The following is a 72,089-nucleotide window of genomic DNA, read 5'->3' as shown; positions in this document are numbered from 1 at the left end:
ATCAAATGTTTCCTCCAAAGTAAGATTTACCCTCCCGGGGCATCTTTGAAAGATAAGAAGACTTTGAGAAGATTAACCGGTAATTTCTACTTGAATGGGGATATACTGTACAAGAGAAACTTCGACATGGTTTTGCTCAGATGCGTGGATAGACACGAAGCAGACTTGTTGATGACCGAAGTGCATGAATGTTCCTTTAGTACTCATTCCAATGTACATGCAATGGCGAAGAAGATGTTGCGAGCAGGTTACTATTGGCTGACAATGGAATCTGACTGTTGCAAATTTATGAAGAAGTGTCACAAGTGTCAAATTTATGATGATAAGATTCATGTTCCTCCGACACTTTTGAATGTTATCTCTTCCCCATGGCCCTTCTCCATGTGGGGAATTGATATGATTGGGATGATTGAGCCCAAAGCTTCGAACGGATATCGTTTCATTTTGGTAGCTATTGACTACTTCACAAAATATGTTGAAGTGACATCGTATGTGAATGTAACCAAGCAAGTTGTTGTGAGGTTTATCAAGAGTCAGATTATATGCCGTTATGGTATGCCAAGTAAGATCATTACTGATAATGGATCGAACTTAAACAACAATATGGTGGAAGCTCTTTGCAAAGACTTCAAGATTACACGCCATAACTCTTCTCCCTACAGACCCAAGATGGATGAGGTTGTTGAAGCTGCGAATAAGAACATTAAGAAGATTATTCAGAAGATGGTTGTCACATACAAGGATTGGCATGAGATGCTCCCATTTGCTTTGCACGGGTATCGAACATCCATCCGCACTTCAACAGGGGTAACCCATTTTTCTCTTGTATATGGTATGGAAGTTGTGCTCCCCGTAGAGGTTGATATCCCATCATTGTGTGTGCTCATGAAAGCCAAGTTGACTGAGGATGAGTGGTGTCAAACCAGGTTTGACCAGTTGAATTTGATTGAAGAGAAGAGATTGACTTCCATGTGTCGTGGTCAGTTATATCAGTAGAGAATGAAGAAAGCTTTTGACAAGAAGGTCAAACCTCGTGTGTTCAGAGAAGGTGACCTTGTGCTCAAGAAGATCTTGTCGTCAAACCAGATTCTAGGGGAAATGGACTCCTAATTATGAAGGCCCATATGTTGTTAAGAGAGCCTCTTCCAGCGGCGCTTTGATTCTTACAACTATGGATGGTGAAGAGTTCACTCGTCCTGTGAACGCAGATGCAGTCAAGAAATACTTCACATAAAAAAGAAAAGAACAACTTGCTAAGTTGAAAACTCGAAAGGGCAGCTTAGGAAAAAAGAGCGTCTCGGTGGATTGAAAACCCGAAAGGGCGATCCAGGCAAAAATTAGAGACATAAAAACAAAAAGAATTTCCCGATAAGTTGAGCACCCCACCTTGGGGAAACTTATGCAAAAATTAGGGATTATGGCAAGTAACTGAAGTCTACTGATCGTCCAGCTTTGGAGAGAATTTAATGAGCACAAGGGTTGACGTCGTTTCATCATCCTGACAGCGGTCAAGAGCACAGTGGATATCAAGAGTTGGTAGAAGGATTAAGGATCATTTTTATTCAATGTAATCCTTTTCCATGTAAATTACCATTTTCAACTTTGTAAAAATCTATGGAGTCTTGTCATTTACAGACTACCATCCCATTAAATAAAGTCGAGCTTTTGTCCAATTATTTCTACTCTTATTTACTTCAGCCAATAATTTAAATTTTATTATGATCATTTTGGAAATTTAAAACTTTTAATCAAAATCTCTTTTTCTTAAAACATATAAAAACAAGAATTTTTTCAAAGCAATTAAAAGGAAGTATCAACAACACTTTAAAGAGTAGCAAGTCCTTAAGTGCGAAACATCAGAGGTTCCCCAAGCAGTTAACCTTTTGGTTGTTCCTAGTTGATTGTGTTGATCCGGTCCCCCTGCGGAGTGTTTGTTCCCTAGCAGAGTTCCGATTCTTTTCCCCATCTAAGTTGGTTGATTCAGTACCTTGCGGCGTGTTATATTCCTCGGTAGTGTTTCTGTATTCCCCAACGGAGTTCAAGTTCCCCCAACAGGGTTGATCTTCAGCAGAGTAAGATGTTTTCCCCAGTAGATCGCATTGGTTTCCCCACCAGTCGCCATCTGACTCGCTCCCAATCAGAGTTTCCTCCTGGTTTTTGAGTAGCCGTTTTGTGTTTATCTTCTGTATGGTTGTCTCCCATTTGATATAGAGTTGACCTAAAATTCCCTGCAGACTCGATAACTTCGCCTCTCCTCAGCAGATCTCCTCCCTCGGCTAGGTTCAACCCTTTAGTTTGTGATTTCTCTGTCCTTCAGCAGTTGTCTCCCTCTTTTTTGTGGATTGACCGAGGATTGTACCGATGATTCAATTTCTTTGCGACACCTTTGTATCCTTTGTGATCGTTTTGTCAAGCATAATCATCATATATATATACATATACATATACATTCATATAATTTCATAATTGCATATTTGCATCATCATGTCCGATTAACTTGTTGATTTGAGATTTTCATTCTCTGTTATGGCGGTACTTTATCCCCATACAAATTTCAGTGTATGTCCTCCCTCAATTGTAGAGCGTCAGCCCCTTAGGCAGAAAGACTTTAACCTTTCTCCTCTTCCCCACTGGGTTGTTCCTCGTGGATGATTATTACTTCAGTTTCCTTTCCATTTGTTTATCTGGATGAAATTAATCCCCTTGAGTTATATCCTCATTAGGTTGAGTCTTAATTGTCTATTTCTATCTAGATTTTACCTAGATAGATGCTTTGAGTCTCCTAAGAGTTTATTGCCCAGTAATTAGTAATATTCTTCTTAGTTTGCAATTTGTTACTTCTTGCCCAATACCCGGCAAAAGTACCCCCGTTTTTCTCCTCAATAGAGTCCCCGGTGGATCTATTCCCCAGAAAGTATATTCTTGATATGTTCACCCTAACCGGTGACGGATATCTTTCTCTCCCCTGTCTGAGTTTATCCTTGATATGTTCATCCTAACCGATGACGGATACTCTCACCTTTGGTATTCTACCCAGTAAAAAGGTAGTTGTAATCCCTATTCTTGTTCCCCGGAGAGTTAATCCTTGATATGTTCACCCTAACCGATGATTGGTTTCCTTCTCTTTGCGGTTTTTTACCCAGTAACCGGTAATTATAAATCATTCTTTTGTCCCATTCGCAGAGATTATCCTTGATATGTTCATCTTAACCAGTGACAAATTTTCTCTTTGATGGTATTCTATCCAGTAACTGATAGATGTAATTCATATTTTCTTCCCTCTCAGAGTCTATCCTTGATATGTTCATCTTAACCGGTGATTGATTTTATCTTTGATGGTCTTCTATCCAGCATTCAATAGATGTAATTCCTATTTGTTTTTCAGTTGTATATCCTTGATATGTTCATCTTAACCGATGACGGGTATCCTCCTTGACAATCCCAGGCAAGACTATCCTTGATATGTTCATCTTAACCGATGACAAATTTTCCTCCCTATTGAGTTTATCCTTGATATGTTCATCCTAACCGATGACGGATACTCTCATCCTTTGGTCTTCTACCTAGTAACCGGTAGTTGTAAATCCTATTTTCTGCAGCTTTCCCCATCAAGGTTTTTCTTACCCAGTAACCGGTAATGAATACTCTCTTCTGTTGGTGCCCAGCGAGTCATCCTTGATATGTTCATCCTAATCGATGATGGATGTTCTCTCTGTCAGATCTTTATTATCTCCTTACCCAGTAACAGGTAGTAGATAATAGATTTCTGCTCCTCCTGTGTGGAAGTTTATTTCTTCCCCAGTTGAGTCGAGTGCGCATTTCCTTAGTGAAATCGCTTTTCCTGCATGATTCAAGTACTTCAGTTTTATCCTGACTTACTCGTATCCCCTGCAGATGTTGTTGTTCCCCGACTGAGTCTTTTCCATTTTTGTATGGAATTCCTCGAGTCCCCCAGCAGTTTTAAGTCGTAGCTTGGCCTACGCATAACTCCTTTATCCCCTAGAGTCTCTGTCCCCCCAATGAGTTTTCCTTACGGAATACATTATACTCCTGCGGACTTTTGGTCTCTCTGATTTCTTTTCCTTTGTGGCAATATTTCCCCACAGGGCATTAACTTTTTCATTCATATCATTTGCATCATGAGGTCTCTTAGGGACCAAAATTTGTTTCTACGTTGTTATTTAACCCCATTCTACTGAGTCGACATGAAGATTTTAACCTTCGCCTCCTCAGTTAGAATATCCTTAAATAGGGGCACCTGTAAGACCCTAATTTTGACCCTAAGATCCCATGCAATTTCATCATAAGCATTAGCATTGGGATCATACCTTGGCATCCTCCTTACCCCTCTTTTATTGGGATTGTTTTGGGAGAGATCACCAAGCACCATGTGATTGTATCATACTTTTATATTATCATTTTACTAACCAAAATACCAAAAATATGTCTTTGCATTTGCCTAACTCTTTTGTAGGTAGGGCATGATCTCCATTGATATACACAGTTCATATCTAGGGTTTGAGACCCTCATGACAAAGAGCACAACCATGAATTGATCCAAGAATGGTTATGAGCATCATATATGAGTTCCATTGATTCCTTCATGTTATATTGATCAAGTTTTCTTCAAGAGTTTGAGGGTGATTTGCCTTGGAAACCCTAGTTTGACTGGGTATCTTGAGTAACTTCTCCAATAAGCTATTTCACAAATTGATCAAATTTATCAAGGTACACTTAAAAATTCATCATATTATGCATATATGATCTTCCATGAGCCAAGAAAGTCCAAATAATTGAAGGTTAGCAAGTTGGTTGATGGTGGTTGGCCAGATGAATTCATCTGATCAAAACTGGGTCTCCCTAGACCCTATCTCCTACACTTTTCACCATATGAAAATGATTCCAAGAGAAACGTTACTCTAAATGATGTTCCAAACAACTTTCATGTTGATACCTAGAGCTAGTTTTGCTTGGAAAATCATTTTCTATGTTGAAACATTTTAGGTCATTTTGTTTAAACCCTAATTTGAAAGACAACTTCCCAAGGCCATAACTTGCTCATTTTTTATGAGGTGAAATATTTCCAAGTTGAACAATCAAATTCAAGATGTCTACTTCAACTTTGATGTTTTGAGTGAGAGCAAATTAAACTTTTATGAGCATGTGATATGAGGTTACATTATAGGTCATTTTTGACCTATACCATTGACCAAATGACTTTTCCAAACTTCAAAAATGCATAACTCTATCATTCCAAATCTAAATGACATGAAATTGGTGACCATTTTTAAGGTCTTTTAAATAGATACAACTTTGATGAAGACACTTTTCTCATTAGAAGCTCACATAAAAAGTTAAGCAAGGTGGAATATTGAGATATATGGCTTGACACTTAGAAAAAATTTCAACATGTTTAAATTTCCAAACTTCCACCTCAAAATTCTCCATGTTCGAAGCTCCAAATGAAAAAGTGTTGAATACCAAACTTGTTCCCCTTGATTTAACCTTTACAAGGAGTCAAATTTAATCCATTTTGGACAAGATTTGAGTGGGCTACACATGGCTTGAACATTGCATCATCATTTGGCAAAAATCAAACTTCAAGCTTCCATGTACATTTGCCTAGCACTCCAATTTGATTTCAGACTTGTTCACACTCAATTATGGATCAAATGGAATGATCTCATGGGCCTGTACACACCCATACACACATGCATCACTCATTGCCAATTTTGGAAACTCAATTGTAAGGTGCAAATATCATGTGATTCAGCTATAAATAGAGCACCATATGCTCAGAATTGAGGACTCCTTCGCGCCAACTTTGATCCCAGACACCAAACCCTTCCATTTAAGAGGATAATCCTGAGAATTTCCTTTTGAAATTGAGTTTGAATCTCACTGTTTTATGATTCAAAACTCTAGGGATCCAAGACCTTTTGTGCATTCTAATATACTTCTGCAAGCATCCTGAGCAAGATCAAGCACGAGCCAAAGCAAGAACAAGTGAATCCAGACCTGCATTGAAGGTATTTTCCTGAAAATTTCATCTCTTTGATTCTCTCTCAATTCCACTCAATTCTCTTGGATCTTTGGTTGTCTGAAGTCCTACCAATGTAGGCAAGAAGATTGAGTTGCTTAGAGGTCAAATCGAAGCAACTCAGTTGACACAACTCAAAGTTCAACTCCTCATATCTTTCTATATGTGTGGAGTTAGTTGAAATTGAGGTCAGATTCGTGCTCTATTTTTTCTTTCAGATCATGTCCTCCTTTTTCATTTTCTTAATGGTGATGAGTGAACCAGTCCGACCAGGGTCACCAGAGAAGATGATCGGCCTTTGGACTCCGGCAATGCGCTGGAAGTGTTCAGAGCCATTGATCTGTTTTAAATTATTTTAATATCACGCGTTGGTTCTGATTACCATCCCTGTGACGCATTGACTTAAGTTCACGGTGGAAAGAGCGCTGAGGACCACTTGATCTGCCACCTCAATTAATGAGGGAGATCAAGTGGTCCACGTTTTTTTGTTCTTTTCTGATTTTCTTTTATTCCTTTTATTTTCATTAATTCATATTAATTTCAATATTGATCCAAAAAATATGAGAGTTTCACCAAAAAAATTCAAATAATTTCCTCTTTCATATTCTGAATTAAAATTATTTTTTGGATCATTATTAATATTTTTCATGATTTAATTAATTTTGTGTTTATTTTTAATTATTTAAAAATAATTTTAAGTCTTTAAAAATTCTGAATTTTTTTCTCTAAGGTCCTTTGACCTTGTTTGACCTATGATAAATCTCATGACCATTTATTTGGTGTTTTGATGAGGTTTTAGGAATTTGACAAACCATATTTAATTTAAATGCGTTATTTTAGTATTTTTAATTTGAATAAATGCCAAATAATTTTGTTGACCAATTGTGATGACTTGTTTGAGTTTGACTCTTGTTGTTGGGTCTTGGTCAAGGTTGATTTGCCTTTGTCAAGTTAATATCATTGGATTTAGGGGATTGATGGAATGTACATTCCATCTCCCAAAATGAATGGATGATATTAATTTGGTAAAAGTCCTCCTTTGACCAATTTGAGTTTTGATCAATTCCCCTCTCTCTTCATCTCATTCCCCCTTCTTTATGCATCCATCTCATTTGGTCTATGATATCTCAAAATCTTAAAGCTAGTTGATTGAAAAATTAACATGAGTATGGATGAGATTAGACCACCTCTTTTGCATATCTCTTTTTGTGTGTGGTATGTTTCATGAGCATAGTCCATTATACTATGTCTCAAACATGCATTAACACAAAAATTCTATTGCCCGACCTCAAATAATTGTGACTTCTACATAAGTCCAATTACGATTGCTTAACATAACGCTAAATTTGTGACACAAAAGGCATAACATTCTAGTTAGTGAGATTGTAAGTCTCCCCTCTTTCATGGTATTGTGTGGAAACTTGGCCTTTTTCCTTCCTTTGGAAGATGTATTTGCTCAAGGATCCATGCTTGTGATAAGTGGGTTGAGTGTTCTCCAAAGAATGTCTTAAAATAAAAAGCAAAAGCAAAACAATACTAACTTCTAACTCATTAACAACTAACTTTTAATTTCAAGCCATTTACTTTGATGTCATAATTCTAACCTTTAATCATTTGACATTGTTCGTATCATTCTAATTGTTTATGTTAGTGTAATTTTCACTTTGTCCACTTGGACCATATTGTGTGATATATCTTGTTTGTGTATACTTTGCTTGTTTGTGCGGTCTTTGACCATTAATGTACATAATAACAACAAAAACCCTAAAAAACTTTTGTGTGGACTGTTGGCTCGATCTTGGACAAATGGACTTAGAACTTAGGCAACATTCCTGTGCTAAAGGACTTGGCCAATGTCAACTTATTAAGAAACCAAGTGCTTGCAATTTGAAACTTCATCTGATACATCATTCAAGATCCCTCTGAGTTCATCTGCAACATGTTCATTATGAAGCTGTTATTTTGAACCTATGACTTATGGAATTCATCTGTTACATGGGCTAATTTTGAAGAAGATCTTGGAATGGATAAAGCTTGGATGTGACTATCTTTATTTGATGCCTTTGCTCTTCAAGATAATATAGTTGTGCATTTGTGTGTTGCTTGATTCTAAAAGTCCAAGGGAATTTTGGGTTTCTATTGACATTCTTGTCTATTGGATTGCTATCCATTGGTCAGATCTTTTCAACTCTTAACTTTTAATTTTGTGCATATGATTAGTCTCTTCATCTTCTCCCAATTTCTTTAATTTCAAAATCTCTCCCTCCCTTTTCAAAATCTTCTTTGATTGAACTTATTTTGTTCTAAACTTTGACCATTTTGCAAAAAGATAGAAACTTTGGCCTTATGCCATTGCATTTTCAAACTTCTTTTCTTAAATCAAATTTGTAAATAAACTTAATTATACTTGACTTAAACTTTCAAAAATCCAAAAAGAACTAACTCATTCAAACCATTTTTAGGCCTTTGTGCCTTTCAAACTTAATTTTTGTTAAAAGCAATGCATCCACTTTGAAATTTGTATCACAAACTACGAGGTTTTGATCCCTCGTTTTTATGTTGGTACGTAGGCACAAGTCCGAAGGTTTTGTCAAACACAAAAATATAATTAATGAATTCTTTTCTCATCCCCCCATTCTATTTGTTTGTAAACATCATTTTTGTACCAAATACATATGCACACAAAAAGGGCTCCCTATGAGTACCTAAGTCACTTTGGGTGCTAACACCTTCCCTCTGTGTAACCAACCCCTTACTTGTAATCTCTGACATTTTATTAGTTTTGATTTGAAAACTTTTTACTTTTGGGTTTTGTTCGTACTTTTTCCTTTTTCCCTTGGAAACAATAAAAGCGCGATGGTGACTCTTGTTATTTGATCTCTAGCTTATCCATAACTTGATGATCACGAATTTACCACTACACCCAAGAGAAAACCTTTGTGCGCGCAAGTGTACTAACCACAAGATAAAGCAAGTATATGACATTGGTCAAAACAAGTATTATTTCCCTTTGGATTGAGCCATAATATAAAAACACATAAGTAGATGAATATCAAAATATCCAGATGAACATCAAAGCCATAGAACCACAAAGCCATGGAGCCACAAAGAAACATCAAAGTCTTGAATTGGAGATTAAAAGGTTCAGAGGGATCACAAGGTCTCAGTTGAGTCACAAAGTATCAGATACTCCAAGTAAGGGGAAAACACTAAGTCCTAAAGTCCAAAGTCCAAAAACACTCCTCAAGCAAGGGATAGTAGCACAAAGTCCATAAGATTAGATTAAATCTTTTTAGGGGTTCAATCATTTTTATCATATTTTTGTTCTTTTAAAATAAGAAAGCAAAATAAGCCAAAAGTAAAAGGCAAGAACGTAAATGACATGGATGCAAAGTCCATAAAGTAATTTCACAAAGTAAATGTTAGTGGGTTAGTGTCACAAGTTAGTGATCATGAGGCAGGTAATGCATGTAGCAATCATGTTAGAGTGTTGATACAACATCAAACTCTCAAGGAAGGAAGTACAACTGTTCAAAACTCAAAGAATATAGAATAGAACAAAAGGCAAAACGAAAACAAGCTCAAGTGTTTGACTTAGGATCCACTATCAAGCAAATCAAGGAACCCAAACATATGACACAACTTAAGGATCATCTATCACTAACTCAAAGTGTCAAAAATATGATAAGATGATCATCTATCAACATATTGAATTAAAGAATATTAAATCAACCTAAGAGACCATTTATAGATGACTTGAAATGTAGAAGCATTGATCAACCAAGTCAACAACTCAAGTCAAACAACAAGTTGCAAAAAAATGAATAAAAAAATAATTTAAAATTGATTAAAAAGGGAAATTAAAGAGAAAATTCAAATCAGGCACCAAAACATAAAAGAAATGGTTGAAACAAATTATGAGAAGTCAGAAATATTACAAATAAAAGGACCTCAGAAGTTGGATACAAAAATATTTGAAAATGATCAAAAAATAAATTGAAAATGAAAATAAAAATAAAAATAAAGGAAAATATCAATTAAATGCAAAAATGATATTAAAAATTATGCAAAAAATATATGTGATGCAAAATATTTTTAGAGATTTTATGAAAAAAATGGAGTAAAAAAGGTCAAAGGAGATATTTAAAATTAATTTGGAAAGTTAATGAAAAAAGAAAACAAAATAATAAAACAAATAAAAGAAAAAACGCGCGGCAAAACAAATAAAACAATGTCCATACATTGCAGCAAGTGAAAACTTGGCTAGGGAAATGCGTTTCTATGAAGGACATGGGTGAATCAGCCTATATATCAGGAATTTAAATCTATATAGATAGATCACAAAGACTGCTTGGCCTAAGTCAGAGTACAAACATTGACAAAGTGCCGACACACTTTAATATGCATGATTCCAAGAAGGAATCCATACTTATGCAACATGGCTTGTGTTTATAAAAAACACAATATTTTCCATCTAAGGAAGAAATGGATCACATGAATAAGATTCCATATACATATGCAATAGGATCTATCATGTATGCCATGTTATATACTCAATCAGATGTCTCATGTTCTTTAAATGCGATGAGTAGGTACCAATCTAACCCCGATGATGCTTATTGGGTTGTTGTGAAGAATATTCTTAAGTACTTGAGAATGACTAAAGAATCATTCTTGGTATATGGAGGTTAGGAAGAACTCGTTGTAACTGGATACACTAATGTTAGCTTCCATACAAATAAGGATGACTTTAGATCGTAATCTGATTATGTGTTCTGCTTAAATAGTGGCACTGTAAGCTGGAAAAGTTCAAAGCAAGATACAATTGTTAATTTTTCAACCGAGGCTGAGTACATCGCTGTCTCAAATGCAATAAATGAAGTTGTTTATATCAAGAAGTTCATTAGTGAACTTGACATAATCCCTAGCATTGTGGATCCCATTGATCTTTATTGTGATAACAATGATGCTATCACACAAGTTAAGAAGTCTAGATCTCACCAATGATTCAAACACATACTTAGGAGGTATCACATCATTTGATAGGTAATAGATATATGAGATGTGAAGATATTTAGAGTACCAACATTGGATAATTTTGCGGATCCACTAACAAAGCCTCATGCGCAGTAGAAGCATGATGACTATATATATATATATATATATATATATATATATATATATATATATATATATATATATATATATATATATATATATATGGATATTAGGTGTATGCCTGATTGGCTCTGATTGACTCTAGTGTTAGTAGGAGATTCTTGGTGTAAGCCCTATAGCCCAATAATATTGTTAGAACTTAGGTACTTGTATCAATATTTATTAATAATTAAAAGACATTTATTTATTATGTTTTAAAAATAATAATAATAAAGTCCTTGTAATAGCTAATTTGTTTAATAAAACGTTAAGTGTGACTTAATCATAAGATCCCATTAAACATAAGGACATTACTCTTTAAGTATCAATAGTCGACCTTTATTGTGAAGTGAGATAACATTAAAGCAATGAGACTATTATGTGAATAGACTAATGATCACATCTCATGGATCATGGATAAAGAGTTATCAAGTCTTCTCATATGTATGAATATTAGGAGTAATATTTATACCAGATTGACCCGCTATGAGAATACTACATAGAATGTTATAAAAATGTCATAAGTTATTTTCATAGTGATAGTGGTGTATATCACCCTTTGACCTGAAACCACTATGGACCCTAGATATGGAGTTAAGCCCTTGATTATTGATCAAATGTTGTTCGTAACTTGATAACCATAAAAATAATTGATGAGTACTCGACAAAGCATGCTAAGGGACATGAGTGACATGGATGAAATTTGTCCATCTTTCGTAACAAGATAAATGTCTAAGGGTCCAATATTAAACTGGACAAGGGTGACACGATCTATGCCTTTTATTCAATATAGATATAAGGGCAAAATGGTAATTGCATATAATGATATTATCACAAAAATGTTTTTTCAGATCTCATAACATTTTCTTGATCTGGGTAACAATGATGTGTTGCTAGATACCGCTCACTGTTTATTATATTAAATGTGTGATTTAGAATAATTGTCAACATCATGATAACCTATAAGGTCACACACAAGGACAACTGATGAAAGATACAATGAATAAGTGAAATATGATACACTGTAAGGTATAGTGTACTTGAGAGAGTTATGAAACATTGTAAGGTACGATGTACTTAAGTGAAATATGAAATACCGCACAATATAATAATAATAGTAATTATTCTTATTATTCTTATTATTATAGTTATGAAATATAACAATAATAAAATTGTGTTTATTATAATAAGATAATAATATTATTATACATATGGTGTACTTAAGTTGGATTTTTCAGCTTATTGTCCACACAAGTGGTTCTATAAATAGAACCCTTGCATATAAGCTTTTACACTTGACGAAATTAAGTTTGTGAAAGAAATGAACAAACGATGAACAATGAACCCTTTTGGTTGTTCAACATACAATTCCTTATTTAAGTATCCATTCAGTAAGGAACTTTTCGCATTTATTTGGTAGAATTTGAATTTCATAAGGCATGAAAATCCCAACAACAATCTTATAGCTTCTAGACGAGCAATTAGAGCAAAATTTTCATCAAAATCTACTCCCTTTATTTGAGTATAGCCTTGAGCCACTAGAAGAACCTTATTTATTATAACATTCTCATTTTCATCATATTTGTTCTTATAGATTCAATTAGTGCTAATCATGTTGGCAGAGTTAGGTCTAGGAACTAAATCCTTTACTTTAGTCCTTTCGAATTGAACAAATTCTTCATGGATAACATTGATCATGTATTCATCCTTGAGAGATTCCTTAACATTTTTAGACGCACTCTTAGATATAAAGCACATATAGGCTATCAGTTCTCTATAAATGATAGGCTCTTTTTGTCTGAATTGTAACTTCTTCATTTAGAACCCCGATTATGTTTTCATCGGGATGACTTTTTTGTACCCTTGTGGATGGTCCTCTATTTTATGGAGCACTACCTTCATTAATTTATGTGTTATCATCTACAGTTGACATAATTATGTTAGTATTCTTGTTTAGAACATTATGTATGCCATGTTGCTCTAGAATAACATAATCCTCCTCTTCTTGACTGACAACTTTGGGTTGGATGTCATCAACAATGACATTTATGGATTCCATCATAAATTCCATTTGATTATTGAACACATAATATACCTAACTATTTATGTAAGCTTTCTTCGATTCGAGTTAATCTCTCAACAAAGGCTTGAGAATTTTGTTGTTGGACCATATGGTACATGTTATTCAATAATCCTTGAGCTCCTTGTGGGCCAAGATTAGTCTACAATAGCTGAAAATTGGGGAGTGCTGCGCCTCCGGTTATAGTAAGTGGTAATGTAGGTCTGGACGAGGGTTCACCTAGGTGGAACTGTGGAATGCTTATGATGAATGTAGGAACTTAAGAGTTTCGTATTCCTGCTTCTTACTGGACAAAGTTCGAATGTGAGAGAACAAAAGGAATAGTCATGACAACTTGGTCGCCAGTCTTTTAAAGAGGAGAAAAAAGATTATTAGTCGCTTCGACGACTGTAGTTGCTTGTCGTTGAGCGGAGGAACGAGTTGCTTTCGATGGTGCCATCATCTTAAGAATTCGGTGAGAGGAATTCAACTATGAACTTTGATGAAATTAACTTGGAGATGGAAATATGTGCTTTAGTTGAAAAAGATTTGGATTTAATTCAATTGACTTGAGAGTCGATGAATCGTGGAAATCATATAAATCAAATGTCAATTCCAACAATAAGTGCAAATGTTCTGCTTTGGAACTAAATGATGATCAAAGAGGTTGAACTAGTGTGATGCTACAATGTTCAAGGCTCCGATGCAGTGGATATATGGGTTGATCTGCAAAGTTAACACTTCAACGCTAAGTCAGTAAGAAAGTTAAAATATAGTTTGAATGAGGAAGAGATTCAATATTTGAGAAATGACATGATCATTCTTTAAATAGAATAGTTAATTAGCAACTGAATGTGCGCAACGTGAAATACTATCGACCGTCAAATGGATCTAGATAGTGAAAATATATTTCACAACTACGTTCACTTGAATGGTCTAGAAAATGACATTCACCTCTCTATTTCCTTGTCATTTTTTGTTTGACTCGTATTTGACCTCCATCCTTTTTTTTAGTCTTATGGACGAGCCATATATTCAACTAGGTGAAATCATGTCAAGTGAAATAGATGATCAAAACTACTTATGGTGTCATTAATTTTTTTTAGTTAATGTAGTTGAAAGAAGAAACGTTTTGTCAACTCATATTTATGACTCTTATAAAGTAACTTTTGTCCCTTAAGTATACACTCAAGATGAAAATTCGTTGCGGCTATTAGAGAATGAGTCTACATTTTTCCATACAATCAGTTTACCATGTTTCAAGTTTAATTCATTGCAATCTACCTATATTTCTAAGTGTTAGTAAATGAACTTACATTTTTCCATGCAATCAGTTTACCATGTTTCAATTTTAATTATCATTTCAATCTTCTTCCAACCGTTTTTTCAATCTAATTAACAAAATCCAAAGAAAATTTAAAGAAAAATAATATTTTTACATAAACCGAAAGAATAAATAAATAAATAACATTTTAGTGATAATTTTTTTATTATTAAATCTATCATTTAATATTACACATCATTTACCACATCAATAAAAATTGAGATTAATTCCTATACACTGTAAATATAATTTTTTTTTTTATATCTGTATTTATTTTTCTATAAGTTTTTATTTATTGCTGGTTTGGTGGTGGGATATTGAATTCGAACACCTTTCCGATATCTGTATTTATTTTTCTATAAGTTTCAACGCACGTTGATACTGCCACTTTCTCCACCACAGAGAAAAATAGAATACCAAAAGAAAAAAAAAACCAAATCCCTGTCATAATCATAATCGCATTCACCCAACTTCAATTATTTTCGTCTCGATCTGGATCTCCCTCCGTCACACCAAACCGCACTTTCTCGAATATTCACTCAACCTCTTTCTCTGCTTCAATTACTCCGTCATGAGTTCCGGTGACCTCCTCAGCGTCGAACCTCTCGAACTCAAGTTCCCATGTCAGTTTCTCTCTCCTTCGATCTCTCTCTATTTCTCTCTCTAGGGTTTTAAATTTGAACCGCTCATTTTGATTTTGATTTTCTCTTGCAGTTGAGCTCAAGAAGCAGATCTCGTGTTCTCTTCAATTGTCTAATAAGACTGATAGCTATGTAGCTTTCAAGGTAACAGCAGTTTCGCTTCTGCTTTTTTCAGTTACTTTTGAGAACGGTTTGGTGGTAGGTTTTACTTTTAGTTCTTTTTGTAAGATCTGTTGATTTCATTGTAGAAATAAGTGTTGCTTAGTTAAAGTGATTTCAACTTAAGATTTTTTTTGGCGATGAAAATTTAAAATTTGGTGTTTATTTTTTGTGTTTTGATTTTGTTTTTAGGTGAAAACGACGAATCCGAAGAAGTATTGTGTTCGTCCGAACACTGGAATTGTCTTGCCGAGATCTACCTGCGATGTTATGGGTACTGATATGATTATTCAGGTTGTTTTCGCTTATGTTTTATTCTCAATCAATATATAGGTGATGTTTTTTTCTTTGTTTTTGTGTAGTTACCATGCAAGCGCAAAAAGAAGCTCCAGCTGATATGCAATGCAAGGATAAGTTTCTTCTTCAGAGTGTAAAAACCAACGATGGTGTTAGTGCGAAAGATATCTCTGCAGAAATGGTATGATTAACATGTTAGTTGCTGTTGCATTTTCGTTTAATTTCTGTTTACAATTACGATGTGTGAAGTTACAAGATTTGTGCCATCGGGATTGCTTAGTTCAACAAGGAGGCAGGGCATGTGGTTGATGAGAGCAAATTGAGAGTGGTGTATGTGTCTCCGCCTCAACCACCATCTCCAGTCCCAGAAGGTTCCGAGGAAGGGTCCTCACCTAGAGGTTCTGTTTCAGAAAATGGAAATGGCAATGGTCCTGACTTCGCTCAAGTGAGTTCTTAACTTATCTTGTTTTAAATGAACCTACATTTTGCATCCAAGGATATCAATTGAGATGCCTTTTCTTTTTGGGATATTTCAGGTAACACGGGGATTTGCTGAACGACCTGAGGCTCAAGACAAATCTGCAGAGGTATAGTAAAACAACATCTGTATGTATATTTGTTGTTTGTTATAATGCATGTTGATTTGTGGTTACGAGCTGTACTAATCGACTTCCGTATAATGCTACCATTGAATATACACATGAATTTTGTAGGAATGAATATAATTGAACTTACTTTCTTGTTCAATATTTTACATGATTGAGTTGTATTAAGTAAGTACTTCTGTAAAATACAATGTTGGTCATAATTGTATGACAATTCTAAGAAATATTCATTTGTCTTATTCTGGAGTTTCATAATCAGTAAGCCTAATGTAAGCATCTGCAATGCTATATATTACAGTTTCAAAATTTCAAAACATATATGCAAGCATGTTTAAGACACATGAAAGACCCTTAAACAAGGCAAGTTTGTAGTAATCGACATAGGTTGGAATTGGATCACATCTAAAAGGACCCTATCACATCCATACATCATCTCTATGTTACAAATCCACACCAAAACCGTACTGTCATACTCTTTATTTTTTTAAAATCTTTTTGGAGTTTCTTGGTCCTTATTTCACAAACTATCATTCAAACCCCATTTTTCCCTCGGATATATGGCAATATGTACAGCAGCCTAAGCTATCAGGTTGATAAGAGCTGGATAGAAAAAAAGGTAATAAAATTGATATTTCATTGAAGAACTGTAATAATAGGTACCTTGTATGTACCTGTAGGCCCAATTTGTCCGAGGCCCCCTTAGAGTCACCCAAAGAGGGAAATTAGAGAAGGGGGGAAAGTTTGTTATGGGGAGAGAAAAAAAGTTGCGATTGTTATATAGAGTGGAGGATGGAGTCGTGTGGTATCTTGGAGAATCAATAACACGGTTATGGGCAGGGATCATTTTGTTCTCTTAAAAGAGCTTAGCTCTAAGCAGTAGCAACACTCATTCCTCTGAAATTTCTTCAATTATCTAATATTACACACTTCTTGTTTATTATTGAGTTTTCTTTCTTCCATTTATGTGTACTGTTATTTCTGGTTTCATATTATGCAAGATCCGATTCCAGTATCAGTGGGTGTTACTGAACTAGGCTAGGATAGAAGTTACAACGAACAGTACAACACTTCGCATTCAAGAGATTGCAACTCTTCCATAATAATGATCATACTCAATGTCTTCTCTCTCCCCTGTCATCTTCTTTTAATTCTCCCCCCTACTATATCACAGCTAACTATAAACAGTACAACCCTTAGTATTTCCTTAGTATTTGAGAAACAAGTACTCCTTTTAATTCTCGTTCCCTCCAATTACCATAGCTAACTGTGTGAACGGTACAACCTGTAGTATTCCAGAAACCAGTACTCTCTCACAACAACGATTACACTGAATGCCTTCCCAACTCTCTTTCATGTCATTTAATTCTCTTCCCTGCTAACTATCACAACTAACTGTTGATTAGTTGTTCTGGTAATCTTTGTAACTATCTAACTTTTAACTTACTGAAAGGCGTGGGATCCTTTGCTTTCCTTCTATTTCTCCTACATATGCCTTATGATATGTTTGGTTCAAACAAGGGGAGATGAAGGACTCAATGACATACCCTTGTAACATTTTGCAATATTTAATGTACGGATCTTTTAGCCAATGACTCTGGGATTTTATAAAAACATTCTCTCTATTCAGATGATAGTAGTAAATAGTTTATTGAGATTTCTTGCTCTGTCAAAAACGCATTGTTATTAACTCAGTAAATTGTTTAAAGTTTTCGAATTGTCCCTTTTCTTTCCCCCATTGGAATCTATTCAGAATTTTTTTTCTTTTTGAACTCCAAGCAAATCTTAGTATCTGAAGGAATATAGATGATACTCTTGTGAACTTAGATTACTTGTGCAAAGAGTCGGCTTTAAGAAAAAAGAAATTTGTTGGGCTTAAAGTGCTATAGTGGATATATAGTAACCCAATTCATATAGCTTTAGAATGTATACAGGTTTCTTGTGCTTACAGTTGCTGCCTGCCTTTATTCTAGTTGTGTATGATTGTATGTACCCATAGCATGAGAAAAAGCATAGTTGTCCAACTTTCAAATATGAATTTTATAATTTTATTTTCAATCTACAAAAGGTTTGTGAAACAACCTCTAGATGCTTTGATATCTTTTTGCTCCCAACTCTGAATGGTGCTTTCTCCAAGTTGTTATAATTTTTTTCCATACTTGTGTCTAGTGATTTTCCTTATCATGGTGTTAGTTCCTATAAAGGTGCTTTTTGAAATTATTCTTTATTTGGACTTTATCCCTTTGTAATCTTTACATTCTATTAAAATAGGGTCCATACTTGTGTCTAGTGATTTTCCTAATCATGGTTTTAGTTCCAATAAAGATGCTTTTTGAAATTATTCTTTATTTGGACTTTATCTCTTTGTAATCTTTACATTCTATTAAAATAGGGTGGCCTCAATGACTAATTCAATTCGGGGACTAATTTGAAAAAAACTTACATTTTTAAATGGCCCAATACATATCGAAGCATTTTATGTTTTCCTTTGAGATAAAAGCTGATGGATAGTTTCATGGTTTAAATATCCACAAGGGTTGTTTACTTGATTTATGATTTTTATTGACAGTGGATTAGCAGGAAAAAAGAAATGGAAATCAAAAAGAAAATAATTGTAGTTATTTGTGTTCTTTTTGTTCACATGCTGTAATTTTTACTGTGCCTATAATTTAGAGTTAGTAGAGTATGTCAACTGTGTTCTGATAACATTTTCTTTCTTGCAGGCAAGAGCTCTTATCTCAAGGCTGACTGAAGAAAAGAATAATGCAATTCAACAAATTAGCAAGCTTCGCCAGGAACTGGTGAGGATTCACCATTTAATCATTCTATATATACTTTTGTTGTTTCATCACTTTATGTTGAGACTAATTCTGCTACTGCCATCAACCCGTTCTTTCAATATTAGTTATGGACGTGAAACACTTATTGAACGAATAAGTTTATTACTTGTAGGAGCTGCTGAAACGTGAAGGCAACAAAAATCGTGGTGGAGTGTCATTTATCTTTGTCATATTAATTGGCTTACTTGGCATAATCATGGGGTATCTCATGAAGAAGACCTAAGGATTTGGTCGATTTGGTTTCACCATAGATTTTTACTTTATTCCTGACTATTCAAGCAATTGTGATGAAAGTTAAAGTAGATCAATTAATCAGGTGTTGGTTTTTCTTTTGTATTATTCCTTGTATTTTTGGGTGGATAACAATTGAAAGTAGAAAACTTTAGGGGAAGTTGTGGGTCCTTTTGTTACTCTTAATGTGACATGCATTCTTTTTTTGTAACTTAAGAGGAAAAGTTTATCGTTTCTTTTGTGGTTCATCTAGCTATCTGGTAATATCAAGTTGTCAACACAACCACAAATAACACAAATCTTCAGGGCTCTCTCTCTGGCCGTTTCTTTCTGTAACTTTTGTCTTTGATTGTGGCTAGTAGTATTGCTTCCTTTCATCTTTATGTCTGTAGCTCCTCTTTTGATTCAATGCAGTTAGTTTAGTCTTTGCATTGCAATATGCTATTAAGAAAGAATAAATTGAACCTTACAATTTGAATCCTGTAGCTGCTAGTATCTACTTTCTGTTACATTTATGTTTGTCAAATTGAGTTAAACAGGCAAACAAGGACTTGGGTTGATAGGTAGCACTCTTCATGGTGCTGTTTCTAAAGGGTTTATTCTGGAAGTCACAACTTACAATGAAATCGCCCTTAACAGTTACTTCATTCTTGCGCACATCTATTGTGTACTCTGTCAACCCTGCATTTTTAATTGCGACATGAAGACGTTAGTTTACCAAAAATTAAACTGGCTTAGTAGGAGTGGTTTAATTATAATAGAAAAAACAGGATTAATAGGAGTTTTGATCCCTTCATATCAGAGATACAGAAATGTACGTACTAATTTATTCAATCAAACAGGCTTTAAATTTTTTTTTAATGTTTTCGTAGCTTTAATACTAATGTTTGTACTGTTGATAATCCTTGGGCAAATACCCCGAGGATATGGAGTATCAATTAAGGGACAGCTTCTCTCCCAACAGATTCTGTGACTTTCAAGTGATTTTTGATGACTTTATACATTTTTTTATGAGAAAATGTGAGGAATAGAGAAATAAGATTAGAGGGAGATAGATATATACTGTTGTAGGAGAGAGATGTATTCACTCCGATCACACCTTGTTGATTCAAAAAACAAACTTTACATTTTTTAAAATTAACGAAATCTTATGCTACACCTCAAATTAACTAGGCCATAATGGATTTTGTAATGGTTATATAATTGATTTTGTAATCTTATGCTACACAACAAAATCCATTACGAAATCTTATGAAACAATTATTGTGATACCGATTGGCGGAATGGATATAAGCTTATATTATCTATCTATTATACATAAAGAGAAAATAAACTAGGCCATGATCTAACCTATATCAAATTTTGGTTATTTAAACAAACAAGGTCGCAACTCTTAACTATTTAAAAGATAAAAACTAAAGCAAAGTTCGGAAGCTCACCAGAAATTTTTGATATAACTCTGGAAACTCTTTCTTGACAACCATTACACCCCATGTTTGCTGCTATCACCACAACTTGAAACTGCTTACAAAACATCACAAAATAATTAAAGCAATGAACTTAACTCAACAGAGAAAAAAGGGGAGAAGAAAACAGGAAAATAATTGTTTCATAATGGATTTTGTATTAACAGATTATTCAGAACAGCAAATGATAAAAGAATCAAATGATAAGATATTGAATTGAAGACAAAATATAGTATTAATAAACTTACCGTGGGGAGTGTCAAGTTCTCCAAGTATAAAAGAGATTTTTTATCATTTTCAATTCTAGAGGCCATAACACATATGGTTGTTATCTCCAAGTTCTGTTTCTCTCATCTCGTTTTTAAACTTGATGTATTAGGAGTTGGTCTAGTTTGATTAAGTCAATTGTGGATAATTTTTTCCTCAAATTGATATTGTTTGAATTATTCATCTAGCTTGCTATGTAAAGGTTGTTGGCATTACAGACACATTTCCTCTCAAAATAAAATAACAATAACAATACATATATGCCACGGATCTAAATAAATAAATAAAAGAGACTGGCCTCCCTACAGGTTTAGCACGTTTCGGCAATTACTAAATTCAACTAGCAGACTTTTAGGTTTGTTTTTACTTGGTCTCCTAAAGAAATAAAATGCTTTTTATTATTTGAAGTTATAGAGACCGTTAATGGAAGTCTTAAAATATAAGTTATATGTGAGATACCATACATATGGTATTAGTTAGTCTTATACCAATTATGCATTATCTAAATATTAAATAAGTGACGTCCCCTGTACTCATATAGTATTTATTGATCTGCTTCTGAAGTTTCCTAAATTTCTTCCATAAATAATATTAAAGTTATCGTTCAGCTTTATGGAGGAGCCAAAGTGACGCAAAAGAGAGATATTATTGTGTTTAAGTGTGAGTGATAAATATCATATCAACTATGAATGAATTTTTGTATTAATTATAATGAGTTGATTGTTGGATATACAAAAGAAAGAACTCATATATGTAACGTATTAAGGTTTTAGATAGAGTTGTTGTGTCTCTACCATGTAGTCCTAGAACATTGACTCATTGTTTCTTATGATGCTATCTAATAAATGGTAGATTTAAATGCATTTTTCTCTCGTTAGTTTAAGTGTTTTAAATAATTGATCATATTACAAAACTATTTATTCTGATCCCTTAATTTTAAAGGTCTTTAGATTTTTATGATCCCCTATCCAATTTTAACCGCCTTTGAATTTTTGTGATCCTCTGTTCAATTTTATTTATGTGTTATCTTCATTAATGACGTGACAACCTGCCTTTGGATCCATGACATAAATTCGTACTATTTTAAAAAACAATTTAATATTGACAAAATATTCAAAATATTTTTTAATTGTTATAAAAAACTAAAAAAGAAACAAAAGGTCAAAAAGGGGGAGAGAGAGAGAGAGAGAGAGAGAGAGAGAGAGAGAGAGAGAGAGAGAGAGAGAGAGAGAGAGAGAGAGAGAGAGAGAGAGAGAGAGAGAGAGAGAGAGAGAGAGAAGAGAGAGAGAGAGGAGAGAGAGAGAGAGAGAGAGAGAGAGAGAGAGAGAGAGAGAGAAGAGAGAGAGAGAGAGAGAGAGAAGAGAGAGAGAGAGAGAGAGAGAGAGAGAGAGAGAGAGAGGAGAGAGAGAGAGAGAGAGAGAAGAGAGAGAGGAGAGAGAGAGAGAAGAGAGAGAGAGAGAGAGAGAGGAGAGAGAGGAGAGAAGAGGAGAGAGTAGAGAAGAGAGAGAAGAGAGAGAGAGAAGAAAGAGATAGAGAGAGAGAGAGGAGAGAGAGAGAGAGAGAGAGCGAGGAGGAGAGAGAGAGAGAGAGAGAGAGAGGAATTTAAAGGATATACATGACCATTACTATAATCAAATGTGCTAGGATTAAATAAAAACACATATAATCCAATCTCGAAAATTTCAAATACGCAAAGTGAAAGACGACATATCAAGAGCAATTTAGCAATTCAATAAAATGATTTTTTTCTTCAATAGAACCAATCATCAAATTCATAATAAACACATTTTTAAACTTTTGAAAATATGATAGCGGAATCGACAAGTAGTTTAAGGTGGATAAAAACAACATACATATACCGTATTAATAATAAAGCTAAGAAATTGTAAAAGAAGAAATAAACTAAAGTTTAAATAATCTGAATAACATAACTTATAAAATTAAGGATTACAACGAGAATATATAATAAAATATAAATAAACTAAAATATCATTAACCTAATTATAACAAAAAGAATAGTTACATATAATCTAACATGCTAATCTTCAACACGAGGTGTTGAATATTTCATATGGCGAAGTGGTTATAGTTAAAGAGTTTAAAATATGTGGCTTATATATTTTAGAAGGTTCTAATATTGTTGTTTAATCATCATCAACTAGTGAAGGTTTGTATGAAAAGAACAAGCTACAAAATTTGAGGTTAATGCATGGTGGATGCCTGAAGGTTTTTCAAGAGAACTTTAATGAGTTTTGCTAAAGACAAGAGATAAAAATGCATTTAACCTCTGAGTTGTCATGGAGTTTCTGGGGCAAGGCTGACGCCAAAACCGCTTACTTGATCGGAAAATACTCATTTATATGAATAAACTTCTAAACTATTATGGAGGTTTGTAGTAGGAAGACTGTAACCTACTATATTTTGAAGGTCGTTTAAACTTTTCTTATTGATCAAATCAAGTCAATTCAGCTTGATGGAAAAATTATGGAATTTGTCTTCAATGGTTATCCAAGAGGTAAGAAGAGTTATGAGCTTTTGGAAATGGAACCTAGAGGACAGAAGTTAATAAATCACATATGTATTAATTTTAGTGAGTCCTATCAAGGGAAGAAGAGTAAAGACTCGGGGATGAAGCTTTTAGAAACTATAGAAGAGAAGACTCATTTTAAGGTGCAAGTTACTACTATGGATACTAGTAGTAGAAAGAGAATGATTATAGATGCATATACTTATCATTTGACTCGTGATAAGGTAAGGAGGAAGATTGTACCATCTCAAATGGACGATTATACAAACCTTAAATGTTATGCTTTGAATATGGATGGATGGTTACAAAACTAAGAAGCAGGGGCGTTCAGTGAGGCATTCAAAAATTGCTGAAGTCAAATATTGTTGAAGAACCATACTTGTAGGCTTGTTAGACTAATGAAGCAGAAAAAGATGGTTGGAAGAAAATGGATGCAAGTGACCAGATCAAGGTTCAAGCGAGAGTTGAACTTGGTAAAAATTGTCTAATACATGTTAAATTAGAAAATAACAACAAGGTGGTTGATGGGTAAATTGATATCACCACGATTTAAATCAATGTGGATATTGTTGAAGTATGACTTAAAACCTTAAGGGATGAAGAGAAAGGAAACATATTTTGAGATTGCAGAAATGAGAAATCAACCTAGTAGTTGACAGATCCGACTCAGTCAAGCAACAATTTGGGTCAGTCTTCGACAATTAAGGGTTATCCTTTCTGGTTTTCCCGATTCATGTGTATTGGTATTCATTGTTTTGGTTCATGATCTGTTCGTTAATGGTTATGTTTTGGGCTTGTTATGGATATATTGGATTCAAACAGTTATAAATGTGTATCTCTATCATTCTTGTCTTCAAAATCTTCATAACTTTAGAGTTGAAGACAAAGATAAGGGTTTGGGAATACTAGTGGTAATATTAGAGAGGTAAGAGCACTACTACGGAAAACATGTATCACAATAGTTGGAAAAGGGATACCATAATGCCTGACCAACTGTTGTGAGGTAAGGTGTAATTGTAGGTATGCTGCTTTCCATCATGCTCGTGCGACCGTGATTATAAGCTATGTAGCACGCCACCTACCAGAACAGTTACTTTAAACAACTGTTGTAATATTCTTTAATGCATAACATTTAAAACGGATGGTATAAACAACTGTTGTGATATATACATCGAGTTTATTATAAATTATGTGGAATGGTTATTTCACCAATGCTCATTAAATATATAACCTTTCAATCTGATCTAAAATATTATAATATGACAAATTAAGTTATAGTAAAAGAACAAGTTCACGGTCAATGCTAGACAAAAGTTCTTCAACTCCTTATACGTATTTTGCTCTTTAACAATTAGAACTTTGTTTAATGATTCTAGTTCTTCAACCGCCCATTCCTTCACCTCTAGCTCATTTTGCAAAATATTATTTAATTTGCAAACAAAATTAGAGGTGGAGAAAGGGGAAGTTGAAGAACTACAATCATTAAATAAAGTTCTAACGGTTTAAGAACAATACGCAGATAACAGGCTGAAGAATTCTTGTTAGAATTGAACGCGTACTTGTTTTCTAATATAATTTTATCTATCATATTATAATTTTCTAATGCAATCTGAAAAGTTACATATTCGGTAAGGGATTGAAAAAATACTCAAACCATATAAGATGTAATAAACTCATATTTTAAACAAACATTAACAATAATATTCATCAACAACAAACCATAAACAACATACACGATACAACAAACATATCCACTCATAGAACATTTTAGAAACGTACATGTCCCATAAAGGTATCCACAATGAAAGTCCTATAATTTCAATGCTCACTATAGCTTATTCCTCGTTATTGAAACATGCATCCCTACCTAAAAGTCAAAACAAGCAGAAAGTTGAAACATTATGGAACGTGCTATTGAAACATAAACAATAATACAAAAAAAAATTTGAAACATAAACTATAGTGAAGATGAACCTGTAAAGTATCCATTTGCTAAGATTTGATGCAACAAAGGTATCCTTCGAAGAAGACGAGTTGGCTGGAAAAGTTTGGGGTTTCCATATGAGAGAGACGAGTGACAAAGATGTAAGGATTTTGTTTTGAAAGAGATAAGTGAAAGAGATGTTAGGTTTTTGTTTTGAGAGAGACGACTGTAATGTACTGAAGCGAGAGATAATTTTTCTTATATATAAATAAGTAATACCTTTCACCATGGTTGACAATACGAACCATGATGAAATGTTAAGGTCAAGCCCATTATGTCACAATAAATGAAAAATTGTTGGTACTAGGATTCAGACCCTTTCACTCCAGATACATTTCACTAAAGTTGATACCTATGACTGTTGTGAAATGTCCTTTAGTAAATAGGAAGAAAAAGCGCCCAAAAAAAACTATTACTCTGGTTAATAGGAAGACCATTTGTAAAATGGGTGTTACGAAAGGTCTATTTTATAGTAGTGGAGAATATTTCTAAGAGTGTATTTTTGGAATTTTGGAAACCCTTGGAAATATCTAAGGGGATTGGGAAACACTTATGAACACTCTGGGTTTGTGTGATTCATATATAGAGAGTTTGAGGGATTGAGAAATATAGAGAAAATATGGTTTGTTCTTGGGAATTTGGGTGATTATTTTCTTTTAACTTATTTATAATCTTTTGTAACAACTCTTAAAAGTATAATGAATCGAGAGAGCTGCTAACTCCCCATATTAGATCATTTGATCAAATTGAGTAAACAATTTATAGTGTTTCTTGTATTTTATCATCTTCTGCCAAGATATGTAGTTGTCTTATCATAAAAAGAGTTATTTATTCTAAAGGTCAATTATTTTGGATGTTGTTGTTCTTTGTTCCCATAAATGAGATTGAACCTTTCAATTACAAAACAATAACCTTTCTCAATATATAGACTTTGCCCTCTTGGACTTTAATTTCACATGGTATTGGTTTCTTTATATATATACATCTTCCTCCAATAGGTCTTTGAGGAATGGTGATTTCACACCTTGTTGGTACATTGGCGATTCTTTACGAAAAACCTTGGCTACTATAAAAGTTTATGTCTCAATTCTTGCAACAGGAAAAAGTAGTTCACCAAAGTCTAGACCAAGTCTTTGTAAGATGTATTTTGCAACAAACCTTCTTTTACTGACATGTTTATTAACCTTCTTGTTGGACTCTTATTTAAGGTACCTATTGTGTCGGTACCTTATACCATGTTCAAAATAGTTTTGTTTCTTATAACAATAGTACCACCGTGTTAAGGTGTATAATATGTAGAAAGCTCAGGTATAATTATTTCTTCTTCACAAAACTCATGGATTCATGTAACTTATACTCATCTCTAAATGTGACTTATACTCATTTTCGCTTCAAGACTTCCGGAACAACGTTTTTGTCATTGTAAATTGGAACTCATAAAGCAAGTCTTATGGTTTACAAATAACATACTGAAACTATTTGTACAAGACTTCCGGTTCGCTCTAGAATTGAGACGTTGAACCGAAACTCTTTCAAAAAGACTTCCGTTTTTCAGGTTGTTTACCGTAAGTCTTCTTAAAAGACTTCCAGTTTTGAAGACTGTTTACCGGAACTCTTCGTAAAATACTTCTGGTTTCCATTCAATTAATCGGAAGTCTTATGGAAAGTGTCCCGGAAGTCAAACTCAATTTTCATCACACTGGAACTCTTTTTAGAAGTGCTTCAGTGCGTTTTTTTAAATTAATAATTTTTTAAAATAATTTTTTTTATAGTGGTTCGAAGACGAGGTGCCGGCGGTAGGATTCCAGACTGTAGTTTAGGACGGGGCGCATCTACATCTGCAGCAAAGTCGTCTGGCTATCCAGGAGGACCGTACGATACGTCTCTTTTGGTAAAGTACGAGCATCATATTGCTCGACATTTATGGTTTGGTGAGGTAAATAAACTATGTATATTTGAAATTGAATAATATTTGAATATTTTATATTGTGTTTTATAATATGTGTTTTAATTGTTTTCAGGAGAGAGGTCCGAAGAAAGAGTTGAATGTTGCTGGACACGGACTTAAGTTGACATCGAGGGTTCCACTAGCTCTTCCACAACAGATGGAAAGTATGGTTTCTAGGTCTGGGTTATCTTCACTTCAGAGAACTAGGTTGAACAAGATAGACATAAACCCGATATCTGCATTTGTGGAGAGATGGCATCTAGAGACATCTTCATTTCACATGTCGTTTGGTGAGATGAACATTACTTTGGATGACGTCTCTTGTCTGCTTCACTTGCCCATCAGGGGTGTGTTATGGAGTCCTCAAGATGTCACTGAAGAGGTTGATGTTGACTACTTAGAAGTGTCACATAGTGAGGTACAAACACATGTTCGTAGCTGCAGGGGTTCTTATTATAATTTGGAATGGTTATATGATTTATCCGTACATCATAGAGTTGCTTCTAGCTTATTTGTTGATGTTGGTGGATTCCATATTTTTTGGCGACAAAAGACCTTTATGCTTGTTGAGGCATGATATCTCATACTGTCTATGGACTTAGATAGATGTTCGGGATACAGTTGGGGAGCAACTTGTAGCGGTAAATTCATGACCATCAAGCTATGGATAAACTTGACGTCAATAAAACCAGAGTCGCCACCGTGCTTTTATTGTTTCCAAAGGAAAAGGGTAAAAGTACGAACAAAACCCAAAGATAAGAAGTTTTCAAATCAAAACTAATAAAATGTCAGAGATTACATGTAAGGGGGTTGGTTACACAGAGGGAAGATGTTAGCACCCAAAGTGTCCTAGGTACTCCTAGGGAGCCCTTTTTGTGTGTAAGTGATTTGGTCAAGATGATATTTGATAAAACATAGAGTGAGGGGATGAGAAAAGAATTCATTTATTATATTTTTGTGTTTGACAAGACTTTCGGTCTTGTGCCTAAGTACCAATATAAAAATGAGGGATCAAAATCTCGTAGTTTGTGGTAAAAATTTCAAAGCAGTTGGTGAATTGATTTTAACAAAAATTTAATAAGAAGACACAAAATGGCCAAAACTTTGAATGGGGTTGTTAGTTCTTTTTGTATTTTTTGAAATTAAAGTCAATATGGTTAAGTTCATTTTCAAATATGATTAAGAAAAGATTTTAAAATTCATTGGCATAAGGTCAAAGTTTCTAATTATTAAAACATGTCTAAGTTTGAAATCACAAGCAAAGAAAGTTTTTGAAAAGAGGGAGAGATTTTGAAATTTAAGAATTGGGAGGAGATGAAGGGACTATCCTAGACAAAAATTAAAAGTTAAGGGTTGAAAAGATCTTACCAATGAGATGCAATCCAACAGACAAGAATGTCATATAGAAACCCATTTTCCCTTTGTACTTTAGCAAGCAACAAGCATAAGCAATATCCAAGCAAACTATATGAAGACCATGGCATCAAATAAAGATAGCAAGAATATCCAAGCAAGCAATCCAATAGCTAGCGGTCTTCAATTTCTTTCAATGCATCAGATGACAATATATCCCTTGGTCAACTTAGAACAAACATCATACATCAACAATAATAACAGTATAACAAGTAAGCACAAAGTCAAAGTGACAGATGAGTTAAAGTCCATTAGGGCTCTTGTATCAGATGAAAGGTACAAGCAAGGATAGCTCAGTCTCAGATAGTGGCATTGGCCCAGTCCTTAAAGTATAGGGAAATTGCCTATCCTAAGTCCAAAAGTTCAGACCAAGTCCAACAGTCCACCAAGATATTTTTTAGGGTTTTTGTTGTTATTATGTATTTTAAGGTCCTAAGACCACAAACAAAATAAAAACAAACAAACAATATATACAACCACAAGGTATGGCTCAAGTGAGCAAAGTGAAAAGAACTGAAGCATAAACAAGTTGCATGAAATGTAATTGGCAGATGAATGATAAATGTACTAAAATTTAAATTGCATAAAGTAAATGACTTGAAAAATCAGCAATATGAATAAAATTTAATCAAGTGTTAGTTAAATGTTAGTGATGAGTTTTAATTGGTTAAGTCATTCTTTGGAGCACACTCAATCATTTATTCACAAGTATGAATCCTTGAACCAAGACATCATCCATGAGAAGGGCTCCAACTTGGATAATTCAATAAGTGTGCCACTAGCTCTCATGAAAGGAAAAAAGGTCAAGTCTTCACACAATGCCATGAAGAATGGGAGACTTACAATCTCACTTACTAGAATGTTATGCCCTCTTAATCAAATTTAGCTCTATGTTAAGCAATCATAATTGGACTTATATAGAAGTCACAACTATCCGAGGCCGGGCAATAAAAATATAGGTATTAATGCATGTTAGAGATTTGGTACAAAGAACCAAACTCCTAAAACATACCACACACTAAAAGAAATGGGGGAAGGACCTATCTCAGCTTGACTCATATTGATTCATCTGACACAAGGTCATTGATGAATCAACTAGCATTAGACATGAAGAGCTTTCATTGGTCAATGATGGATCGGGGAAGAATAGGGATGAAGATGAAGAGGGAATGGGAAATAGAAAGCCAAATTGATCATGGGAGGAATTTCATCTGATAAATACTATCCATTCATTTTGGGAGATGAAATGTACATTTCATCAATTCCCTAAATCCAATAGTATTGGTCAAACAAAAGTCAAATCAACCATGATCAAGGCCAAACAGAAAGTCAAACATCACAAGGTCATAAAAAATGGCTCAACATAATTTTCAAGCAATTATTCAATTAAAAATCAAATTAGAAATGAATTAAAATGCATTTTAAAATGGAAAAAACCTCAAATTCCTTCAAAACACCAAATAAATGGCCAAGGGATTTATCCTAGGTCAAACAAGGTCAAAAGACCTTAGACAAAAAATTTCACAATTTTCAGAAAGTCAGAAGCATTTTAAAACAATTAAAAATAAACCAAAAAACATTTAATTCATGAAAAATATCAAAATCAATCCAAAAAATAATTTTAATTCACAATATGAAAGAGGAAGACTTTTTTTTTGGTGAAAGTCCCATATTTTTTTGGATTAAAAATGAAATTTATATGAATTAAATAAAATAAAGGAATTAAATGGAAAATCAGAAATAAAATAGAAATTAGGAAAAAACGAGGCCCATCAGATCTCCCTCATTAATTGAGGTGGCAGATCTGATGGCCAAGCGTGTATCATCCACTATAGTCCACAGTCAACGCACATGTACAAGTGGTAATCATAAGGGAGGATTGAGATTAAAACGTGGACTCATGATCAGATGGTCTGAGCAATGCCAACACACCACCGGAGCCCTAGCTCCGGTCATCTTCTCTGGTGGACCTCACCGGGCTGGTCCACCCTCAACCAATCAGAAAATGAAAAGTAAGAACACTATTTTAAAGAGAAAAAACTCAGGAGCTCGAATCTGGCCTCAATTTTGTCCAATTCTAAATATATTGAGAGATATGAGGAATTGAATTTTGAGGTACATGATCTGAGTTGCTTCGATTTGGCCTCAAAGCAACTCAATCTTGTTGCCTACATTGGTAGGACTTCAGACCACCAATAATCAAAGAGAATGGAAGAGAATTAAGTGAGAACCGAAGGTTTGAAGTTTGGAAAAATCACCTTTAGGTAGCAGTGATTTGACTTGATCTCAATGTGAATCCCCTTGATTCTTCCTCCTCTTGCTTGTTGTGACCAATTGAGATGAAAATGGCAATGAATCCTTGGAGTTTGAATCTCAAAACAGAAAGAGAAATTCAAACTCGATTTCAAAGAAATCTTCAAGGAATTCTATGGAGTAGGGTTCTGAGATAGCTTGGTAAGGCTTGAGCAGGGTGTGTGTGTTGTTCTTAAGGAAACACAGTTATATTTATAGGCTCTGGAATTCAGTTTTGCACAATTTCAATTTTGGCCAAAAATAGCAACATTGGTGCATGGATGCATGAGCATTGAATTATTCCCAACCAATGATGCAATCCAAATCTAATTCGTGCATAATGGATACTGTAGTCATCACATGGAAGCATGCAAAAGTAAATAGTCATTTGAGTTCAAATGTTGCCAAAACAAGCCCACCAAAGGAACCATGTGCAAGTCCCTCAATTCTAGTCCAAATGAAGTGATCCTGGATGTTTTGGAAATGTGACCTCAAGGGGAACAACTTTTATGTTGAACACTTTTCCATTTGGAGCTTGGATCATGATGAAGTTTGAGGTGGAAGTTTAAGAAATCAAACATGATTGAAAATTTTCTAAGTCCCAAGTCAAATGACAAATTCTTCCACCTTGAATAACTTTTGCTATGAGCTTCAAATGGAAATGGTTTCTTCACCAAAGTTGTATATATTTCATTCCTATTAAATATGGTAACAAATTAGACACCATTTTGATTTGACATGAGGGAGTTATGGATTTTAGAAGTTGAAGAAAAATGCTTGTTCAATGGTAATGGCCCAAAGTGACCTATAATGTTTCCTCTTGGCACATGCCCTTGCACGTAGATTTTTCCATTTCTCAAAGAATAAAAGTTGGATAATATATATTGAAACTGATCATGAGACTTGGATGGACTTTATATCATGAAAATTGATCAAGTTATGGTCCTTGGGAGTTGACCTCCTAACTAGGGCGCAAACAAAATGACCTATAATTTTTCACCATAAAAAATGACTTTCCAAGCAAAATTAGCTCTTGATGCCAACATGAAATTTGTTTATAATGTCATAAGGAGTAACTTTTCTATTGGAATAATTTTGATATGATAAAAGTTGTAGCAGATAGGGTCTAAGGAACCCTAGTTTTGTCCAGTTGACGTTCTCTGGTCAACTTCTTTGAACCAACTTGCAAACTTGAAAGTATCTTGATCTTTGGGACTCATGGAGGATCATATATGCATAATATGATGTTAAATGAAGTATCCCTTGATATCTTTGACCAATTGTTGAAGAAACTTGTTGAGGAAGTCACACAAGATACCCAGATGAATTAGGGCTTCCAAGGCAAACAAGCTACAAAATATTGATGAATTCTTGATCAAATTGACAAATGAAGAACACGGGGATCCATATATGATGTTTAGAACCAAATTGTATCATTGTTGGATTGATCTCTTTGCTTTGAGGGTCTCAAACCCTAGTTGTGAGCTTGATGAGGCACATGTGGATGTATATACTACCTACAAAAGGAACAAAGACACATAGAGACATATTTTTGGTATTTTGGTTAGTAAACAAAAGAAAATAAAGTATGATACAATCAAAAGTGTTTGGTGATCTCTCCCAATGCAAACCAAGTGAATGAGGGGTAAGAAGGATGCCAATGTGTGATCCCAAAGCCAATGCAAATAATGAGATAACATGAGGGATCTTAGGGTCAAAATTGGGGTCTTACACAGCTGCATTGGTTACCCTATACAAATATCTTGGAGATGCGTCCATGTTCAGTTGCAAGCAGCTCGATGGATATCCTACTCTCCTACAGGTATTTAATTTAATTTTGTTTATTATGTGTTAATTAATGTTATAAAGTATGTTAATTTAATTTATTTTGTTTATTATGTTTTTATATTGTAACAGTGTTGGATTTACGAGTACCTTCCTATTGTTGAAAAAAGAGGAGAGAATTGGAAACTAGCTGATAATTTTGGTCTTCCTCGAGCGAGGAGATGGTCCTATAAGCAAGGAGTCCTGAAGGTGGATGACTTATGACCTATTTTGGATGAGCTAACACCTACCGACATCATATGGCGTCCATTTGAGGATCATAGAGGATGTCGTCAGTTTGATGAGTTATGTCTGTACATGGGGTGTTTGAAGTGGGGTGACACAGTTGTTCCATACTTGTTTGACAAATGTATACATCAGTTCGGGTACATGCAGTATGTTCCATCCCCACCTCCTGATTGTATGATGGATAATGATATTGATGCTGATTGGATTGGTTACCATCAGAGAATTGTTGATGCGATCCGTCCAACAACATTGGCCACCACTCCATCTGATATAGATGATGGATACCTGGAGTGGTATTATTGTGTTTTGCATCCTCGTTTGGTCCCGCCCCATCATGATGAACCAAGAGAGGTTCCAGTTCATGTTTACGAAGCAGGACCATCTGATCCTAATTGGGCTCATGTTCCTATTGTGTCATACAAACTTGATCTTTTATTGTCTATTATTTCCAACTCCAAGTCTCGATGAACCGATGACTAACCATCCTTACCATATCCATGCAATGATGTAATGGCTTTAAATCCACAATTACCACCTGATACAACATTAACTATATCTTCAATATATGGCCTAATATGATTAGGAAATTGAAGAGTGAAACATTTCTTTGATTGTGGTTGCTTCTTTGATGATTTCAACTTCTTCGAAGTCTGTGATGGTTGGGATTGTCTCTGTGAAGATTTAGATGTCTTATCAACATACTCATGATACGAAGGGTCCCTATAAACATCATATCCTACTGGTTTTTTTCCTTTCTTCTTCACTCCTCCTTTGGTTTTTAATTTCTCAGGTGGTGGACACAATGAAGTAATTGGGGGTATGCAAGTTCACAAACCCTATTGTTTAATGCCCTTTTCCCAACAACATCTAATGACCTAAACCATTTCCACAATTCATCTATTGCACAAGTCATATCCACCTCTGATCCATCATCTGCACCTACTTCTAACTCAACTTCCATAGTTAGTTTCCAATGAACATGAACAACATCTATTGGTATCAGTATACCACCAAGTGTGTATCCTCCTAACTCACAAGCACAAGGTAACCCATAAGATATTCTAAGAGTACAACTATCATACCCCAATTTTGTCCGGGCATATTTAAATTTTTGTAAATTCGATTTAATTTTCAGTTTACATCATATGTACAGCATAACATGCATTTTATCATTAATAATACCTAAAATATCAGTCAGGATAAATTTATTGAAAATACAGACAAATCGGTTGAATCTTTTCTCAAGAACGTGCAAGAATCAACGGGTAAAAAGTTTCAAATTTAAAATTGTAGACGCCAATATTATTAACCTACGGTTCATGTAGTTTAAACTGGTGTGCCCGTTATATTTTTTAGCGACTGTTTCAGTTGCATTTTGACCCGCCTGAGCCTTTTAACCGGTGCAAATTTATTTCAGCATTTGAAGAAACGCTGTATTTTTTCAATAAGTATATTTTGTGTTGATCATTTTAATGTGTCTGATTTAATGTTTCGAGCAAATTTTCGTCCGAATTCTATTTATAATCGGTCCTTTTTATTTTGTTCTAGTATTCAGAATTAGAGATTTATCTTATTATTATATTTTTCTAAATCAAATTATTATCTAATTTACGTACCTGATCGGGATACCGCAAGGATGTGATTCAATTAGATGTCGCGATGTACACGTTTCAGTTATGATTTGTTCCTCTTTGGATCGCCGCTTCAGTTACGGTATCGAGTTTCTTACATTTCTCATAATCCATATGTATCTTGTGATAAGCTAAAAGTTGTGATTAAATTACAAAGTCAAAATTTGTGCAGAATGAGCATCCTGCTGCTGTGGAACAATAGAAATATTTTGTTTTAATCTTAGTATATATTGTATAATTGGCTCTGCACTATTACTGTTAAATTTGTGCAGAATGAAGTTCCATCCCTGTTTTAAAAGTGATCAAACCAACATATAAAACATTGTTAAATTAATGAAACATTTTCTTATGAATTTTTTATGATATTCTCTTTATCAAGTATCAGTGCTAGCATCGGTGAGGTCGCCGAAATATCATTGCTTTCCTTTGATAAAATGTTGATGTTGCTGCTCCAAATGAGTCTGAGTTGTCGTCTACGACACTAGTTGTTTTTTGGATCAGTGATGACATATCCATTGTTACGGTACAAATCAATTTAAATTTGTGGCATAACGTTAAATCTTTCATTTTCATAACAGTACTGGACATATTTGGGATAGGTTGTGTTTGGGGTAATTTTTCGGTTCCATCTTAGATATGTATTCATTTTGCTTTGAACTCTGCATTGCTTATGTTAGTTATCATTCTGTAGCAGGATGTACTAGTAATTTTCTTTTCTTTTCTTGAAGTGGCTTTACTTGTTTTTTTTTTCGGTTGCAATTACTACTCATTTTCAATTCAAATTATTCAGTGATTGGTATTATGTTTGTATGTTGGAATTCTAGTAATCCTGTAAATAATCATAACTTGTTCTATTTTTCCTTTGCACTATATAATATCTATTTCGGTTTCAATTTGATTACTTTGCGTATCGGCTACATTATGCGTTTCAATCACGAATGCTTGTATGTCGAAGTTTTGTTTTGAGTTATATGTTGGATTTTTAATGACATGGTAATGATCCTGTAATTATGATAATTACACGTTCTATTTTACACTGTATTGTGAGCTTTGATTACATATGTGTTTCGATTGCGTATCCATTTCGGTTATAGTTTTGTAAATTACTGATAATTCTCTTTGGTTGATTCTGTTAACTCTATTTTTTACAAGATGATTAAGTGATTGTTGTTCCCACTTGTTTAACTGATATGCTGAACTAAGTGTATAACTTACAGGATATTTTTATGCTTGTAATGTTATCCATAGTTTTGACAATGTTGAAATTTTGTGCTTTAAAATTTAATTTCTTTTCATTAAAAGCCAACACTTTTGTTTTGCTGCACATTTTAATGGTAGGGCTGCTATAAAGTTTCATTAGCTATGACTTTTGGGCGGTTATCGTCGTTTGCGGTAAAGGTTCATTGTATGGTGTAAACCGTGACAATTTAGATTTTCCTTTAAAATAGTAGCATAATATGCACATTGCAAATAATTAATCTTTTAGTAATAAATATCATGTAAATATTACATTGAGTAGTTTTGGTGTAAGCTCATTGCATTTCATTTATTTATTTATTATTTACTTGCATTAGTTAATTGATTAATTAAATTATTAGTTAATTAGATTAATAAATTATTGTTAAATATATTTTTTGATTACTCTGATTTTATAGTACTTAGTAGATCAATGTCTACCCATGTCCATGCATGCAAGTAATCGTTTTTATTTTCACCATCAACTTTTTTTATTTATTTTTAAAAACAACTTTAAACCAAATCAAATTATTTTTCACTAATGTGACGAATACCAATTCAACTCTCGATCCAATGCCGGTTACGTTATTTAAAATTAATTAAAAAGTACCTAATCACGATTAAATACCATTTCATAATTTGGAAATAAAAAAGGGATGGTTTTGAGTTTTCAACTCCTCTCCTCGATTATTCGAATACGAGTTCTCTTACTCGGTTAGTCGAATAATCGTCATTTCTAAACCCACTTAAGCATGATTAAATCAAAACATTCTTACAATAAATAAAAATGTGAAAAGGGGGATGATTTTGAGTTTTCAACTCCTCTCCTCGATTATTTGAATACGAGTTCTCTTACTTGGTTAGTCAAATAGTTGTCATTTTTATCCGCTTAAACATAAACACAATCAAAACGGATTATTTTCATAATAAGAAATGAAATGGGTGATGACTTTGAGTCTTCAATTTCTCTCCTCAATTGTTTGAATACGAGTTCTCTTACTCGGACAGTCAAATAATTGTCATTTCTTTACAAACTTCTAGGCCCAAATTAAAACGGATTATTTTCATAATAAGAAATGAAATGGGTGATGACTTTGAGTCTTCAATTTCTCTCCTCAATTGTTTGAATATGATTTCTCTTACTCGGTCAGTCAAATAATTGTCATTTCTTTACAAACTTCTAAACCCGATTAAATCAAATTATTTTCATAATAAGCTAAATGAAAAGGGAGATGACTTTGAGTTTTCAACTTCTCTCCTCAATTGTTTGAATACGAGTTCTCTTACTCGGTCAGTCGAACAATTGTCATTTTTTCACAACTTAATAAATCAATCAAAGCTATACAAAAAAGGAGATGGTCTTGAGTTTTTAATTCCTCTTCTCAAATGCTTGGATATAAGCTGTCTTACTTAGCCATTCGAGCACTTTTCGTTCATGCTAAAATACATCAACCATACGCAAACTTATTTTCGTAATCACTCAGATAAAAAAGAAAGCGGTCTAGAGTCTTATATTCCCTTTCCCGATTATTAGGATACGAGTTGTCTTACTCGATTATCCGAGTATTCGTCATCCATTTAAAACACCTTAATTATTATCAAATCCTTTCTATAATTAAGGATGAAAAGAAAGTGGTCTAGAGTCTTCTATTCCCTTTCCCGACTATTAGGATACGAGTTGTCTTACTCGACTATCCGAGTAATCGTCATCCAACCAAAAACATCTCAACATAACCAGTCAAACAAAACATCCAACATGTTAATCCAACTTGTCACCCTCGTGTGATCAAAACCCTTTTCAAAAAGAACATTGTTAATCCTTTCTAATGCGCGTAACAAACCAATGCTTAAGCCTCCGCCGAGAGTAGACAAGCAGCGTTTAGCCTTTAGAACGCGATCTAAATAGTTGTTCACTAAAAGACACCAACCAACTGTAGTTTCCCGAACTACGAATGCTCTTATTTCCTTATTATACCATAAGGATACGTAGGCGGGAGATTGCTGTATCTTCGCGAGCACACTAATAAAAAACCTCCCCTTTCCCCTTTCTGAGGTTCCCATCCATTTCTATTTTCAATATTTTATAACCCAAAGATAACAAACAAACATAAATTAACACTCGAAACGCACATTAGAACTAAAAGGTTCCCGTTGACTACAACGGACGTAAGGGGTGCTAATACCTTCCCCTTACGTAATCCACTCCCGAACCCGAATATGGTTGCGACGACCATTATTCTATTTCCTAAGGGTTTTATCGATATTTCCCTATCCCTTTATTGGGATAAATAAAGTTCGGTGGCGACTCTGTTCGAACATTAATTTTTCCGCGACCATCGCAAGGAATCGTATTTTTCGAGATGCGACAGATGGTGACTCTGCTGGGGATTAGCTCCAAGCACAAGAGAGTGAAGCCTAATTTAGTTCAGTTTCTGTATTGTATGTTAATCTTGTTTGTTTGTCTGTTATTTTTCTATTCTGCTATTATTATTCTGTCATAATTATTATATTGTGATTTATTGACCATGTCTTATTTGGGGGCCTCTGGTTGGTGATACTTTGTGAGATAGGCTCTCCACCCAAGTCTGAGAAAAACCATAAGATTAAGTTGGTGGTTGCGTAGTGGGCGCCCGCAAGGAGTCTTCCTTGTTGGGAAGAAACGAAGACCCCACCTAGAGGAGATTCTCTTGAGATATTGTTGTAACACCCCAAAATTTTCCCTCCTCATTCATGCATTCATTTTTTAGGCCATTTAGCATTTCATATTGCATTTCATCATGTCAATCAGGATCATATCCAAGAAGCTTGAACATCATCCGAGACACTTGGTGGTTTCTATCCAGGTGATCAGTCAACACCAGGGAAAGACTTGAGTTACTCCCAACAGGTTCAAATGGGGCCTATTCATCATTCAGAATGCTAATCTTGAAGGAGCAAAAATCTATTCCTGAGCTGTCATGCTCGCTAGGCGAACAGAATGGTTCGCTTAGCGAAGAGAACTGTCATGCTCGCTAGGCGAGCAGATCCTTCGCTAGGCGAAGTGCGCGCATTTCAGAATAAAACAGAAAGTCATGGGCTTGAGTTGCCTTCATTTGAGCCCATCAAGCCACCAATATTAGGCTATAAATACTAGAGTTTCATTGAGACAAAACCCTGGAGAAAAAGAGACAGAAAGAAAAAGAGAAGGGAAACCTACGAACTAATCTGCAGCAGCCTCCAGACAGCCTTGAAAAGTTCACTCTGACTCACACACTTTTTCACCTCCATCTCACGCAAACCCTAACATTGCTTTGCAAACCCAGTCGTGCCATTCGAGTTTAATCGATCTCTCCAATCAGGTTTGCCCTTATTCCTTTTACTCTATGCTTTGAATTTGAATACTCTGAATGTATGAGGTAACGTTAGGTTTTGCCTACGGGTTCAGATATGTATGAATGTGTAAACAATACCTTGAATGTTTAATCGTTTCGTTCCTCATGGATACCATAGGGTTTGGGTTTCTGAGATCGCACTATTATCCATGAAGAACCCAAAACCCGCAGGCGTTCGCTAGCACCCTCGCTAGGCGAGCCTGCAGCGAAGCTTCGCTAAGCCTTCGCTAGGCGAAGCAGTAGCGAGCGTGACAGCAGTTGCTTTTCTGTTTGCTCTAATCTGTTTTGTGTTCGTCATGGCATTGTTTTCTCCTGATTCCATCCTGTTACTCTAACCTGTTTGTTGAGTTTTTGTGAGGGCTCACACGACTCTTGCAGAGATGGCTTGCTTGGTATTCCACTTTATTTGTGGGATACCACCTGGAGGTTTATTCCGATTACCTGTACTGACTCGCTTTCTTTGATGATGCTAGCTTGAGAGATCTCTGGGTTTCTTATTCCTTTAATTGCTGTTGCTTCGGATCTTTATCCGTGCGGTAGACCTCTTGATCCCTTTATTTTTCCCGCATTTTACCATTTTCTTAGCTGGAAGACCTCGATAGGAGGCAATGTTTTGTGTGTTTACTTTTGTGCCCAAAGACCTCCAAAAAGAGGCATCCGTGCTAAAGACCTCCACATAGACGCAATTGACGGATAAAAGGGATTAATAGTCAATCCCCCGTTATTCAGTGTGTCGTTCTTTAAGCTCACACTACGTGTCGATGCTTTAGAGCAAAAACCCCCAAGATCTTTCGTCCGGTCAGTCAGTGGAGAGGGTTCCATCTTTCTGAACCCCCACGCTTTGTCATGAGCTCACCTTGTCCAGGGTTAAGAGCTATGAGGTCTTATCCTCATTACCCTTCTGATCCGCTCACCCTGACGGTCAATGTCAGTGGTTAAGAGCCCATTTGATTACCCTCCCATGGCTTGTTTGTCGAGGTTGATATGACCCCTCTTGACTAAAGCCCTACCCCTGTATGTTTGAGCCCCCTCTGCTGGCATGTTTACTTTATGCATGTTTGTTTTGTATGGTTTGATCGTCTCCCCATAGGATTGTTAGGCTTCGTATAGCCTCTCGTTGCATGTCAATTAAGGTAGCGCGGTTCCTTCGTCTAGGACCGCCCTTTTGCATGAGCATCCCTAAACACCACAACTCATTGATTTTTCTTCTCCTAAGAACACGTTATCTCCTTCTACTACAGGCGAGTAAGTCTCCAAAGGTCGAGCATCCGGTAGATTGCATAGTAACGTCGTTCACCCCAAAACACAACCCTTAACCCGTAGTTAGCCGAACTACGGCTTGCTCTGATTCTCATTCCAGATGAGATACGTAGGCATAAGACGCGATGTCTTACCGAGCACACTTCCCCTTAACCCATAGGTAGCCGAGCTACGAAGACTCTGATTCTCATGTTCAGATGAGATACGTATGCAGTGGATGCGACATCCGTGCGAGTCATTTTCTTTTGACCCCCCTTTTAGTAAATAACACATTGGATAAACCCACACCCTTTAGACAAGAACTATAAACGTGGATCCCGTAGAGTACTACGAATGCGTAGGGGTGCTAATACCTTCCCTCCGCATAACCGACTTCCGAACCCAAGATTTGGGTTCGAGACCTTGTCTTTTCCTTTCCTTTTTCCAGGTTTACTTCGAGCATTTCCTTTCCCCCCTTTGGGATAAATAACGCACGGTGGCGACTCTCCTGTCCTTTTCCTTTTTCGCCGGTTGTTTTTTTCGCATTCCTTTTTTCAGGTTGCGACAATTGTTGCCCGACAAGTCTTCGTCACGACGATAGTATTCTCAAGTTGGATCAATGACTCTAGGGACCTTTTAACCCATTATATCCGGCGGTTATGTAGTATTAACCTACGAAGTTTCAGACTTATTGGGTTAATACGAAAGCCCCAATCAGATGAGATCCCTTGGACGTATTGCTATCTTACAATAATATTTCCAACCTCGATCTATGACTCTGAGAACCTTGTTAGAACCCTGGACTCGAGAGTCATGTAGTAGAATCCCCATGGAGCCTTCCTTGTTGGGACAATACGAAGACCTCACCTAGACGAGATCTTCTTAAGGATATTATTGTCCGACGAGTCTTCGTCACGGCAGTGACGTTCTCAAGAAATATTTGTGACTCTAGGAACCTACCAACTGTAGAGCCTACCCCTGGGGTTACATTATTCAGAGATACCCGTCATTCACCCGTTATGCTGATCCATATGAGAAAACTTTGAACCTGTAATTCTAAACATGTCACTACCTTCATACACATATCATTGCATTTGCATTCATCATCATACATTTCATATCATTTTCCACACAAAAATAAATACAAAAAAATTCATCCACCCTTCATCCATAACCTGCAGTTGATTTCCCGACATTCATATGAGACTTGGAGTAACTCTTGAAAGACCATGGACCCATTGGAGCAAAGTCACATTGCATTAAGAGGAGATGTTGACTCGATGAAAAACCAGATAGAGCAACTTGTGGAGGCTATGATAGCTTTAGAAAAGAGGGAGGACAACATTCAGCAGACTGCAGTTGTAGAGAATGTTATTCCAGCTCTAGTAAATGGTACTACCCAACCTCTACCCACCTGGATATGATCCTGATGTGCAACGTGGATATCATGCCGAAACAATAGGGCATTCAACTGAAGACTGCAATGCTTTCAAGGCTAAAGTGCAACAATTGATCGACAAAAGGTACATATCATTTTCAGAAGGAAGCCTGTTGGTGCACGTAAACCTCTCGTTAGAATGAGTTCAAAGATTTCATAAAGTATCTCCTAATGCCAGTAGTTCAGACAGGAAGACATCCTCAACACTGGCAATCGTTGGACTAATTTGTTTCTATTTTTGCATTTGTAGTTTCTTTGTTGTTAAAAGTTGCTTGTGTTTAAACATTGTTTGTTTTTAATGGTAATATTGATGAAGTAATGATGCATGTTTTGAATTAATCATCTCGCATTCGCTCATTTTTCTTCTCTTATATCAAAAACAAAAAAAATACATCAGTGTTTCTCCCATTCACTTTTCTTTATCATAACTTTTGTTTTAGCAAAGATTTGAGGGAGGATGACAAAAACAAAATACCCATAATTGCCGACTATATGCTTTCGGATAAAATCCTACTGATGATGTACATGCATTGTTTCAAATCCCTAAACACTAGAGAGATAAGGAGTTAATCCCTAGTCAACCACTTCGAGCCTAGAAGTAGGAGTTTCTTTCGGATCTAAAAAACCTTACATTAAACCTGGGGCAGGGTAGTGTTCAGTTAATTTAACTACACACTCGGATTACAAGACGAAATATCCTGTCTGAGGATCAACCACATGATATTCTTCACACACATCCCGAAGTGTCGAAGGAACCTTGCAAAATCCAAAAGTTATGTTGGTTGTTCTCCAAATGACCATGGACTTGGCAGTCACAAATTTTCAAAAAAAAGAATCAAAGAAAAGCCCGCTAAGTCGATACCCCAAAAGGAGACTTAGGCAAAAATAGGGGCAATCCCGATGGACTAAAGCTTCAAAAAGCGGTCCATGCAAAAGTTAGGGATCAAAACAAAAATCAAAGGAGGTCATGAAAACCCTTAACTCAACATAATAAGACTCAGTGACCACCATATCAAGAATCAAAGGGTCACCGACATCCAGAAAATGAAATAAGGTGACTTCCATTTCAAGAGACCTTGAATCATCATCTGTATCCTTTACACCTTCAAAAAAGACAAATGTGTATGTTGAATTAACTGAACGTAGGATTGGAGATCATCATGAAGAAGGGGTGGGTTAAAATAAACTTTGAGCCTTATATCCTTTTGTTTCAATAACCATGAACCAAGCCACGTTACAACCCTCAAAAGACCTAATTGAGGTAGGGTTATTTCCGAAAGCATATTACAACAAAGTTGCGTAAACTGACTCCTAAAGATTTGCTAATCTTCAACATCGATGTCATTACTCTCACTGTGTCTTTCACACTTTAAATTGCTAAATCAGCATTACATTTGGACTCATGGTCCACTCGTCACACATTATCACGTCATTCAAATAAATTCTTTTCAAAACTTGCATGAGTATCACATTAAAATTACCATTTCTGAACAAACAATTTTAACTGCAAGTCAGTACTTGACGTCAGGGAAATTCCAACAATAAGGAACAATCAGTGGGACTTGACCATTCACCAGAATCAAGATTACCTCATAACCCACGAATCAGGGGCATGCCACCTAAACATCAGTTGATCATAGGAAGATTACTCCAAGAATTGGTCAGTCTTAAATAGTCTCCAACATCTGTTAATAAATGTGCAAATCATTTCAAGAATCAGTTGATCCAAAGCAAATCATCTCAGGACTCTATTAACTAGGGGCAGATCACCTAGAGGTTCTGTTGGCCAGGGGCAGACCCCTTCAATGTTCAGTTAGGGTGAGTTAAGTCGCTTCAACGCTCATACCGGGGCAAGCTACCTCAAGAGCACAGAAAAGTCAACCACTCCAAGAGTCGGTTAACCAAGGATAAATCCTGTCATGGATAAATTTTTTGGGGCATTCCATCTCCAAATTATGGTACAATTTCTTTCAAAATCCTTTCGAGGTAAACATTTTGCATAGACCCATCACATTGGGGCAAGATGATCCATACAGGAGCAAGTCATCTCCCTGACTTCAAGCTATTCAAGGGAAAGCTTTTTCACACGTCATCAACTGCAGAGTTCAAGATGAGTGTCGGGGAATCACGCTATCACCCCATAAAATAACCTTTTGACAGACAAAAGCCTTTCTGCAAAAAAAAACCTTCTCTTCCAATACTCGCACAAAGGCATTTTGGAAACCTTTCAATCATTACATGAATCATCATCATGCATTAGTCATGTCACTTTGCTCTAGCATAAAGCCATGCATATCATATCATTTATCAGGCATAACCCATAACATGAACCTGACATCAAAAAGCCTTGAAACCCAAAATCTGACGCCAAAGTCCAATTCTCGTTTGGCAAATTATTTCAAAGCCCAGTTCCCGTCTGGCAATTTATCACAAAGTCCAGTTCTCGCCTGGAAATTTATTTCAAAGTCCAGTTCCCGTCTGGAAATTATTTCAAAGCCCAGTTCCCGTCTGGAAACCTTTTTCAAAAGCCCAGTTCCCGTCTGGCAATTTATTTCAAAACCCAGTTCCTGTTTGGCAATTCATTTCAAAGCCCAGTTCCTGTCTGGAAATTTATTTCCAAAGTCCAGTTCTCGTCTGGCGATTTATTTCCAAAGTCCAGTTCTCGTCTGGCGAACTATATCAAAAATCAGTTCTTGCATGACAAATCATTTGCCAAATACCAATTCTCGTCTGGTAAATTATCTCTTAATACTAGTTCTCGTCTGGTAGGTCACCTATTTCAATACCAGTTCTTGTCTGGTAGTCAATTATTTTTACCAGTTCTCGTCCGGTAGCCTACTTTAAAAATCAGTTCCTGTCTGACAAACAAAAACAAATTCAGTCTCGTCTGACATTTCAATTATTTTCACCAGTTCGCGTCTGGTAACATATCCTTCAAGTGCTACCCTCATCTGGCAGTTCAATCTCCTTCAACAGTTCTTATCTGGCAGTTCCCATTTAAAGTCCAACCTCATTGGCAATCAAGAATTAAACCCTACAGAAATATCCAATTACCCATTTGCATTCTAACATGCATCATATGAATCATTCATAAATGGTTTTCCTACCAAACAGAAAATTAAAAAAAACACAGTCATATCAATCATCAGCATACTCATGCATAACACTCCCACAAAATGGGAATTTCAACTAAACAAAAATCATCCACATTCCTACATGCACAACCAAATATCCCCAGAAAATTGCATACTTGCATGCATCTCATGCATCATCCCATGCATGGTATTCCCACCTAAAGTGGAACATCATACGAGAATCAAACATAAAATATCAGGATCCAAGGTCATTCATGTATATCTTGGACATTTCTCATTTCCAAATAAAGTTATTTCCCTGCATGTGCTCGTAGAATTATTTCTCAGCAAATCATTGTTCAACTTTATGATTAAAAATGATATTTCCAACATTTTTCTTTACAATCATTGCTCCCCAAGCAGAGGTTACCCTAAAAAGTCTCTTATGAGCTTTTCCCCTGCAGAGCATTTCTAGTAAATCTCCCTCGAAAGGAGTCTTTTCTTAAAAAGTTCCCCCAACAAACGAATATTCGAGATACTGCTTCATTTATCTGAAGAATCTCATCTCTCTGTTTGAGATACTGCTTCATCAATTTGAAGAATCTCATTTGTTTTCTAGAGATACTGCTCTAAGTATCCTCGGAGAGTCTTAGATTCAATTAAGGTATCATTCCCTTGTTCGGAATATCTTAATTCTATCATATAAGATGCTGCTTCGACTCGATACAGAGAATCTCATTTTTACTGTTTGAGATACTGCTTCATCAATATGAAGAGTCTCATTTCAGATTTTTTAGAGATACTGCTCTAGTATAATTGAAGAGTCTTAGATTCAATTAAGGTATCATTCCCTTGTTCGGAATATCTTATCATATAAGATGCTGCTTCGATTCGATACAGAGAATCTCATTTTTGCTGTTTGAGATGCTGTTTCATCAATATGAAGAGTCTCATTCCAATTTTTTTAGAGATACTGCTCTAGTATACTTGAAGAGTCTTAGATTCAATTAAGGTATCATTCCCTTGTTCGAAATATCTTAATTCTATCATATAAGATGCTATTTCGACTCGATACAGAGAATCTCATTTTTACTATTTGAGATGCTGCTTCATCAATATGAAGAGTCTCATTTCAGATTTTTAGAGGTACTGCTCTAAGTATCCTCGGAGAGTCTTAGATTTAATTAAGGTATCATTCCCTTGTTTGGAATATCTTAATTCTATCATATAAGATGCTTCTTCGACTCGATACGGAGAATCTCATTTTTACTGTTTGAGATGCTGCTTCATCAAATATGAAGAGTCTCATTTCAGATTTTTTTAGAGACACTGCTCTAAATATCCTCGGAGAGTCTTAGATTCAATTAAGGTATCTTTCCCTTGCTGGAATATCTTAATTCTATCATATAAGATACTGCTTCGATTTGATACAGAAAATCTCATTTTGCTGTTTGAGATACTGCTTCATTTATCTGAAGAATCTCATTTATCTGTTTGAGATACTGCTTCATTTATCTGAAGAATCTCATTTATCTGTTTGAGATACTGCTTCATTCATCCGAAGAATCTCATCTGTCTGTTTGAGATACTGCTTCATTCATTTAAAGAATCTCATTTTGTTTTCAAGATACTACTCTAGCATCCTGGAAAAGTCTTGAGATTTAGCTAGGAATGTCACTCCATTACTAACATATCTCGACTGTGATGTCTAAGATATTGTTCTGACGATTCCCAGAAAGTGTTGGCTGTCTCATTTTACCTTTTGATAATTTTTCTTACTGTATTTCTCACTGCATTTTGTTTCTGCATTTCTTCCTTGCATTTCAAAGGACAAAATTTGGGTATTTTCATATTTAATTACCTTCCACTACGAATGTAGGAAGACTGTTGTCATTCTTACCTTTAAGTTCAAGATAATGAAATAGGGGCAACTATCATACCCCAATTTTGTCCGGGCATATTTAAATTTTTGTAAATTCGATTTAATTTTCAGTTTACATCATATGTACAGCATAACATGCATTTTATCATTAATAATACCTAAATAATCAAACAGGATAAATTTATTGAAAATACAGACAAATCGGTTGAATCTTTTCTCAAGAACGTGCAAGAATCAGCGGGTAAAAAGTTTCAAATTTAAAATTGTAGACGCCAGTATTATTAACCTACGATTCATGTAGTTTAAACTGGTGTGCCCGTTATATTTTTTAGCGACTGTTTCAGTTGCATTTTGACCCGCCTGAGCCTTTTAACCGGTGCAAATTTATTTCAGCATTTGAAGAAACGCTGTATTTTTTCAATAAGTATATTTTGTGTTGATCATTTTAATGTGTCTGATTTAATGTTTCGAGCAAATTTTCGTCCGAATTCTATTTATAATCGGTCCTTTTTATTTTGTTCTAGTATTCAGAATTAGAGATTTATCTTATTATTATATTTTTCTAAATCAAATTATTATCTAATTTACGTACCTGATCGGGATACCGCAAGGATGTGATTCAATTAGATGTCGCGATGTACACGTTTTAGTTATGATTTGTTCCTCTTTGGATCGCCGCTTCGGTTACGGTATCGAGTTTCTTACATTTCTCATAATCCATATGTATCTTGCGATAAGCTAAAAGTTGTGATTAAATTACAAAGTCAAAATTTGTGCAGAATGAGCATCCTGCTGCTGTGGAACAATAGAAATATTTTGTTTTAATCTTAGTATATATTGTATAATTGGCTCTGCACTATTACTGTTAAATTTGTGCAGAATGAAGTTCCATCCCTGTTTTAAAAGTGATCAAACCAACATATAAAACATTGTTAAATTAATGAAACATTTTCTTATGAATTTTTTATGATATTCTCTTTATCAAGTATCAGTGCTAGCATCGGTGAGGTCGCCGAAATATCATTGCTTTCCTTTGTAAAAATGTTGATGTTGCTGCTCCAAATGAGTCTGAGTTGTCGTCTACGACACTAGTTGTTTTTTGGATCAGTGATGACATATCCATTGTTACGGTACAAATCAATTTAAATTTGTGGCATGACGTTAAATCTTTCATTTTCATAACAGTACTGGACATATTTGGGATAGGTTGTGTTTGGGGTAATTTTTCGGTTCCATCTTAGATATGTATTCATTTTGCTTTGAACTCTGCATTGCTTATGTTAGTTATCCTTCTGTAGCAGGATGTACCAGTAATTTTCTTTTCTTTTCTTGAAGTGGCTTTACTTGGTTTTTTTTCCGGTTGCAATTACTACTCATTTTCAATTCAAATTATTCAGTGATTGGTATTATGTTTGTATGTTGGAATTCTAGTAATCCTGTAAATAATCATAACTTGTTCTATTTTTCCTTTGCACTATATAATATCTATTTCGGTTTCAATTTGACTACTTTGCGTATCGGCTACATTATGCGTTTCAATCACGAATGCTTGTATGTCGAAGTTTTGTTTTGAGTTATATGTTGGATTTTTAATGACATGGTAATGATCCTGTAATTATGATAATTACACGTTCTATTTTACACTGTATTGTGAGCTTTGATTACATATGTGTTTCGATTGCGTATCCATTTCGGTTATAGTTTTGTAAATTACTGATAATTCTCTTTGGTTGATTCTGTTAACTCTATTTTTTACAAGATGATTAAGTGATTGTTGTTCCCACTTGTTTAACTGATATGCTGAACTAAGTGTATAACTTACAGGATATTTTTATGCTTGTAATGTTATCCATAGTTTTGACAATGTTGAAATTTTGTGCTTTAAAATTTAAGTTCTTTTCATTAAAAGCCAACACTTTTGTTTTGCTGCACATTTTAATGGTAGGGCTGCTATAAAGTTTCATTAGCTATGACTTTTGGGCGGTTATCGTCGTTTGCGGTAAAGGTTCATTGTATGGTGTAAACCGTGACAGTTTAGATTTTCCTTTAAAATAGTAGCATAATATGCACATTGCAAATAATTAATCTTTTAGTAATAAATATCATGTAAATATTACATTGAGTAGTTTTGGTGTAAGCTCATTGCATTTCATTTATTTATTTATTATTTACTTGCATTAGTTAATTGATTAATTAAATTATTAGTTAATTAGATTAATAAATTATTGTTAAATATATTTTTTGATTACTCTGATTTTATAGTGCTTAGTAGATCAATGTCTACCCATGTCCATGCATGCAAGTAATCGTTTTTATTTTCACCATCAACTTTATTTATTTATTTTTAAAAACAACTTTAAACCAAATCAAATTATTTTTCACTAATGTGACGAATACCAATTCAACTCTCGATCCAATGCCGGTTACGTTATTTAAAATTAATTAAAAAGTACCTAATCACGATTAAATACCATTTCATAATTTGGAAATAAAAAAGGGATGGTTTTGAGTTTTCAACTCCTCTCCTCGATTATTCGAATACGAGTTCTCTTACTCGGTTAGTCGAATAATCGTCATTTCTAAACCCACTTAAGCATGATTAAACCAAAACATTCTTACAATAAATAAAAATGTGAAAAGGGGGATGGTTTTGAGTTTTCAACTCCTCTCCTCGATTATTTGAATACGAGTTCTCTTACTTGGTTAGTCAAATAATTGTCATTTTTATCCGCTTAAACATAAACACAATCAAAACGGATTATTTTCATAATAAGAAATGAAATGGGTGATGACTTTGAGTCTTCAATTTCTCTCCTCAATTGTTTGAATACGAGTTCTCTTACTCGGACAGTCAAATAATTGTCATTTCTTTACAAACTTCTAAGCCCAAATTAAAACGGATTATTTTCATAATAAGAAATGAAATGGGTGATGACTTTGAGTCTTCAATTTCTCTCCTCAATTGTTTGAATACGATTTCTCTTACTCGGTCAGTCAAATAATTGTCATTTCTTTACAAACTTCTAAACCCGATTAAATCAAATTATTTTCATAATAAGCTAAATGAAAAGGGAGATGACTTTGAGTTTTCAACTTCTCTCCTCAATTGTTTGAATACGAGTTCTCTTACTCGGTCAGTCGAACAATTGTCATTTTTTCACAACTTAATAAATCAATCAAAGCTATACGAAAAAGGAGATGGTCTTGAGTTTTTAATTCCTCTTCTCAAATGCTTGGATATAAGTTGTCTTACTTAGCCATTCGAGCACTTTTCGTTCATGCTAAAATACATCAACCATACGCAAACTTATTTTCGTAATCACTCAGATAAAAAAGAAAGCGGTCTAGAGTCTTATATTCCCTTTCCCGATTATTAGGATACGAGTTGTCTTACTCGATTATCCGAGTATTCGTCATCCATTTAAAACACCTTAATTATTATCAAATCCTTTCTATAATTAAGGATGAAAAGAAAGTGGTCTAGAGTCTTCTATTCCCTTTCCCGACTGTTAGGATACGAGTTGTCTTACTCGACTATCCGAGTAATCGTCATCCAACCAAAAACATCTCAACATAACCAGTCAAACAAAACATCCAACATGTTAATCCAACTTGTCACCCTCGTGTGATCAAAACCCTTTTCAAAAAGAACACTGTTAATCCTTTCTAATGCGCATAACAAACCAATGCTTAAGCCTCCGCCGAGAGTAGACAAGCCAACGTTTAGCCTTTAGAACGCGATCTAAATAGTTGTTCACTAAAAGACACCAACCAACCGTAGTTTCCCGAACTACGAATGCTCTGATTTCCTTATTATACCATAAGGATACGTAGGCAGGAGATTGCTGTATCTTCGCGAGCTTACTTATAAAAAACCTCCCCTTTCCCCTTTCTGAGGTTCCCATCCATTTCTATTTTCAATATTTTATAACCCAAAGATAACAAACAAACATAAATTAACACTCGAAACGCACATTAGAACTAAAAGGTTCCCGTTGACTACAACGGACGTAAGGGGTGCTAATACCTTCCCCTTACGTAATCCACTCCCGAACCCGAATATGGTTGCGACGACCATTATTCTATTTCCTAAGGGTTTTATCGATATTTCCCTATCCCTTTATTGGGATAAATAAAGTTCGGTGGCGACTCTGTTCGAACATTAATTTTTCCGCGACCATCGCAAGGAATCGTATTTTTCGAGATGCGACAACAACCACATATTTTCCTGTTATTTCCAACATAATCAACTCTCAATAACTCTTCATCAATACGTCTCAAAGCAGCCCGAGACACTGAACCACACAAATTACCATAAAATGGACTCATGTGCGTATGCTCAACTTCGTAAAAACATTTTTGAAAAGAAGCTCTAATGTTGCTCAGTTGTAATCTCAAGTTGTTATTCATAGCTTCCCAACATTTGACCATGTCAACTATACTGTTTCCCATAATCTACTTTAACTTCCAATGAGCAGATTTAACCCTAAAAAAACATATTGAAAATATTAAAAATATCACATATAAAAAAAATACATAGTAAAAAATATAACACATACCTATTAGTCGTCGTGTTACCTAAATGTAGCACTCGATTAATCCATGCTCCAACATCTCTGTCTATGTGGAGTCAACCATGTGTCTTTCACATAATTAATAAATCCACTATAATAAACACATGCCTGCTCAAGTTGATGCAACCGTTGATCATACTCAACCTTATCACTAGCCCAAACAACTTCCATCCATAATGTGTCTATTGTCTTTTGCATATCATTCACCACATATTGCTTGCATTTTGCACCAACGTTTTTGTTAATGTGAAATCTACATAGCAAATTAATCGACCCGGGAAACACAATTTCAATTGATTTCATAAAAGCAATATCTCTATCTATCAAAATCACTTGTGGACACAAATATTTCTTCACAAACAATTCTTTAATTTTCTCCAATACCCAACAAAAATTCGTTGTCTGCTCAGACTCCATAAACACAAATGCGACAACAAAAGTCAACTCGGTTGATGTCATGCCAATAATTTCAAACAAAGGTTGTCTATATTTGTTTGTCTTGTAGGTGATATCCATAACTAACACAATAGGAAAAATATTCAACAACTTAAATGAATCGGTATGGACCAAAATATCTCTCTCACAACTTCCGAGTCATCCTTTTTTCTACTCCAATACACATAGCCTGCATCCTCTATAAGCTTAAACAAATGTGTCATACCCCGATTTTGATCCCGAAATTTTTCCGTTTTTTCTTTTATTTTTTTGCATTTTTTTTGCATACATTCGTCAGTATAAAATGGATTTTAATATCTTCACTTTTTAATTTAATCTTAATTATTTATTTTTACTAAGGATTAAAACTCTAATCATTTTTTTATTTCCAAATGAATGTTAGAATCGATATCCAAGTAATTTTAAATGAATTATAGATTAATTGGTTTTTAATTTGTTTTTTGTTGATTTGTTATTAGTAATTAAATTGACATTTAAGCTAATGCTGGATTATTCCTAAAAAGTCCACTTCCATTTTTATAATTAAAATTCAGAATCCAAAATCCATTTTCCATCCATGGTGCATTTCAAATCCAATAATACATACATACACTTCATAACATTTAGCTTCCAAACATATCCAATTTCATTTTCATACATACATTTTCATTGCATACCCATTTCCATTTCCAATTCATTACATTTGCAACACCATAATTTGTCATTCAGTTGCTGTTCAAGTCATGGGAAATTTTACTGGTCAACTGTTCTGTTTCTTCTTGCCATACAAATGAGACTGCCGTCTTGCCAGCAAGGGTTTTGCATCGTTGGGATTTCACTCACTATCATGTATCTCAACTGGCAAAGTCATATCTAGAGTCTACACATGAACATCACATGATATGTGTCACTACCGTTAATCTCTTCCTTTCGTCAAAGGTCCCAGCCTTGCCCACATCTCAAAACAACCCTGCAACATTACAAACATTATTTCAACACAGTACAATAGCAAACAGTCACATGTTAACCAATACAATGCCGACCTACACCAATTTCACTAACCATACATTTCCAGTAATACATAACTACAGCATTATCAACCTAGCCAAAGCCTCTCAGGTGCAGCCATCAAACCTGCAAGATGAATAACAGCATGGCCAACACAATCAATTTTCAGGTAAAGGCATGATAAAGCAGTCATGGCCTTTTGCAGCATGATAATCCAGAATATAATGCCAAAAGACAGCAGTTATATGATTATTACCATCCATTGGAATTTTCTCCTACTCTTGGACTTGAAGAAAAAAAAAGGGGAAACTCATGGAAGAGTGGTGGGGAAGGATGCACGGTCTTCTTATGGAGGGAGGACCTACATATGAATCAATAAAACAGTCAGTTGCTAATGATATCATCGAAGAGGTTCTAAGACAGAAGCTTAAGAGATCCTTCAAAAATGTGAAGATAATAACTTACAACGTAAACGGTTTGAGACAACGCATATTGCAGTTCGGTTCTCTCCGCAATCTGCTCAATTCATTCGACGCTGATATTATTTGCTTTCAGGAGACAAAACTTAGCAGACAAGATGTTACAGCGGATTTGGTTATGGTAGATGGATACGAATCGTTCTTTTCTTCTACCCGAACTTCTCAGAAAGGCCGAACCGGTTATTCCGGTGTTATTACATTTTGTCGAGTAAAGTCTGCTTTTTCGAGTACTGAAGCAACATTGCCCTTGGCAGCTGAAGAAGGATTCACTGGCCTAATGTGTAACTCTCAAACTAGGGAAGATAAATTGCCACTCTTCATAGAAGATCTTGAGGGTTTTTCAAAAGATGAGCTTCTCAGTGTTGACAGTGAAGGGCGATGCATTGTCACTGATCATGGGCACTTTGTTCTTTTCAATATTTATGGGCCTCGAGCTGGAAGTGATGACACGGAGAGGATTCAGTTTAAACAAATATTCTACAGGATACTGCAGATTGGAGTCTCTCCTGCATCAAGGAAGGAGAATCTTTGTTGTTGGTGATCTCAATATTGCACCGTCTGCAATTGATAGGTGTGATGCAGGGCCTGATTTTGACAATAATGAGTTTGGAAGATGGTTCAGATCGATGCTAATTGAAAATGGAGGCCACTTTTCTGATGTCTTCCGAGCAAAATATCCTGATAAAGGAGATGCATTCACCTGTTGGTCTCAAAGATACGGCCGCTGAAATGGCATTGAGGCTTGTTAGGCCTGCAAGAAAAAAACCAAAACAGCAGCATCAAAATATGAAGATGATATTCTCAAGTTTTGTGAAGAAAGTGGATTACCTGTTGCCCAAGATGATACCCAAATTCAGCATTCCAATGAGACTGCCCTGGGGAGTTTGGCCGAGAGTTTAACTTGTGAAGACCTGAATGATGAGATTGTAAATGTTAAACGTATGAAGTTTTCTCTACATGAACTTCCTTGTAGTAGATCTAATTCAGAACATGTTTTGGGTTCATCTGGAATTCCGGAAGTAGTAATTTCCGACCCGCCTTGTGCTGCTACAGACTGTGATAGTGACCCAATTGCATTTCGGACAGTTGAATCATCTAAACATGGCGTGGTATCTAGTTGCTGTCTATTGAAGCATAACCTGGTACAGAATAAAGATGTTTTGAATAATGATGTAGATGTTACAAACTGTAAATCTGAATCTGCAAATGGGAACATCACAAAAGAAATGTTTGCAAATAAGGTAGTTGCTTCACCTATATCCCAGGAGAGCTCGGCAAACAGGCTAGCTGTAACGAGTTCATCAATCACTGTTGCGAAGAAGTCTTCCTATCCTTTGAAAAACTGAGAAAATGGCAGAAGGGTTCCAATCTTCTAATATGATCACCCCAAATTTAGTGCCAAAACTAGACAAAGAGGGTCCCCGATCCATACTGCAGTTTCACATTGTGCGGTTGCTTACAATGTCGGTTTGGTCTATTGGAAAGCATCAACGGCGTTGTAGGCGGTGGATGGAGTCAGTCTACAAGACACAAAAAAAAACTATTAGGGAATTTACCAAAGTTTGGAGATTATGTGGCCATCTTTTGTCTGTTGAAAAATGCAAGGTACCATATGGAGGCCGTAAGGAATGGATGGGTATTAGTGATTTCTGGTCTGATCTATTGAGTACTCTAACAAATGAAAAGGAAGTCGATGCACACCCTATTCGTGCTATAAAGTTTTCTGTCTCACCTGTTGTGCGTGTTGCTGTTCAGTGCAAGGTTGCTTCAGGTCTTCCTAAGCCTGTTGAAGGTCTCAAGCGTCTTGCTAAGCCTAATCCTATGTTTGTTTGTACCATTGAGGAGTCTGGAGAACACATTGTTGCTGGTGCAGGAGAGCTTCATCTAGAAATCTGTTTGAAGGACTTGCAGGTTGATTTCATGGGTGGGGCTGAAATTGTCAAATCCGACCCTGTTGTGTCATTCAGAGAGACTGTTCTTGAGAGGTCATGCCGCACAGTGATGAGCAAATCTCCCAAGTTCGCCATTTTCCCTTGCAAGCAGTAAATCGCACATGAGTATTCCGGTTTTCACTGCAGTAACAAAATAAGGCAATCAGTAAAGCGTTGAAAATTCAAGAAAGTTCCCAATTTGGAATTGGGACAAAAGCTATCAGAAAAAGCAAGAGTGCAGATTACCTTTCCGAATCTATCATCAAACAGGCTAAACTCCAATTCTGAGCATCCAAAAGCGCTTCTGAAGCTTTCTCCTTTGAACATCAATTGCACCAACCGAAACCCTAAGCTGCATAGATAAAAAGGAGACGAGTTTGTGAGATGGGGGAGGGAGGAAAAAACGGCGAAGAGGCTTCAAAGAAAAAACCCTAAATCACAAATCAGAAAAACCAGCGTTTAAAGAAGGGAAAGGAGAACTCAAGCGTTACCTGAGCTCGCCGTCACCGTCGAAGGTGAGTCCTTTTCAACCGCCCTTGCCTCTGTTTGCATGTAGAATAAAGTTTGAGAGAGAGAGTTTGGACGCGAGAGAGACGATTGAGTGCGATTGAGAGCGACTGAAAGAAACGCTAGGTTGGGCGATGGAGAGATGATGAGGATTGAGCGAGAGAAGGGAGCGAGAGAGCTAGACGAGGACGATGAAGTCTGTCTCCTCTTGTTTTTCATTTTTTTTTTAATTCGAGTGAGGTGTTTATTTATTTTTTCTTTTATTTATTGTATTTCAGAATAAGTCTTTTTTTAAAAAAACTATTAAAATTCATTTTAATTTTCCTAGGTATTTAGTTAAATGTTGTTTATATTTTCAATTTATTTCCTCCTTTCCAATACACATTCCCCATTGACAACCCAACAGCCAAGCGGCTGGGTTCAGTTACTAGCAGACCAACAGTTTTTTTATTATTTAGTTTTATTTTTATTTCTTTTTTAATTATCTTAGTTTAATACATTTAAGTTAGCATTAAATATTAGTTAGTTAGTAAGTGGTCTGGTGGAGGGAAGTGGCTTCTAGATCTTTAGTTTAGTGGGTTCAATACTCCTAGGCGTAGTTTTTCTTTCTTTTAATATTTTCTTTCATATTTATGCTTTATTATTTATATTTCCTTTTTTTATTATTGTTTAATAATATAGATTTGTTTTTTTTTTCTTTTAATTGCATCATGCATTTGAACCCATTTTTTTAACTTATAAAAAATCATATTTTCTCGATTTAATATCGAGCCCCTTTTTTCACACCCTTGTAAGTCGATTGCTTTTTTAAGCATCGCCGCCAACCTCACATAGCTTACTCTTGGGCTTTCTTACAATGAGCCGGTTCTCTTGCACTTACACTCATGCATTATTTATTTGGGTCTGATTTAATTATTTCATGATTGTTTTAATCCCCATTTGACAAATGTATCCCACTCCCCCAATGTGTAATAATTTTGTACTTCTTTATTTCTTTATTTGTTTGGCTGTTTAGTTAGATACTAACACAAGAATAAAATCAACAATTTCAAAAATACAAAAAATATGACTCGATCCAACGTCGAGTGCTTTCTCAATAAACAAAGCAACTCATTTCTCCCTCTTATTCCATCCCATCTTTTTCAAAAACTTCATCAAATGCTTGATCCAATGTCAAGCCATTTTCATAATAAAAACTCAAAAAAATATTAATTTATAGTTAAGACCTTTTCAATAAGATGGAAGTGGAACGTGGTGTATACTGCGCACTCCTGAGACTAGGATTCGAGATGTATATCTCGCCAATCCTCGCTTTCGCCATCATCCAATTTACCCACTTTTTTCTCTCAAACACTCATTCATCTTTCTCAAACGCCCAATCAATACTTGATCCAGGTCAAGTCCTTTTCTCAATTAGATCTAAAACACCTAATTCTTATTTAAACACTTTTCTCAATAAAGGTGGAAATGGAACATGATGTATATCATGCACTCCTGAGGTTAAGATTCGAGACGTATGCCTCGCCAATCTTAACTCTCGCCATCATCTAAAATCGTCAATGTGGTTTCGTCAAACCTTTTTCTCAATCAAATCTAAGATACTTAAATCTTATTTAAGACTCTTTCAATAAAGGTGGAAATGGAACATGGTGTATACCATGCACTCCTGAGGTTAAGATTCGAGACGTATGCCTCGCCAATCTCAACTCTCGCCATCGCCTAAAATTGTCAATGCGGTTTCTTCAAACCCTTTCACAATCAAATTCCAAAATACTTAATTCCTATCTTAACCTTTTCTAATAAAGATGGAAATGGAACATGGTGTATACCATGCACTCCTGAGGCTAGGATTCGAGATGTATATCTCGCTCATCCAAGTTCTCGCCATCACTCAAAATACGTCAACCAATCAAACTCTTTTCTCGCCGCCGTGCGATTAATCAAAAACCTTTTTCATAAACGAAAGGTATCTTGTCTTAAGTGATACAAAACAATGTTTCGGCCACGATTGTTGAGTAGAGATAAATGACGCTTTTCCGAATGTAGATCTATAAATCCGTTCGATGTGTGGTATGCGTCCACTCCTCATCTGTTTTGGGTAAAACGATGTTTTTGTCGATTAATACAATATAGCTTTCGCTAAAATCGACCAACAAACAAACATTTTTCTACCCAGAACTACGTAAGCCTTGATTTCTCTTTTGAGATACGTAGGAGCAGGATTTATAAATCTTGTCAGGCCCACTAATAAAAAACTTAGGTTTAGTCCTTCGTCAAAAATCCAAAAACATTTCTCCTCTCTTTTATTCTTTCTTTCCCACCTAATAATTCGAAAAGCCTAACATTTCAAACTAACATTAACGCACACAACTGACCTAATGGTTCCCGTTGAGTACAACGGACGTGAGGGGTGCTAATACCTTCCCCTTGCGTAATCGACTCCCGAACCCTGATATTGGTTGCGACGACCATATCTTATCCTTTCTTTTGTCTTGGGTTTTATCGATATTTCCCCTTTCCTTTTTAGGAATAAATAAAGTTCGGTGGCGACTCTGTTCAGTCCATCATTGCGAGCGTGCGATCGCGCTTCGCTTTGAAGTCGTATCCCCATTTTTTCGAGGTGCGACAGATGGCGACTCTGCTGGGGACAACCAATCCCTAAGCGAGTCAAGCCTAGTTAGGACGTTTGTGTGCCTTTGTTTGTTTAATTGTGTGGCTTTTCCTTATTTATTGCTTTTAATATCTTTATTGTTATATTGATATCTGTTGTATATTGGTTCTATTGTGATTGTTGGTACTTGGGTATTTGATTGCAAACCATGAGGGAAAGACTCTACACCCGAGTCTAGAGTGAAAAAACATAAGATAGGACGATGGTTGAGTAGTACGGACTCCCGAGGTGTATACTTCGTAAGAGTCGGTATGAGAACCTCACTTAGAGTAGATCCTTTTGCAAATATTGTCGCCCGAGGTGTATACCTCGTAAGCGGCGATGTTTCAAAGGGGTCCATGACTCTAAGAACCTTTTAGAACATTAAACCTTTGGCCAACTAGAAATGATGGTTGCGTAGTATGGATTCCCGAGGTGTATGCTTCGTAAGAATCGATACGAGAACCTCGCTCAGAATAGATTCCCTAGATGGAGTTGATGACCGGAAAGTATTTTCCGTAAGCGTCAAACAGTCTTTTGAATCCAGGACTCTGAGTACCCTGTCTAGAACCCAGTCGATGGTTACGTAGTACGGACTCGCGAGGTGTATGCTTCGTAAGAGTCGGTACGAGAACCTCACCCAGAATAGATTCCCTTGATGGAGTTGACGACCGGGAAGTATTTCCCGTAAGCGTCAAACAGTCTTGTGAATCAATGACTCTGGGGATCCTTTGTAACAAAGCCCTAGATCATACCCGGTGAGAACCCCGTTTTGGAAAGCAATCAAATTTATCCATACCTCGAACCGTTAAACCTATCCAAAAAAAATAAAAAAATAAAAAAAGGCATTGCATCCATTCATTCATTGCATATGCATAAAAAGCAAAACTCTTAGTTGTTTCGCATTATTTCAGGAATCCAAGACTTGTTAGCAAGATGAATCCTGAGAGAAGGGTTACTTTTCAGTTCAAATACAAGAACGTGGACCTTACCAGCCTACAGAAGTTGAGTGCTAAAGTAACACCCCTCAAACTCAACAGCTTCGTACAAAACTATGGAAGAATTCTTGACATCCTAAATGAGAAGATGGACATGATGACCGCAGTGACTATCGCTCAGTTCTATGATCCACCTCTCCGTTGTTTCACATTTTCTGACTTCCAGTTGGCTCCTACCTTGGAGGAAGTTGAGAGGATCATAGGCCGGAACTTGAAGGACCATAACCCATTTCCTAAGCTCGATGAAGATATCCCTCCCGAGAGAATAGCTTCAGCGTTGGGTCTGAAAGTTTCCGAAGTAGTGGATAATTGGGATGTGAAAGGACCTTTCAGTGGTTTCTCTAGGAAGTTCTTGGAAGATCAGGCCAAGAAGATGGAAAAAGAAGGGAATTGGGAAGCCTTTTATGCTGTGTTAGCCGTGTTGGTATATGGGATAGTCCTCTTCCCAAATATTGACCATTTTGTGGACCACCTGGCGGTGAGAATTTTCTTCTCTGGTAACCCTGTACCGTTCCTCTTGGCAGATCTCTACTACACTCTCCATGATCGTCATGAGAGGAAGGGAGGAATCATCTTGTGTTGTGCACAGTTGTTACATGCTTGGTTCAGATCCCACATGCCTGAAGAAGGTCCTTTTGTCTCCAAAGAACTTAAGCCTTTCCAGAAGTTGGCTTCCCTCACCTCCAGTCACGTTAAGTGGTATATCCGAGATTGGGAAACCGAGAATGTGATTGTCAGCATTGGAGACTTCCCTAATGTGCCGTTAATAGGAACCAAGGGTTGCATTAACTATAACCCCATGTTATCTCTGAGGCAGCATGGGTACCCTATGAATGGCCCTCCAAAAGTTGAAGCTCTAGAGCCTTTCATCCTACATGGTGTTGAAATGGATCATCCCATGGTGAAAAAGATCAAGAGGTCTTGGCAAGCAGTTATCAGAAAAGGTAAGGAGTTGGGTAGGAGAAATGTCATTGCCCAAGAGCCTTACACTTGTTGGGTTAGAGAGAGGGTTCAGATGATTAAACTCCCGTATCCATTTGATCCTTCTATCTATCCAGTGATTCCTGAGCCAGAGCCCATATTACCTGAAGATGTGGAGAAGCTCAACAACCGTATCAAGGAGTTGGAATTGGAAAATGCTGATTTGAGAATTAGGCTTGGCCGAGTTTCGGTGGAGAATGGGAACTTGAAAGACGATCAACAAAAGAAGGACAAAGAGCTTGAAGTCTCCAACAAAAGAGCTAGAGAGTCTGAAGCCAGGAGAGAAAAGTTTGGACAAGCGCTCTTTAGCACTAAATCTGTGTTCAAATCAAAGGAAGAGGAGTTGGATAGAGCTTTACTCCGGATTCAAAAGCTCAACAAGACTTTGGAGCTGACCCTTGAGATGAAAAGGGAAGCACGGTTGATTTCTGAGATTCGTACTCGTGAATTGGAGAATACAATTCAGAAGTACAAGGATGCTCTGGAACGTGAGAAGCTGAAGACCGAAGAGTCAGAGAGAGTGTGCACACGATTGAAACATCATTTGGATCGAGCCGACGCTAGAATCCAGGCACTTGAAGGTGGGGATCAAGATGCTGCCTATATGGTGTTACTGAATGAATGCAGATATTGGAGGAACCTCTATAGGGACATAGAGGCGACTAAGGCTGAAGATGTGCGCATTATCCAAGATCTCCAAGGGCTCTACACTGAGTGGAAGGGCAAATTTTTGAAGCTGTCCGGATTTGCGAGTTCCATCATGCGTGAGCTACCTGAGAAGCTGCAAGAAGCTGATTGGTGCATGTGTCCAGAGAACACACCGCATCAAGTCTATAATTTCATTAAGTTTTGTAAGGCAATGTTGGAAGGGTTAACTACCGACCTTGCTACGGTTCGGAAAGCCCATAAACCATGAGCACGTTGTTTGTATTTGAACTTGAATATGAGATTAATGAAAAATCGCTTTTGAGATTCGTTTTATTGTGTTTCATTGCCTTATTATTTTAAATATTTGCAAACAAGTGTTGTGACATTTTGAAATGAATGATTGAAACCAACCAAGAGTTTTGCAAACAAAATGCATCCATACATGCATTCATGCATTTTTCAAAACAGAGTCTCATTCTGTCCTTTCTTCCTCCAGTTTCACGCTGAATTTTCAACACCAATACAATACTCGTGCCCGAGCTCGTCAAAGGATGGCAGATCAAGAGCATGAATTGGAGCGAGTGAGCTCAGAGCTCGAAGACCTGCGTGGAAACATGGGGCAGGTCATGGAGATATTACAGGTCATCAGGGCAAAGCTAGACACCCAAACCACGGTTGTTTCTGAAATCGCAGGTCCAACGATTGAACCCCAACCTGCGCGGGCGGTACCAACAACCTGGCCCACCTATGGTTTACCTCCTGGTTTCACTCCTGCAGTTGAAGGTGCCCCTGGTTTTGCACCATCTGCTCAGCAGACAGCTCCTTTACCGACCATCAATGAAAACCATCCGGTGGTTCACACGTTCGCACCTCCTCTCGTTCGTGCACACGTGCAACCCTACTTTGAGGACCAACAACACGCCCCAGACTTTTCAGATGAAGATGAGGAAAGGCAGGAGGACCTAAGAGGGATGAAGGAGAACTACCAGCTGCTTGAGAAGAGATTGAGGGCTATGGAAGGTGACCAAGTTTTTGGTGCTACAGCTAAGGAGATGTGCCTGGTGTCCGGTCTTGTGATCCCAGCAAAGTTCAGGACCCCAGATTTCGATAAGTATGAGGGCCACTCGTGTCCTAAGAGTCACCTCATTATGTACTATCGAAAAATGGCTGCGCATGTAGAGGATGACAAGCTCATGATACATTGCTTCCAGGATAGCCTGAGGGGTGCTCCCTCCAAGTGGTACCTAAGCCTGGATCAGAGTAGGATTCGGTGTTTCCAGGACTTATCTGATGCCTTCATCCAACACTACAAGTATAACATGGATATGGCCCCGGATAGGAGACAACTACTCAGTATGTCCCAGAAAGACAAGGAGTCTTTTAAGGAATACGCGCAAAGATGGAGGGAAGTGGCCTCGCAAGTCGAACCACCTCTGGCTGAGAAGGAATTAGCGGATTGGTTCATGGATACAGTTAAACCTGTGTTCTATGAAAGAATGGTAAGTAGCGTATCTGCAAGTTTCTCTGACCTGGTCGCTGTAGGCATAAAGGTCGAACTTGGATTAAAGAATGGAAAGATGACGACTACCTCTGAAACATCTGGTGGTAATGCCAAAAAGTTTCCTGGAGGTTTTCAAAGAAAGAAGGAGGGGGATACGAATGCAGTGTCAACCAGCCAAAGAAGAAGTCATTCATGGAAGAAACAACACCAATTTTCTCAACAACAACCAGCTTATCCAGTACAATATGTCCAACAACCTTATGTGGCAGCTGTCACGCCAAATTTTAACCAACCACAAGCTTCAGTTTATCAACCTGTTCCTGCTCAACAAGCGCCGATATATCAGCAAGCGCCCGCGCCACCTGCTTATCAACAGCCAAGGGCACAGGCTCCTCGACCACAAAATCCTCCAAATCAAAATAGGATGCCAAGAAATAGAGTTCCGTTTGCTTCAATCCCTATGACATACACTGAATTGTACCCATCATTGCTACAAAAAGGTTTAGTGACGCCCAGATCTTTGGGTCCTCCACCAAATCCTTTACCTCCGTGGTACAATCCAGATGCTCATTGTCCTTTCCATGGGGGTGCCCCTGGACATGATTTAGAAGGATGTTATGCTTTAAAGCATATTGTGCGAGACCTGGTTGAAAAGAAGATTCTGTCGTTTCGAGACGTCGGACCCAATGTCAAGAACAACCCTTTGCCAGCACATGGTGATGTCAATGCCGTTGAAGATGCTTCTGATGTGTGTGTAATCAAGAATGTGGAAGATGTTAAAACTCCGCTGCTAGCGCTTCATGCAGGATTGGTGAGGGCTAGATTGATTGATACTTGTCACGATAGTTGTGAGGAATGTGCCATTCAGCCGAAAGGATGTAAAGTGGTACGAAATGACATTCAGAATTTGATGAATCAAGGCATTTTGCAAATTTGTGGTCCGACAACGAATGAGGAGATTTCGGTCATTGAACCCGTTTTTAACATACCGGAACCGTTTGAGGTGACTTATCACAGAAGAGACGTTGTTCATCCGTCACCCGTGGTGGTATGCATGCCTACACCATTTCCTTTTGAAAGTACCAAGGCAGTACCCTGGAAGTACGGCATAACAGTGGTAGATGGAGTGGTGGATGGAAAACCTGAGGCCACTGAAAGTAAGAAAGGTGTGGAGAATGTTGACGCCGACATCACCAATATCGCAGGAACAAGCAGAATGACCCGTAGTGGTCGGATTTATACTCCCAATTTTGATGTGAACCCTCAAGAGCCAGCAAGGGGAACTACAAATGTAAATCCTACCCCAGAACGTGGAGGGGCACAGCCGGCTGTACAAACAGATGAAGCAAGTGAGTTCTTAAGGATAATAAAGAAATCTGATTACAAGATAGTTGATCAATTGCATCAAACGCCATCAAAAATATCTATCTTGTCCTTGCTTCTGAATTCCGAAGCTCATAGGGAGGCTCTACTAAAAGTGCTTGCTCAGGCTCATGTTACCCAGGATATAACGGTCGGCCAATTCGATGGAGTGGTCGCCAATATCACAGCCTGCAACACTCTAAGCTTCAGTAATGAAGAGCTGCCCAAAGAGGGGAAGAATCACAACCGCGCCTTGCATGTGTCCATAAAGTGCCAAGAAGATGCTCTAGCCAGAGTTTTAGTTGACACTGGATCATCCCTCAATGTTCTACCCAAGAGGGCACTTGCTAAATTGTCTTATCAAGGTTCAGAATTGAAACCTAGTGCGCTTGTGGTAAAAGCTTTCGATGGCTCGCGAAGGACAGTAGTTGGGGAGGTAGAGTTACCGATACAGATTGGACCGCATGTATTCCCCATCAATTTCCAAGTCATGGACATAAATCCAGCTTATAGCTGCCTTTTGGGACGCCCATGGATACATGCTGCTGGGGCAGTAACTTCTACTTTGCATCAAAAGATGAAGTTCGTTGTCGATAACAAGCTTGTCATTGTCTCGGGTGAAGAGGACTTTATCATCAGTCAACTCTCCTCTTTCCGTTATATTGAGGCTGATGAGGATGCCTTAGAAACCTCTTTTCAAGCCCTTGAAATATCCAATGCTACACTTGAAGAGGTTAAGGATCCTGTTGAGAAAGCTAGTTTGTCATTCGCTTCTTTGAAGAGTGCAAAATCAGCAGTTGAAAGTGGAGGCCCTGCAGGTTGGGGGCAGGTTATCAACGTCAACGAGAAGAATGACCGTTTTGGTTTGGGGTACAAGCCTTCTGCTAATGGAGGAGCCCTGGTCCCTGCAAAGGACCGTGTGCGGAGCATTCAAGAAGTTTTCCTGAGCAAAGGATTTATCCATGGAGAACAAGTTGGTGCAGTGGAAGATGACACTGAAGATGAGGAAGCATCGAATCTGATATACCGGTGTGAAGCCGCCTTAACAAACTGGGAAGCGGTTGAGATTCCAGAAGTTTTTCCTGTGTCAAAGTAATTGTTGTTTTCCTTTGTGTTTTTTGAAAATCCTTAGCTCTGCCCAAGGCTAATGGATCATTTGTAGGGCCCCTTTTGAATTTCAAAAAAAATCATTATGACAAATAAAGAACATTTTGTTCAAATTCTTGTCGTCCATTTATCTGTTGTTTTTCTTAAAATGGCAATCCTTTCAAAAACTACAAAAATATTTTTTACTTCTTTTTGCATTTTATTTCCATTTTTCTAAAAAAAAACCATCATTAAAAAACATGCAGAATAATCAATAAACCAGTTGAATTCGATGACCCCGCTACGTCCTATAATTTTGAACTCCCCATCTACCAAGCGGAAGAGGAGAGTGAGGAAGATTGTGATTTCCCTGAAGAACTGGAAAGGATGCTCGAGCACGAGTCAAAGGCCCTTCAGCCACATCAAGAACCAGTGGAAACAATCAACCTTGGCACCGAGGAAGACAAGAAAGAGGTCAAAGTCGGGACTACGCTTGAGGCAAGCATCAAGGAAAGATTGATCAAGTTGCTACATGAATATGTAGATGTATTTGCTTGGTCATATCAGGATATGCCAGGTTTAGATACTGACATTGTTGTCCACAAGCTACCACTACAGCCAGATTGTCCGCCAGTGAAGCAGAAGCTCCGAAGAGCAAGACCCGACATGGCTCTAAAGATTTGTGACGAGGTGAAACGTCAATTTGATGCCGGTTTTCTAGCAGTTGCAAAGTACCCTCAATGGGTAGCCAACATTGTGCCAGTACCCAAAAAGGATGGCAAGGTCAGGATGTGCGTTGATTATAGGGATTTAAACAAAGCTAGTCCAAAGGACGATTTCCCCCTGCCACATATTGACACTCTGGTAGACAACACTGCTAGGTTCGCAGTCTTCTCCTTTATGGACGGATTCTCGGGTTATAATCAAATCAAGATGGATCCAGAGGACATGGAAAAGACCACATTCATCACCCCTTGGGGAACATTTTGCTACAAGGTAATGCCATTCGGTCTCAAAAATGCTGGGGCAACTTACCAAAGAGCAATGGTCACTCTTTTCCATGATATGATGCATAAGGAAATTGAGGTCTATGTGGATGATATGATTGCAAAATCTCAAAGTGAAGAGGATCATATAGACCACTTGCAGAAGCTGTTTGAGCGTCTTCGGAAATTTCGACTACGACTGAATCCTGCTAAATGCACCTTCGGTGTCCGATCCGGAAAGTTGCTTGGGTTCATTGTTAGCCAACGAGGAATTGAGGTAGATCCTGACAAAGTCCGAGCTATACAAGAGATGCCTGCTCCACGCACTGAGCGAGAGGTTAGAGGCTTCCTGGGGCGTTTGAATTATATCTCAAGGTTTATCTCCCATATGACGGCCACATGTGAGCCTATCTTCAAATTGCTTCGAAAAGATCAAGCAGTTGAATGGAATTCTGATTGCCAAATGGCTTTTGAGAGGGTCGGACAATACCTGCAAGAGCCCCCTATTCTAATTCCACCTGTTCAGGGGAGACCACTCTTTATGTACTTAACTGTTCTTGAAAAGTCAATGGGATGTGTGTTGGGACAACATGACGAAACTGGTCGAAAGGAACATGCTATCTACTATCTAAGTAAGAGATTTACCGATTGTGAAACCCGATATTCACTCTTGGAGAAAACCTGTTGTGCTTTAGCATGGGCCGCTCGTCGTCTAAGACAATACATGATTTGCCACACTACTTTGTTGATCTCCAAAATGGATCCAATAAAGTACATCTTTGAAAAGCCTGCTTTGACTGGAAGACTCGCCCGTTGGCAGATGTTACTATCTGAGTATGACATCCAATATGTGTCTCAGAAAGCCATCAAAGGAAGTGTGTTGTCTGATTACTTGGCAAACCAGCCTGTTGAAGATTACCAGTCGTTGAAGTTTGACTTCCCGGATGAAGACATCATGGTAGTGAAAGACTGTGAAATCCCAGGACTTGATGAAGGACCTGAACCCAGATCTCGGTGGAAGCTCATGTTTGATGGTTCCTCCAACTACATGGGGCATGGCGTAGGAGCTGTCCTGTTAAATCCAAATGGTGGATACACTCCTTTCACGGCAAGGTTGTGTTTTGATTGCACGAACAATATAGCAGAATATGAGGCGTGCATCCTAGGCATTGAAGCAGCAATTGATCTCCGAATCAAAATCCTTGAAGTATGTGGAGATTCAGCCTTGGTGATATACCAAGTCAAGGGCGAATGGGAAACCCGTGATACCAAGTTGATCCCATATCGTGCCCATGTCATGGAATTGATAAAATACTTTGACGAGATCACTTTCCGTCATATCCCGAGAACTGAGAATCAAATTGCCGATGCTTTGGCTATGTTGGCTTCAATGTACCAAGTCAGATTCCATAATGAAGCACCTCTCATTCAAATCGAGCGGAAAGTTGAGCCTGCCTACTGCCAGTCAGTTGAAGAGGAAGCCGATGGTAAACCCTGGTTTCACGACATCAAATGCTTTTTGCAAAATCAAGAATATCCAACAGATGCCACAACCCTTGACAAGAAAACATTGAGGAAATTAGCATCCAAATTCTTCTTGAGCAATGGTGTGTTGTACAAGAGAAATCACGACATGATTCTGCTCAGATGCGTGGATGGACGTGAAGCGGACATGTTGATCAAGGAGATTCATGAAGGATCCTTTGGGACTCACGCCAATGGACATGCCATGGCCAAGAAGATTTTGAGAGCTGGTTATTACTGGTTGACCATGGAATCTGACTGTTTCAATTATGCTAGAAAATGTCATAAATGCCAAATCTATGCCGACAAGGTACACGTGCCTCCGACCCTGCTAAATGTTTTGACGTCACCTTGGCCTTTCTCAATGTGGGGCATCGACATGATTGGCGCCATCGAGCCTAAAGCTTCCAATGGTCACCGCTTCATCCTGGTTGCCATTGATTACTTTACCAAATGGGTAGAAGCCGCCTCTTACGCTAATGTGACTAGACAAGTGGTTGCACGGTTTCTCAAGAAAGAGATCATTTGCCGTTATGGAATTCCAAGTCGGATCATCACGGATAATGGGACGAACCTGAACAATAAGACCATGAAAGAATTATGCGAGAGCTTCAAGATTGAGCACCATAATTCTTCACCATATCGTCCAAAGATGAATGGAGCTGTTGAAGCCGCTAATAAAAACATCAAGAAGATCCTGCAGAAAATGGTAAAAACCTATAAGGATTGGCACGAAATGCTACCCTTCGCATTGCATGGATATCGGACTTCCGTCCGCACTTCAACAGGGGCAACCCCGTTCTCTTTAGTATATGGGATGGAAGCAGTTCTCCCAATTGAAGTAGAGATACCTTCAATGAGAATCTTGATGGAGACCAAGCTAGAAGAGGCTGAGTGGATTCAAAACAGATTTGATCAGTTGAACCTCGTAGATGAGAAGCGATTGACTTCTTTGTGCCATGGACAATTATACCAAAAACGGCTTAAAAGGGCTTTTGACAAGAAAGTACGTGTTCGGGAATTCAGAGAAGGAGACCTCGTGCTTAAGAAGATCTTGCCAATACACAAGGACTCACGTGGGAAGTGGACTCCCAATTATGAAGGCCCATATGTTGTAAAGAAAGTTTTCTCCGGAGGAGCCTTGATTCTCACAACTATGGATGATGAAGAACTCTCACATCCCGTGAACTCTGATGCAGTTAAAAAATACTATGCCTAATAAAAACCCGCTAAATCGAAAACCTGAAAGGGCGATTTAGGCAAAAAAAGGGTATCCCGGTGGACTGAAAACCCGAAAGGGCGGTCCAGGCAAAAGTTAGGGATGAATAAAAATGGTAGCTCGCTAAGTTGAAAACCTGAAAAGGCGACTTAGGCAAAAAAGAGCGTCCCGGTGGATTGAAAACCCGAAAGGGCGATCCAGGCAAAAGTTAGGGGCACAAAGGCATAAACTGCATCAGTTGTTACTGATTTACACCGAAGAATTTGAGGTGGAAGATTAATCCAGTCACTCCCCTTAGAAGCAAGGTTTTTGGGGGAATCATACCTATTAAGGATGTTAGTGGTCACTGAATTCAATGTAAACCTTTCCTTATTGCCATTTTCAAAAAAAATTTGTAACACTCTATGGAGCTACGCCATTGGTGTGCTACCATTCTTGAATAAAATACCAGTTTTCCCAATCATTGTTAATTTGTGTTCATCTATACTTTCTTTGTTATGCAAAATGTCATTTATTTGTTAATAATGAAATTTTGAAACTTGAAAAAGAATTTGAAACTTAGAACAAATTTACTTTGATACATGTGAAAATCGAGGGAAAATCATTTGTTTCCCCGAAAGGCTCAAAGTTTGCATAAATGCTCCAGGATCACCAACAAAAGTCCCCATGGAATACAACTTGTGAATCCTCTAGGAGGATGGACCTTTGGTTATTTATAACTGTCACTCATGATAGTTGCTCCTATGGATGCGCCTGTTGATTGTACGAGTATGAGTTATTGGTGTTGAGGAATCAGAATCTCTGTCCCTACAAACACCCAGTCTGCCAAGTGTCAGCATCCTCAAAATCATGATCATTCATATATCATGCATAAAAGGAAATTCAAATCATGCATAGCCGAAATGTACTTCGTGCTCATTTTCCATTGACCCAGGTCTTGTTGTCGATCCTAGATCCTTTGACCTCTAATTCCAGTTTGTATTTGTTGCCCTTAAACCAACATCCGGTTTTCCCGGTCATTTTCAAGTCCAATTGTAGTTGGCAAAATCCGTTAAAAGCTGTTTGTAGTCCATTGCTTACGGTCAGAGTCCAATTGTTGTTATTCCGGGGTCAGGTCATCCTTGAACCTGCTCTGAAGAGTTTTTCCATTCTTTGTTCAATCCTATTCAGGTCTTATATGAACCTGTCATTGAACCTTTTTATTCCGGGGTCCGGTCATGCTTGAACCTACTCTGAAGATTCTTTGTTCAATCCTATTCAGGTCTTATACGAACCTGTCATTGAACCTTTTTATTCCGGGGTCCGGTCATGCTTGAACCTACTCTGAAGATTCTTTGTTCAATCCTATTCAGGTCTTATATGAACCTGTCATTGAACCTTTTTATTCCGGGGTCCGGTCATGCTTGAACCTACTCTGAAGATTCTTTGTTCAATCCTATTCAGGTCTTATATGAACCTGTCATTGAACCTTTTTATTCCGGGGTCCGGTCATGCTTGAACCTACTCTGAAGATTCTTTGTTCAATCCTATTCAGGTCTTATATGAACCTGTCATTGAACCCTTTTATTCCGGGGTCCGGTCATGCTTGAACCTACTCTGAAGATTTTTTGTTCAATCCTATTCAGGTCTTATATGAGCCTGTCATTGAACCTTTTTATTCCGGGGTCCGGTCATGCTTGAACCTACTCTGAAGATTCTTTGTTCAATCCTATTCAGGTCTTATACGAACCTGTCATTGAACCTTTTTATTCCGGGGTCCGGTCATGCTTGAACCTACTCTGAAGATTCTTTGTTCAATCCTATTCAGGTCTTATACGAACCTGTCATTGAACCATTTTATTCCGGGGTCCGTTCATGCTTGAACCTACTCTGAAGATTCTTTGTTCAATCCTATTCAGGTCTTATACGAACCTGTCATTGAACCTTTTTATTCCGGGGTCAGGTCATCCTTGAACCTGCTCTGAAGATTCTTTGTTCAATCCTATTCAGGTCTTATACGAACCTGTCATTGAACCTTTTTATTCCGGGGTCAGGCCATCCTTGAACCTGCTCTGAAGAGTTTTTCCTTTCTTTGTTCAATCCTATTCAGGTCTTATACGAACCTGTCATTGAACCTTTTTATTCCGGGGTCAGGTCATCCTTGAACCTGCTCTGAAGATTCTTTGTTCAATCCTATTCAGGTCATGTACGAACCTGTCATTGAACCTTTTTATTCCGGGGTCAGGTCATGCTTGAACCTACTCTGAAGATTCTTTGTTCAATCCTATTCAGGTCTTATATGAACCTGTCATTGAACCTTTTTATTCCGGGGTCCGGTCATGCTTGAACCTACTCTGAAGATTCTTTGTTCAATCCTATTCAGGTCTTATACGAACCTGTCATTGAACCTTTTTATTCCGGGGTCCGGTCATGCTTGAACCTACTCTGAAGATTCTTTGTTCAATCCTATTCAGGTCTTATACGAACCTGTCATTGAACCTTTTTATTCCGGGGTCCGGTCATGCTTGAACCTACTCTGAAGATTCTTTGTTCAATCCTATTCAGGTCTTATACGAACCTGTCATTGAACCTTTTCATTCCGGGGTCCGGTCATGCTTGAACCTACTCTGAAGATTCTTTGTTCAATCCTATTCAGGTCTTATACGAACCTGTCATTGAACCTTTTTATTCCGGGGTCCGGTCATGCTTGAACCTACTCTGAAGATTCTTTGTTCAATCCTATTCGGGTCTTATACGAACCTGTCATTGAACCTTCTATTCCGGGGTCCGGTCATACTTGAACCTATACTGAAGTTTTTTTCTCTGTTTGTTCAATACCATTCAGGTCATGTATGAACCTGTTGTTGAACCCTTATTCCGGTGTCAGGTCATACATGAACCTATTCTGAAGAGTTTTCTCCTTGATTATTCCCCAGCGTTGTCAGGTCTTATATGAACCTGTCATAGCATCTTTTTCTTTGTTCGGTTGTATTCTAAGTGCCGTTTATCAAATCTCACTTTGAATACTCC

The 72,089-nt window shown here is 36.7% G+C and overlaps 3 protein-coding genes and 1 long non-coding RNA gene across 4 annotated transcripts; 3 read left to right on the top strand and 1 right to left on the bottom strand.

Annotated features, from left to right (window-relative positions):
• Positions 1-14,923: 14,923 nt before the first annotated feature.
• LOC127074169 (vesicle-associated protein 1-2) lies at positions 14,924-19,586 on the top strand. The gene is made up of 8 exons (XM_051015464.1): positions 14,924-15,203; positions 15,295-15,365; positions 15,573-15,654; positions 15,743-15,858; positions 15,958-16,122; positions 16,214-16,264; positions 19,003-19,080; positions 19,232-19,586. Exons 1-8 carry the CDS (start codon positions 15,152-15,154, stop codon positions 19,340-19,342), a joined length of 726 nt encoding a protein of 241 aa, XP_050871421.1. The 5' UTR covers positions 14,924-15,151; the 3' UTR covers positions 19,343-19,586.
• Positions 19,587-19,809: 223 nt separating this feature from the next.
• On the bottom strand, positions 19,810-21,253 carry LOC127074170 (copper transport protein CCH). The gene is made up of 3 exons (XM_051015465.1): positions 21,065-21,253; positions 20,790-20,871; positions 19,810-20,031 (listed from the first exon to the last, which is right to left on the bottom strand). The coding sequence occupies exons 1-3, from the start codon at positions 21,128-21,130 to the stop codon at positions 19,847-19,849; spliced, it is 333 nt and encodes a 110-aa protein (XP_050871422.1). The 5' UTR covers positions 21,131-21,253; the 3' UTR covers positions 19,810-19,846.
• Positions 21,254-47,777: 26,524 nt separating this feature from the next.
• LOC127074168 (uncharacterized) lies at positions 47,778-49,316 on the top strand. Its single transcript, XR_007785936.1, has 2 exons — positions 47,778-47,880; positions 48,178-49,316. It is a non-coding gene; the product is annotated as an uncharacterized LOC127074168 (long non-coding RNA).
• Positions 49,317-53,520: 4,204 nt separating this feature from the next.
• On the top strand, positions 53,521-54,396 carry LOC127136437 (DNA-(apurinic or apyrimidinic site) endonuclease 2). The gene is made up of 2 exons (XM_051062993.1): positions 53,521-53,875; positions 53,942-54,396. Exons 1-2 carry the CDS (start codon positions 53,521-53,523, stop codon positions 54,226-54,228), a joined length of 642 nt encoding a protein of 213 aa, XP_050918950.1. The 3' UTR covers positions 54,229-54,396.
• The last annotated feature ends 17,693 nt before the right edge of the window (positions 54,397-72,089 follow it).

The sequence above is a fragment of the Lathyrus oleraceus genome, chromosome 4 (genome assembly GCF_024323335.1).
Source record: "Lathyrus oleraceus cultivar Zhongwan6 chromosome 4, CAAS_Psat_ZW6_1.0, whole genome shotgun sequence".
NCBI classification, from domain to species: domain Eukaryota; kingdom Viridiplantae; phylum Streptophyta; class Magnoliopsida; order Fabales; family Fabaceae; genus Lathyrus; species Lathyrus oleraceus.
The sequence above is the reverse complement of the archived record's forward strand: the minus strand, read 5'-3'. Positions and strand labels throughout refer to the sequence as shown.

Bases quoted from the DNA above. Each gene is read 5' to 3' on its own strand.
- LOC127074169 (XM_051015464.1), top strand. From the start codon at position 15,152: ATGAGTTCCGGTGACCTCCTCAGCGTCGAACCTCTCGAACTCAAGTTC. The intron at 15,655-15,742 runs GTACTGATATGA...GTTTTTGTGTAG, and splicing joins ATCTACCTGCGATGTTATGG to TTACCATGCAAGCGCAAAAA. The intron at 16,123-16,213 runs GTGAGTTCTTAA...GGGATATTTCAG, and splicing joins ATGGTCCTGACTTCGCTCAA to GTAACACGGGGATTTGCTGA.
- LOC127074170 (XM_051015465.1), bottom strand. From the start codon at position 21,130: ATGGCCTCTAGAATTGAAAATGATAAAAAATCTCTTTTATACTTGGAG. The intron at 20,872-21,064 runs GTAAGTTTATTA...TTTTGTAAGCAG, and splicing joins AGAACTTGACACTCCCCACG to TTTCAAGTTGTGGTGATAGC. The intron at 20,032-20,789 runs GTGAGCTTCCGA...TTAAAAATGCAG, and splicing joins AGTTATATCAAAAATTTCTG to GGTTGACAGAGTACACAATA.
- LOC127136437 (XM_051062993.1), top strand. From the start codon at position 53,521: ATGGAAGAGTGGTGGGGAAGGATGCACGGTCTTCTTATGGAGGGAGGA. The intron at 53,876-53,941 runs GTGTTATTACAT...TGCCCTTGGCAG, and splicing joins AGGCCGAACCGGTTATTCCG to CTGAAGAAGGATTCACTGGC.